The 72,089-nt window shown below is 30.7% G+C and overlaps 5 protein-coding genes and 1 pseudogene across 12 annotated transcripts in view; 3 read left to right on the top strand and 3 right to left on the bottom strand.

The window, feature by feature from the left end:
• Positions 1-1,453: 1,453 nt before the first annotated feature.
• LOC145189478 (uncharacterized) lies at positions 1,454-2,386 on the bottom strand. Its single transcript, XM_090094620.1, has one exon. It carries the CDS (start codon positions 2,384-2,386, stop codon positions 1,454-1,456), a length of 933 nt encoding a protein of 310 aa, XP_089950746.1.
• Positions 2,387-7,101: 4,715 nt separating this feature from the next.
• On the bottom strand, positions 7,102-10,199 carry LOC149885091 (uncharacterized). Of its 4 annotated transcripts, none has more exons than XM_090095524.1 (3): positions 9,083-10,199; positions 7,904-7,974; positions 7,102-7,393 (listed from the first exon to the last, which is right to left on the bottom strand). In XM_090095524.1, exon 1 carries the CDS (start codon positions 10,197-10,199, stop codon positions 9,369-9,371), a length of 831 nt encoding a protein of 276 aa, XP_089951650.1. In that variant the 3' UTR covers positions 7,102-7,393; positions 7,904-7,974; positions 9,083-9,368. The 4 variants fall into 4 exon arrangements, with proteins under 4 accessions (XP_089951650.1, XP_089951652.1, XP_089951653.1 ...); XM_090095526.1 differs by having other exon boundaries at positions 7,904-7,960; XM_090095527.1 differs by having other exon boundaries at positions 7,904-7,960; positions 9,303-10,199.
• A 1,604-nt stretch (positions 10,200-11,803) lies between these two features.
• Positions 11,804-12,675, top strand: LOC149885090 (uncharacterized; annotated as a pseudogene).
• A 24,454-nt stretch (positions 12,676-37,129) lies between these two features.
• Positions 37,130-46,702, bottom strand: LOC149885089 (uncharacterized). 5 transcript variants are annotated; one of them, XR_016454876.1, is made up of 8 exons: positions 42,825-46,702; positions 42,553-42,616; positions 38,354-38,516; positions 38,214-38,278; positions 37,802-37,899; positions 37,551-37,646; positions 37,319-37,462; positions 37,130-37,237 (listed from the first exon to the last, which is right to left on the bottom strand). XR_016454876.1 is itself a non-coding variant. In XM_090095541.1 (7 exons), the coding sequence occupies exons 4-7, from the start codon at positions 38,225-38,227 to the stop codon at positions 37,188-37,190; spliced, it is 258 nt and encodes an 85-aa protein (XP_089951667.1). In that variant the 5' UTR covers positions 38,228-38,278; positions 38,354-38,516; positions 42,553-42,616; positions 42,825-46,702; the 3' UTR covers positions 37,130-37,187. The 5 variants fall into 5 exon arrangements, 2 of the variants coding, with proteins under 2 accessions (XP_089951667.1, XP_089951668.1); XR_016454877.1 differs by lacking the exon at positions 37,802-37,899; XM_090095541.1 differs by lacking the exon at positions 37,319-37,462.
• Positions 46,703-52,125: 5,423 nt separating this feature from the next.
• LOC149885088 (uncharacterized) lies at positions 52,126-54,949 on the top strand. The gene has a single exon (XM_090094618.1). The coding sequence runs from the start codon at positions 52,126-52,128 to the stop codon at positions 54,892-54,894; it is 2,769 nt and encodes a 922-aa protein (XP_089950744.1). The 3' UTR covers positions 54,895-54,949.
• A 15,464-nt stretch (positions 54,950-70,413) lies between these two features.
• Positions 70,414-72,089, top strand: part of LOC149885087 (uncharacterized) — a 2,835-nt gene continuing 1,159 nt past the window's right edge. Inside the window, exons 1-3 of the mRNA XM_090095508.1 lie at positions 70,414-70,429; positions 70,595-70,788; positions 70,880-72,089. The exon at positions 70,880-72,089 is cut by the window's right edge and continues 1,159 nt beyond it. Coding sequence (XP_089951634.1) covers positions 70,598-70,788; positions 70,880-72,089 — 1,401 coding nt within the window. The 5' untranslated portion in view covers positions 70,414-70,429; positions 70,595-70,597. The remainder of the gene's footprint in view (positions 70,430-70,594; positions 70,789-70,879) is intronic.

The raw sequence follows: 72,089 nt of genomic DNA, 5'->3' as shown, positions 1-72,089 counted from the left end.
ACATTTAGGTTTTTATCATATTTTTAAAAACTAAGTTGTTTTTTTTTCCACTTTTGCCTTGTCTCTTAATTGTTATCTTTATCTAATTCTATTATTTTTGTTTTTAAAATGTTTCTTGATAAAACTTATTTTTTAATGTTTGTCAATAAAATATACACTGTGATAATACTGTGATTTGAGGATATATTTATAATTCATCTCATATGTATATATCTACAAGTCCATCAAAAGCGGATCCATAGGGGTAGGGGTTAAAAACGAAAATAAATTTGGGAGCCTGGGCCTGAATAAAATAACATTAAAAAAAAATTGTCTGGTGCAAATTTAAAATCATGTGATTGCTTGCTTACAAATCATTAAATCTGATAATTGCCCCCCTCCCCTTACAAGATATTCTGGATCCACCAAATGGAAAAATATTAAAATCGCCCCTCCCCTTCCTACAAGGTTTGCATTCACCCTTAAAGTCCATAAAAAATGTTGAAGATTTGTCAAGTGAAGTAAGTATCATTGCTGAAAATAATGAAATACCAAGTTATTAGTTTTTGAAACATAAAATAATCCCGGGGTAGTATTTTACAATTCTGGGTTGGTAGTTTTTATGGTTTTTGCAAACCCAAAAATACTGCTATTGCGGGTTTGTATTTTTACATTTTGTTTTTAAAATTTTTAAACTAGTTTGCAAAAAAAGACATCGTAATCAAAGTTAAAGAAGTTAGGCCCGGCGATAGTTGTCTAACATCTCCCCCTACTCTAGTCTTGATTTGTAGTCAGCAAATATGGACATCGTTGGTCCTAGTCAGCAATATGCGCTTATGACACCCTAAGAAAAACACCTCTTCGTGCAGCCCCTGAAAGAAGTCATTGATATCAAAGTGAGACAAAGAATTTATGCCGCCTGTAGCTGATTTTAAATTTGCAGATCCTTCAACTTAAAAAAAAAGTACTAGATTTGTTTGGCATCCACTATTTTTGTGAATATGTCTTAGGCGTAAAGTATGAAATTATTTTATTTTGTTTAATTTAATTTGTTAATTTCATTTTACATAAATTACAATTAATCGGTGCATTGATTACCAGGGGCGATTCTATTAATTAAAGGAGGGGGGATCCTTAAATGGTGCCACTGCCTTCCAAAAAAAAGTTCTTAAAACTCCATATCTACAGACTAGCCGACTATATTCTTGAAAATACAAACTATGAAATATATAACTTGGAAATTACCTTTATAGGGAGGGGTTGAGACAACCCCTTCCCCGTAAAATCGCGCCTGTTGATTAGACAATAATATAACGATTGAGATTTGAAAGTAAATTATTCGACCTCCGATTAACCAATCAACCTCTATTATAGATTAGACAAAATAAGAACACCCAAAGGCACAGGAATAAGTAATAAAACCCCCAAAAAATATTTTACAAATAAAAACAATTAAGTGAAACAAAAAATTTATTTAATGAGTACTAATTTTTGGTTTAGGGTCAGCTATAAGTTTTGATTTTAAATTACAAAGTTCACCACACGTTAGTAAAATATCATCTGCATGTTGCAGCATGCTAATCGACATACTTCCATTTAGAATTCTGTACGTTTTAATACGGTTAATAACTCGCTCTACATGTATTCTCAGATTTGCAACATGTTTTGTTTTTTGAACTTCTTCGGCGGTTAACTGGCTTTTTAAGCGGGCACCAGGGGGCACAACTAAAGTACAGAAATTTAAAATTAAATCTTCTTGAATTTGAAAACCTCGATCAGCCATAACTTCGTCACCTCGTTCTAGTAGATTATAAATACCACTATCTCTTGTAATAAACCTATCACTTGCTCTTCCTCCATAACACGATGAAAGAAATGTAATATATGCAGTTGGACTAACACCTATTAAGAATTTAAATGTATTATGATGCTTATAGTCTGACCAGGTGCTTGATTGCTTATCAAGAGACTTTGAACGTTCTATAAAAACTTCTGCACAATCAAGAATTACTCTACATTTTTGATAACCAGCTTTTACAAAAACAGGTGGCAGATTGCTACGAATAGATTCTCGTGGAAGCCATACAACTAATGCTTTTCCTAAAACTTGACTTAACATTTTAATCCAAGTTGTGAATGTGCGTGAACACAATGCTGGGGATATGCCAAAACGATCGGCCAAGTCTTGATTTAGAAGTCCTAATCTTAATCGCATTAAAACAAGTAAAAACTCGTCTCTTTGTGATAGTCTTTTTGATTTTTTCATTAAAGCATGTTTTTTCTTGTTTTTAGAATTAGTGAACCTTTTTGGACCAGACCAATAAAATAAATTTGGTAAATATGGTTTGATTAGTAGAAACAAACTCTCAAATAATGTGATTGTTGATAAACCAGTATAAAAGTTCATTTTAGCATCAGTTTTGATTTTTCTCCATGTAAATACTGGACTTTTAACACTATCAAACAATATTTGACGTTTGAATCTTTGGCAAGTTAATGTTAACGTGTTTACTTTACTGATAAGTGATTCAATTAAATTACTCTTGTCAACACATACTTTGCAAACTTTAATTGATTGTATAGAGCAATACGAATGATCAGATACTGGTGAGAAAAATAATATATTTGTTTGTGGTGAATTATTTTCTTCATCTAAATCTGTTGAAGTATCATTAGAATGATATGGTTGTCCTGAAGCATGTGTCATAAAAGTTGAAATATTATTAGAATCAGTTGGTTGAAGCAAGTGAGGTGAGGTCGTTAAAGCATGTGTCATAAAAGTTGAACAACTGGTACCAGCAGTGCAGTGAAGTTTTTGCTTTTTTAATGGTATAGGGTGTTTTAATAAATTTCTTCTAAATTTATTAGCTTTTATTTCATATCCAAGACATAAAGTAGGCGTAGGGTTTGCAGTTGAAGGAATTTCATCAACAAAGTGTATGGAGCATACCCTATCACTACCTGTTGGCTGCCATAATGTCTTATTTATAAATTCTCTTCTTAAAGCTTTGACCCATAATTGTCTTTCTTTATTTTTTTGATTTTCTGATGGAAACTTATATAATAAAAATGGCTTTTCGCATAATTGGCATTCCTCTCTTCTTATATTTCGTTGGTGTTCATTGCATAGTTCTTTTTTCCATTTTTTCAATCTATATGTACTATTTGTACAACCAATTACGGCACAATTAACTTTCGGCATATTCAAATACAAATTTTGTTTTTAGATTATACTTTATAATTAAATAAATTTTATTTGAATGCTTTTGATAGATGTTTATACTTCGTTTTCTCAAGTTTTAATGGGAGATTTGATACGTTGTCTCTACTTTTACCCCTCCAACGGGGTCTCGAACTCCCAAATCATAATGGCGCGTTACAAAGCTCAATCGGTGTATTAGTCGAACTTCGTCTTGACTTCCAAAGAAAGTTTTTTGGATATTTTCTAACACGCATGCGTGAACTAATTTATTGAACGCCAATTTTTTTTATTTGTTACTGAGCTTAACAGGGTGCTAGCAAATGATATATATTATCTAGATATCTGACAAGAATTTTTTCTAATTAACTAATTAATTAGAAAAAATTCTTGTCAGATATCTAGATATCTAATTAAATATACAAGATATTTTAATCTAGTAGATTATATCTACATGTTATAAAGAGAGCTTCCATGTTTTTTTCCTCTTTTAAATTTTTTTTTTTAAAGTTTTAGAAAAATTAATGTAAAGTGTATATGCTTTTGATTTGTTAAATAGTTAAGTCCTTTTTTTATTCTCAGGCTATTTGGTACTGTTGTTATAACTGAAAAAGGTCTACCAACCAAGACAGTGGTTCCTTTTCATTGGGTTAATTTAGCCAAATGTATTGTTTATTTCCTACCCAAAAGTTTCAAAACTCTTAGAACATATATTTCTGAGTGGGCTGTTCTGAAGCCAGGATGGAAAGAATTTAAGTTTATTGAATTTATTTTGGAAGCTGGGACATTAGAGACATGCAACAGATGCTTCAGTTTCAAACAGAAAATGAGACAGAACATCAAGGTTCATTTTTTTATTATTATTACTTATATAATAATTTTTCATGATAAAAAAATTATAGTGTGTAAATAATTTTTTTGTACCAACTAATAAGAAAGTCAAAAAAAGTTCATGCACCTAGTCCAGAGCTAGATTTCAGTTTTCATTCTAATGAACTTATGATAAGTGGATTTTTTCATAACCTAAGTGATAAATATTCAAATACAGATGATGAAGATATACTTAAAAAACTCCAGATAAAATTTGCTTTCTTAGTATTTATTTTAACTTTTAGAATTAGAAAAATTGAAAGCAGCATTATCTCCCAGTGTGTTGCATGATTTTCCTCCGGATTTGGTTTAAATAAATGTTAACATTAAATTTTCAACTTTAGATCGTTTTAAAACTGATAAATCACTGTTGTAAAAAATGACCAAAAACTACTTTGAGCTGACCCGAGAAAACTGCTTTGACAGGGTGAAACTACAATGTTTCCTGACTCCAAAGATGTAAAATTTGAAATCTAACTATTTCGTCCGAGAAAATAATTTCGATTTTTAGTTTTTAGTACTTTGCACAATAGGGCGAAATGACAGCTTTTCAAATTTTTCATTTTTACAGCATTCAAAAACTCTTCAAAATAAGCATTTATTACTCCAAAACATAACTGTCTAAAACTCACTTGAATAATAGTTTATTCTGACACAACTGATATAGTTTTTCATTAACAGGATGGAAATAATAAACACTTTCTTAAATAATTCTTTTAGTTATTCTAAGCCAAAACACAAAAACAACCTCTTGATTCTAAACACATAAAGAGCAAATGGTACATAAAATAAATTCTTCTCAATATTTGATTCTTCACAAATGCTTGCTGTTGTAGTCCACAACACATGAAAGAAGCCTCTTTGCATACTCAAGATGATTGCGGTCTCTTTTGTATCTCTGCCAATGTGAGCTGAAATTATGATGCATTGATTCTGTTGCCTGCTCACTAAAGATCCCCAAGGGAGCCCTTTTAATCTCAATGAACTGCTTCACATGGAAGAAAACAGCATGAACTTTTGGAGTCACACTGATGTTCATGATTGCCAAATATGAGTCTCTGAAGCGATCAATTTTTTCAGAAAAGTCATCCTCCAGAACCATACCAAAACATGCTGTCACCACAGACTTAAACTTTCGAAGGGCATCAATGATTCCAAAGACTTGAAAAGCAGACTCAGTCTCTGCAATTCTTTGAAGGAGGTCAAGATTGCTGAGAAGCTTGTGACAGGCATTCCCTGCAAACTGCCCACCATGGTATGGTTCTTGTTGAATGTGGAGAGCTGAGGGCCACTTGACAACATTGGGCCAAACTTCTGTCATGGCTTTGTACATGTGATTGACCACACCAAGGAGAAGATGGAGTTCCATTGGTGGTATGAGCTCCAAGATGAGTTTGTTTTCAGAACCAGATAGCAAAGGCTCATGCACTACATTGCCAAAAGATCTTGCCTTTTTGATATCACCACCAGACTTAGCAAACTCTTGATAACAGGCAACAAGTGAGCCTACCCAGTAAACATCGAACAGTTGGTAAGTAGTTGGCCCGATCCTAATAACCAACTATTAGCTACAGTTGGGCCAACAGTCGGCTATTTAGTTGGTACCGTGAAAAAAACGTAACGCTTTTACCAACACTTAGCCAACTGTTTTTAAACAATTGTTTGCCATTAACGGCCCAACAGTAATAAAACAGTTGGCTAACAGTTGGTACCATTACCGGCCCAACTATATGATTTTTTTTCGCGATTTCTTAAATTCACTTTTGCGCTTAAATTGAAAGCGCAAAAGTTATAAATCATGTTTTGAATATTGCTTAATAACAAAGTATAACTTTGCTTTTTAACATTTCATTTTCTATTTAATAGTGATTGTTTGTATATCAGACTTTACCAAACAGTACTACTGTCGACACACAAAATATTGTTTTATTTATTGATAACTTTTAGTTGAATACAAAAAAAAGAACAAATTTTTTACACTTTTATTTCCAGACCGTTAAAGAAAAATATTTACAAATAAAGAACTAAAAATATTCTACTATTGTAGTTAATATTATTAAAGGTTTGAAACTAATATTGGCAACTTTAATTAAAAACAATATTGTAAAACGCTAATATTTAAAAACGTGGCGATTTATTAGATAATTATTAATAATAATTAAGAAAAATTAGATTTATAAATAAAATCAAGAAAAATAAGCTTTTATAAATTTTCAAAAGAAAATAATAACTAAATATTCTTTTCATTGATTAACTGCAACTGATTTTTTATAACCTTGCTTTTCGTCTGTCTATTTATTCGCCCATCTCCTTGATCATTTGCGCCCTGAAACCATCTTGAAACCATCGGGTAAATATCTTTATCCTTGGAATTAAGATACTGAATTCTTACTGCTGCTAAAAGAATAAAATGAAAATAAATTTAAAAACTCAATTTATTTTTTGTTTAAATATAAATTATTTTTAAGTTATTTTTAAGCTCTTATATGTATACTTTGCAAATCAAGAATTACATTAACTGGTTAGCAGTTTTAAAAATATGTGCATATGATAATAAGTTCAAGTCACCAAGGGAGAATATAATATCTTACAAATTTACAACTAATGACAACACTGGTAATTGTCATAAGTACTAACATATTATATTCTTTCTTGGTGTTGTAAACATATTTTTGTAAATATAAAAATACAGTTGACTTTAATAGACTAAAAATTTACATAACTAGTAATACTTACATAGTAAGCACTTTAACACAAAATGATAACATCGCAACTTAACCTTGCCCATTCCAGTAGCTATCATCTTACTTGAAGATCCGTTTAGATTACATAAAACGCTAAAATTTTCGGAAAACATGGCTCCCAACACACATCATATGTATTTTGGACGTTCAACTTTACCGCCAATAGAACGCAGATATTCGACCTAAAAACAAATAATGCTACATATTACAACTTTTTTATTTAAACTATTTTTTCAAAGGTAAATGAAAATGTAATGCGGTATAATATAACTAAGGTATTATTAAATTACCTTTGATAAATTCAATTATAAGACTTATAAAAAAACTTATCTTTGATCTTATAAAATAATAGTTACTAGTTTAAACGCAACCTGAAGACTGCTAGAAACATTATAATACAAAAAATAATTTCAAACTTTATAGAGAGCCATCTCAAATTTCATCTGTATCATAAGGTTAAGCCTCTCCAAATCTTCCTTACTTTCCATTGGAAGGCCAGGGGGAACAACAATGTCTTCATTATCCAAAAAACTTTCAACTTCTAAAAACTTATTTTTTTGCTCCAGTTCTGTTAATCTTAACTCCAAAGCTGCTAACTTCTCTATAAACATACATAAATAATTAAATAATATTTGATTGCATTTGAATCTTATTGGAAAACTGGTTTCAAAAACACAATCTAGTTTTTAAATTGAAGACATACATGGATAAAGGTGTTATGGAACTCAAATATTTGGAGTTAAAATTTTAAACATTCATGTTATTTATCCCTGTAGGTGAATTGATTGCTGTAAAAATGGTATTCTAACACATTTTTGTGCTGTGTTATTGAGGTCACGGAAAAGAGCGTTATTTAAAACCTTTATCTGCATAAAAAAGTAGAAATGTGTATTTTTGTAACATGAAATATGTATTTTTTTAAAGCCTTCATCCATTTATGACTTATATTAAAACACAAATTAATTTTTTTTACAAAAAATATAAATAGTTTTCCTTTGTCAATATGTCAGCATCTTAATCAATGTATGTATGCTTAACACATATACAATGTATAACAAGTAGTAAAACAAAAACAAAAACAAAAAAACAAATAGTTTATCCAAAACCTTACTTTCCTGATCCCCAAAATTTTGAACAGTTTTCTCATAGTTTTCAGAAGTCGAAGTCCCTTTTAATAAAATGCTATAATTATATGCATTATATGAATATATATATATATATATATATATATATATATATATATATATATATATATATATATATATATATATATATATATATATATATATAATATAATATAAATGTTATATATGCTTAATATGAAATGTATATGTCATATTGTATATACAATTGCATATACCATTTATTTATATACTGCACATATTATGTCAATATTGTATATGGCATATATTATATGCAATATATACAAAATACATAGGGATGTCTGCCAATATTTTTAGGTGGATTTCTCTGACTTTTCCCTGATACTTTCCTGATCTTCTACCTGTTTTCCTTGATTTAATTTAAAGTTACCCAAATTCAACTTCACAAAAATTGACCTAGATTCGTTTAGAAAAATGCTCTTCAACTGCAAAAATGTAAACAATAATACAACCCACACTAAATGTATCAAGTATTGATACATTTAATATGGGTTGTATAATTGTTTACATTTTTGCAAGTGAAGATTCAAGATTCGCTTGATGCAAGTGAAGTTCATAAAACTATCTGCCAAATAAACTTTTATATTACATGTACTATGTACAACTTATTTAAGTTATGTAAGTTTGATGAAGAGCCATTTTCCCTGATTTCTCCCTGATTTTTTTAAAATTCAACCTAATTTCCTTGATTATCCTAGATTTTTTGCAGATATCTGATTTCCCTGACTTTTCCCTGAATTCCCCTGATCTGGCAGACACTCTGTGTGTGTGTATATATATATATATATATATATATATATATATATATATATATATATATATATATATATATATATATATATATATATATATATATATATATATATATATATATATATATATATATATATATAGATACATACAAACATACATATACATACAGAAATACACACATAAACATACTACTATACACGCACATATACATTTTAGCTGTATTTAAACTTTTGATAATAGTTAAAATAGAGCTAAAATATCTTATACAAATACAACAATGGTGTCATCATAAAAATAAATTAAAAACTCAACCAATGTCAAAAATTATATCTGAATGTGTCACTAATGGATAAATGTAAAATATTTCTACTTACCAGCGTAACGGTTATATTAAGAGGTGTACGAGAGTTTGAGTTTAAAAGTTTAATTAAAGGGTAGAAAAAGCGTTTGAAAGAAAAAAAAATGATAAAAAGCTTCAAACTAAACTAACTCTATTGAATAGTTTTAATCATTGAATGAATCTATTTGAATAATTTTTATAATTAGTCGCATGGTCTAAGTGAATATATTTATAATATACATTTACAAACTTACGGGAAACTTACGATTCAAAAACACGCGGTATACAGTCGGTTAATGGTTGGCAAGAAATGCCAACAGTTAGCCAACTGTAGCCAATACTGGCCCGTCAGTTGGACCAACTAAAGCGTGTTTACTGGGTAGTGTCCTCAAAGATCCTGATTGAGAAAGATGCTTTGATTCTGTGTTGCACCAAGAGCAAGGGTGAGTACTTGCATGGCTCTGAAGGCCACAAAGGATGTTGGCAAGTTTCATGTCGCATGAGACAACAAAGTTGACTTTGTCTAACTTGATTAAAGACAAGATCTGTCTCACATTTTTAAAGTTTTCTGGTAGTCCTTCTGATAAAGCCACAAGCATTTGACGCTTTACACTACTGTCTTTGGCAGTCCTCTGAGTTAAAAGTTTTTTCCGTGGTGGTGACCTTGAATCACAGTGAGAATCCAACTCCATGATGCCAAGATAAACTTTCAGAAATCCTCCACCTCCATCAATTCCCAACTTGACAATATGATTCTGGAAAACTCTTCGAGAAAGCAGGACTTCATTCAAAAGCTCGGCAAGATCCTTGCAATGCACAACCACAAAGTCAGTGGAGTTACTCTCTGATAAAACTTGGATGCTGGTTTGAGTAAAAAACTCAGACAACTGTTTGCCAATGGCTTCAAACTTAGCTAGAAAACTAGTCTCCACAACCTTGGTGTCACTGACTCTGTTGATGGTTGATGCCAATTTCTTCATGCCAAGGTTGGACAGTCCTGTGTTTAGCTGAACTTGTACAAGATCTTCAGTTTTGATGCTGGGTTCAGGAAAAAGAGCTCTTGCACTTGAGCTTCCTAAAAATGAAATTATATTAACACTTTTTGTAATTTTAAGTTTTAAAATTAAAGGTATTCCCTCTGAACCTGCCATCTTTATATGTATATATAAAAGTATCACCTGTTTTAACTCTAAGTGGTGGGCCGCCTTTAGGATGCGATATTTTGGCAGTACCACCAGGTGTGGAAGGTTTAGTAGAGATGACTTAAGTGGCTATTTGCTCTGCAGCGAGTGGATCAGCTGTAGCTAGCTGCTTGAGATTCTCTCTAAAAGTGAATGGAGTGCACTGATGTGGCAGACCTCTTCCAACTAGACTCAAACAATCACCACATCTTTGAGGGGTACAATCTTCCACAGGTTTAGAATAGTCCACTGGGCTGTTCTCATTCAACTTCAAATGTCCAACTTGACAAATAAGACAGTTGCAACCTTGATCTCTTGTTGGTGGTCTAACTTTTATAGATGAGAAAGGAAACAAAGGTGGCAGGTTAACATCTTTTCCTTCATCTTTTCTCCGAAGAATTGTTCGACATGAGTCACAAATGCCTCTTGGCACTCTGGTATCAGTCAAATCAAGACTTGTATGGTAATGCTTGAGGATCTTTTCAACAAGGAACTGTGTCAACTCTCGAGAGCACCTCTTCAGACACAAGACACAGACAGATTTCCGACAATCTTCATGATTTTTTGAAAAATTTGGCATTTTGAAATTTTTCTCACACAACTGATAAGTGAAACACTTTAAATAAACATGTTCACTGCCAATTCCTGGAATTTTTAGCTTGTTTACAATTTTGATGCAAAACTTAAAACAAACATGTTCACTGCCTATTCCCGGAATTTTTAGCTTATTAACAATTTTGATGCAACAAAATGTTTATAATATAGTTCAACCATGAAATTGTAGGTAAAATTTTATCTTCTGAGTTAAAATAAATACAAATTATACTTGCTATATAGACTGTTATGTTTTAGAGTAATAAATGCTAATTTTGGAGAGTTTTTGAATGCTGTAAAAATGCAAAATTTGAAAAGCTGTCATTTTGCCCTATTGTGCAAAGTACTAAAAACTAAAAATCAAAATTATTTTCTTGGACGAAATAGTTAGATTTCAAATTTTACATTTTTGGAGTCAGGAAACATTGTAGTTTACCCTGTCAAAGCGGTTTTCTCGGGTCAGCTCAAAGTAGTTTTTGGTCATTTTTTACAACAGTGAAATTAAAAAGGAAACATTCAAATATAGGTGATGGTGGAGTTTCTCTTAAAGAAATGACAAATAAGCGTGAGTACTTTAGTATTTATTTGAATATTTTTATCAATATTGTATTACAGATAATTTATTAAAACTGCTTCTTATTCATTTTTTTGTATTATATCGTTAATAATATAAGCTTTTCTATTGTTTGATTTAATTTTAGTTTTAGAATTAAGAATTTATTGAATAAAAAAGCTAATTAAATATAATTAAAAAGTTACATGTTTAATCATTTTTGGCAAGTTAATGTTTAAAAATGTTTAATTAAAATCTCAGCTTTTATTTTCAGAATTCCAATATGCTATTTTTATGGAATTCACAAATCAGTTTGATGAAATTAAGGAAAATCAAAAGAAAATCTTTGACTGCCTTGATTTTCTGGAAAATATTGAGGCAGGATCCAGTGGATTTTATTTTCTCTAGATTACACGGATAAGACTGATTTACAGAACCACTTCACATGTTAGAGAGGTTTGAAGAGGAGGAAAATTGATAACACTCCAATAAAGTAGCTAGGTTTCAGAAGGTAGTTTTCTCAGTGTTATTTTTTTTTAATGTAGAAAATTTATTTGAAAAGTAACTTTAATCAATAAAGTTTATAATGTTACCACTATTAAGACAGCTCAAAACTAAAAACAAAGTTTATGTTATTTTGATTTAAAAGCATCCATACACTGATGTAGACTGTTATTGCCATTCCTCAACTATAGGTTTGTTTGCACCGGACTTTTTTTCAACTAAATTTTTTATTTTCTCTAGATTACACAGATTAAAAATGTTGATGGTTCAATGCCACGTAGAACAGTTAAAATGTGTTAGACAGCATAATGACACAACCTTTGCAAAGCTGTTTTAGTAAAGAGGGATAAAGGGAAAACGGAAATTTGTAGCAACAATGTTATACAAATGTTTAAAAAGTAAGTTAGTTTACATATCAAATTATGTTGTAAGGTTTCTACTGAGTGTTTCTATGAAGAACAAAAAAGTTATAATAAAATTTATGTAGTATGTATTTATTTAAATATAAATATTTAAATAAAAAATATCTCTATATTTTGCTTGTTTTAGAAGCTTTTATTTCAGAAAAAGACGTAGGCAATATCGTGACACTGGTTGGCGACCTGGTAAAACGAGCAATTCCTAAATTGCAAAAAGAAGAAATTAAATAATAAAAGTTGTTTTTTTTTTTTTTGTTTTGTTATAGCATTTATATTATCTAATCTGAATTTAAACATTTAAATATATCTTTATAAATAACTTCAAAAAAGTAGTTATTCCTAGATTTTAGTATCGCTAATGCCCGAATATAAAGATCATCACAAAACATTGGGCGTCCTTAAGAGACCAGTGGACGTCTAAGGACGTCCAATGTTTACTGGGATAAGTTTAATTTGGACGTCTACCAGATGTCGTAATTCGTCCTAAAAGTGTCTAAAAAGGAAGTCTGTGGACGTCTAATAGGGGCTGAAAAAAGGTGTTTCATTTGGATGTCTGCTGGACGTCCTAAATAGACGTCCTAGGTCCAACTTGGACGTCCAAACGCCCACTGGGTAATAGTAATAATAATAGAATTAATAATAATGATAAAAATAATAAATCAATTTGTTATTTTATGTATAGTGTCTCTTGACAGAAGACAAATAAAAGCACTTTCTGAAAACGTTTATTTGTACCAAAGTCTTCCTAAACGGGTAGACGGTTTCTAAGAGATAAATAAATCAAAATCATTTTTCATATGAATAACAAGATGTTTTAATTGATTAATTTACGTAGTAATGGGGCTAACTTAATACTAAATTTATTTTTAAATTATATTTTATCACTTTCGCATAACAAAAAAGTTCTTAAAGTATACTTTGTAGAGGAGCTTCGTTTACGCGTTTTTTTTTGTTTTTTTTTTTATAAGAAACAAACAAATGGACTGTACTAAAAAGTTTCTTATTTTAAGGGTATTTTTTTACAACTCTAGTATAAAAGTTTCATAAGAGTTTCCTAATTTTCAAAAAGAGAAAGAGTAAGTAAAATACAATATGAAAACAATAATAAGCAAGATAAAATGTTTCACAGTTAGTCAACTATAAAATTATCTGAATTCCCTCAATATCGTTCAATGTAATATAATCTTCAGAATTGTCCCTGAAATAAACACAAATTAGAAATTATTCCTCAAACTCTTGATAAAATAAGTTTCTTATCAAAAAGTAACTTAGTACTAATTAGTTCTTATAAACACGTTTCTTATACCAAAAAAAAAAAGTTTAACATTTAAAACGTTTGAAAAAGCATAAAAAAGTGACGCTAAACGGACATTAAGAGAAAACAATTATAATGAATTTAAGAAACAAAAAAAATAAGTTTAAATACAAATATATTTATTTTAGTATTTTTAGTTAATAAAACCACAGCAATTGTGCTAAATTTGAAGTAAATTTAAAAAGTTTAAGCGTTTAAACGTCTTTTCTCTGTAATCCGAAAAGAAATTGTTTACATATATATTTTGTATATCTCATTTTCATGATGATTTTCTTTCTGCTGCTTGCAAATAACTATAAAAATAAAAGATATGTATGCTAACACTACTAAAGATTTATACACTTTAGAGATATACATATAGAAAGCTGAGTAAAAAATAAAGTTAATAAGTGTCCGTTTTAAGAGACTATTTTTACAACTAATCAAATATACATTAGCCAACTTAAAAAGCTTAATATTTTCATAAAACTACACTTGGTTGTAAGCACTTTTTAAAATTGTTTTCTGGAGCAACGTTCTTATGTAAAACATAATAAGTAATAAATTTCAATTAGCGGATTTTGAGAAAATGCTCAACGAAACGTAAAACGGACATCAAATTGTCCGCTTTACGTAAGTGTCCGTATAAAGATGACATTATTATTTTAAAGTGTCTGTTTTAAGTGAATTTACAAACATATATATATATATATATATATATATATATATATATATATATATATATATATATATATATATATATATATATATATATATATATATATATATATATATATATATATATATATATATATATATAAACTATTTTAGTGTATTCTATAAATAGTGCTCAATGTTCTTAAAGAGCAGAGCAGTATTAAATTAGTAAAAACACTTCTAATCTAATTTTTTCATCCACAACTTGTTTCACCATCAATAAGTAATCAGGAAGTTTAACAAATTAATCATTAGTTAACATGTTATATATTAGCCTTATATATTTATAAACTTATCTTTCACCATCATTAGGTTCATTAGACTTCCTGATGAACCTACTGATGGTAAAACAAGCTGTCAAAGATAAAATTAGATAAGTATTTTTGCTAATTTATATATATATATATATATATATATATATATATATATATATATATATATATATATATATATATATATATATACACACACACAAATATCACAATAATTTCGTGTATATATAAATATGTGTATATATATATATATATATATACTGTATGTGTATATATAAATATATGTATGCATATACATATATGTGTATATTAGGGATATGACAATTTTGCAACCCTATATCCCCATACTAAATTTAGTGGAGATTTTGTGCAAAAATCAGAAAAATAACAAGCATTTTTACTATATGTCAAAAAAGTTCACCCCCCAATTAAAAAATATTTGTAAATTTTTTTTAAAAAATGTAGTTTTGCAACACATCTTCCACTACTTTATAGAAACCAATAAACATGTATAATTAAAATTTGTCTACTGTGTATTTGACAATAAGTATTTAATATTTAGTTTTTCTATGCTATGGCATAATGGCATTAAGTCTTGCATCACTTTCACAGCACGTTCTGCACATATATTTGAAGGTTGTGTTGGTATTGGTGTTTGCTCAGTGGACCAAAACCTTTTCAATGATTTCAATGCTTTAGGATGCTCATTGCATGCTTCTAATAGATTAACAAAGTCTGCAGGATTGAAGTAGTGACCCCCAAACCATATATCACCCCATGAACCACAGATGAAGTCACATGCTGCTTGAGCTGATTCTGATTCTTGGTATTCTGGTACTAAAATGTAAGCAAGTAGAATAAAAATGGCTCTCGAATTCCACCTTGCATTGCTTAAGCAGGAAGTGATTTGAAATTAACTTTTGGAAAGTTATCTGTGCTTTTAAACTTTCTATAACATGCTATTAAGTGATTCAGGAAATCCATGTCATCTCTCCAGCGAGTTCGCTTCACTTTTGTCAAAGGATTTCCAATATTACTAAACAATAGCTTCAAGTTCTCGTAATCTTGCTGCAACCTTGTCACAAAAGGGTAATGGAGATATGGTGACATTGTCGATCCTTCAAAAAGATCATTCATGACATGTTTCAAAAGAGTATCTAGAATATGGTGTTGGCATCCAATAAAAACAGGCTTTTCTAGTCCAATGGTTTTAAAATGTTTCTGTAACCGTGTAACTACACCATTTCTTAATCCTGTATTTGTAGATGTTGTGTCAGATACAATCATTTTTATGGCTGGCCACAGCTCATACTCATCTAGCACATGCTTTATCCCATTATATATTGTTTCACTTTTTCCATTCATCATTTCCAGAACAGCAAGCCTAACCTCTCTATTTTCATTTTTCAAAACAGCTACTTGATGTTCCATTTTCTTTATTTGTTTACCATCAAAGTGCAAAGACCACTTTTCATTTTTTAGGTTTTCCATATAATTTGCTTTCAACTTTTCTCCTTTTTTCATAACACCTTTGTAGATACCACTTTGCGTTGGAGTATGAATAGAAATACCACTTTCTGAAAGAGTTTTACAGACTTTATGTGCTTTTTTGGTACTAATCTTAGCAGAAATCACTAAATTTACTGCTGAATTTGTTTTTTGTTTTTTAGATGATGATGAAGGACCTTCAGCTTCAATATTCCTTCACTAGCTGATTCAACAAAATCTTGTCCTTGACTGATGGACATTTGTTTCTTTATCAACACTAATTTTCTTGGATGAATACCTTCAGCATCTTTAATTGTGGTACAATATCCAGCTCTTCCATTTGTTGACTTTTGAAGACAATAAAGTTCTTTATCTTCCTGACACAACCATTCACCTTTCTCATCGGTTATGTCAAACAATCGTTTAAAATTTTGAGTTCCGGGTTTTCGACTATCTTTGTCAAGTTTTTTCAATACATTTTCTATTTTTCTTTCTGCTGCCGATTTCCCTTGTTGAATAGGAATATTTAGCTTTCTCCATAGCAATTTAGTTTCTTCAGCCACAATTGCAATTCTCTCCTTTCTACTTTTCACATTTGATGACAAACTTTTAAATCGATCAATGATACGCTGTTCTGTTGGCATCTTATTCATTTCACTAATACTTTTAACAACAGTAGTACATTTTCTGGAAGTTTTAGCTTTTTCAAACCTTACTAAATTTGATTCCCAAACTTTCTTATTCTTGTTTGAAGCAACTCTATTTTTGGACATAATGTTCAAAACACAAGATAACAGTTTGACAAAGTTAAAGAAGACAATTCCGGTTATATACAAAAAACCAATTATAAAATGCTGAAGCACTTCCGCGCGGTCCAACAGGGTTCAAATCGAAAATTGCAGTTATTAAAAGTTTCAGTTATCTCGTAAAGAAATCTGTAGAATTTATGATGTTTGTGATCACAGTCGTATATTGAGTAAGATTGGGTTCTCTATTATATTTCTAATTTATAACTCACTAAAAAGATAGGAAATATTATTTTCAGCTTGAGGGGTGATCTTTTTTGACAATTTACATAAAAAAAATATATTTTATGTTTATAAATATAATTTCTCCACTCATGGGTACATGGGGAATAAAAAATTCTTAAATTTTTTTTTTAGTCATAAAAGTAGTGTATATATATAAATATAAATATATATATATATAGTAACCTAGATCGTAACTAACAAAATTATTGTTATTAACCTATTTTTGTTCATTAACCAATCAAACTATGTGGAGTTTTCTTTGTTGTCTACTTAAAACCATTCTTTTTTGGAGATGCTACTTAACTGAACACAAACTAGTTAAAAACTCATGCATGAGTGTTAAACATTATGGTTTCCAACTTTTCTTAAACTTGGTTTATCAATAATTAGGATCAAAATCAAACTGAACCTAAGGTTCAGTTGGATTTGAGCTCTAAACCATTAAGCATTGGTTTAATCAGATGTTACCTCAACTGCAGTGATGATCAAACAATTTTGGTCCAATTATATTTGATAATTTTTACATATCTAAGACTTGGGATGTAATGATATATAAAAAAGGGTTGTAATTTTTTTACTATGATAGTAATAACTATGATACAATCAAAATTAGCTGTATTTTTTCTATAAAAGAATTATTACAAAATAACAAAAAACTGCTGTTTTAAATAAACATATCCTTAACTTGTTCATTGATCTGAATATCAGGCTTTTATTACTTTTACAGTATACCCAATATAATAAATCATCACATTTGTAATAGACAATATTAATTACTTGAATTTAAGTTATAGTCTCATTTAGGTAACTTTTAACTTTAGAAATTATAATTTAACATACAAACACAACTTATCTAAAAACATCTGTAATTTTGCAGTCCTAACATATTTTTTAAGATCTAAAATATTTTATTTGAAGATAGCAATAATACACTTGAATTAATTAATTTATTAAGCTAAACAAACCAACTTGTTTTTTTCACATTTAACCAAAACATGACTGACTGCTATATGCTATATAGAATACCTATATAATATAGATAACACAGTAACACTACTTTTTTTTTTTCTGTTGAAAATAGACAAACTTGAAAAACACCAAACAATGTTTCGAATAAGCCTCGTAAAACTGTAAAACGTTTTCTTAATCCAGCAGCATTTTAATTTCAAGTTAAATTTGAATACATATAATTGGTTTTGCGATCAGCTACACTTTGATCAATTCATGATGTTTATACGCTTACTAAGTTTAGACTTGAGATTAAAGTAGATGCAGACTGTTCTTATTTTAGCTGCTAAAATGGTGTTCTAAAAATATTGTAAATTTTTCATTTGCATTAACATACCATATGTCATATAACTATTTAAAATAATTACTTCTAAACAAAATCAAATGTGGCAAGTGAAACTTTGTTTTAAAACTTAAACAGATTTACATCTCATGAATAGATGGAAAATAATGCAATTACTGTCTTCTTATTAACAACTTTCATCATCAGATCTGCCATTTGTAGTGAAATCACATTTTGACTAGGCGCATAATTTCATGCAATAAAAACTTTGAACGCCCGGAGAATGCAGATAGTTCAAAAACAAAGCTGGCGGAAAATGCAGATAGTCCAATTTTGTTTTACGCGGAGATTGCAGATAGATCAATTTTGTTTTTGGCGGAGATAGCAGATAGTCCGATTTTGCGCGGAGCCATCGATATATGTAACTCCTATTTAATGTTTAGATTATTTCTTATGTTAATATGTATTTATAAATGATTACTTACTGTTTTGTCCAGTTCTATGTTTGTTTTTTCCATAATTTGGTGTAATTCGTTTTCCAATTCTGTTTCGGGTTCGCTGTCTGATATCTCAATTATATTTTTTTATTTTTTTTTTGTTCTGTTTTTGTGTTTTCAGTTTTCAGCAGTTTTAGAGTTACACTGGTTCTCTGGATTTGCCAGTATTTCATCCAATTCTGAATTTGTTACGTAACCGTATTCTTCAGCGGCCTTTGCGTATTCGTTTGCCCGCACTGGATCTGTTGTTTTTATATTTAACTTCGCTAGAGTGTCATGGTACTGTTGCTGATTGTCACAGTGGAGAAGTTTTTCCTCAAAAAACACTTTTTATTCTGTCTGATTTCGTTTCTCTCAGATGGTTGTATTTTTCGTTTAACCAACTTTGTGTTAGGCATTTTATAATATTGTATGAAAATTAATTTATTAACTTTTATTGCTGTGTTAACGTTTTCTTATGATTTGGGTGTTTTAATTTTTTATTTATATTACCCAAGTTTACATTTGATTGTGTTTTAATCCTTTTATTTCATTGGTTAGAAATTTAATCTTTTTTCTTATTGGTTAGAAACTTGTTTTATTCTGGTTTTACCTTATAATACGAAAGATTTACAAATTCTTACCAATCCGGCCAACCGACCAACCACCCGGGTCGTCGCACCTCCCACCGACCGGACCACTATTATGAGATCTTATGAAGTGTGGTCGGTCGGTGGGGAGGGACGACGACCCGGTTGGTTAGCCGGATTGGTAAGATATTGAGTACTTTCTATTGAGTTTGAGACCCAAGTTTTTTTGCAACGTTTAACAAGATATCTCCAAATGAACTGATCGATTGATCCATTTTTCACTTGCTGTGTGCAGGCCACGTTACATACACTGCAATTCATACTTTCGGCGAGTAAACCATAAGTTCTGCATCAGTGGGTTGTAGCTTCGATGTTGTATTTGAATTTCGCTCCAATTTCTGTTAAGGAAAGAAAGTCAAATTCTTTTATTATTGGTCTTCGAAGGGCCATGATAATTGAACTTACTGGAAAGTTAGTACTGAAACATTCATTTTTATATGACAGTTACAATGAAAATAAATTTTCACGGGGTGTTAACTTAAAGTATTAGAAAAAAAATCAACAGTTTGAAATATGTATAATTTTAATGCAAAAAATTTAGTAATATTAATTTTATTTTAGTATATAAACAATAAAAGATTTTTCAACTCATTAGATAAAAATTTTAAAAAATATTCTAGACAACAAAGAAATGATTCCGGCTAAACCAAATTTGCATGATAAATTTAAATGTCAATGAATTCTCAAAACGTTCCATAATCGGAAGATTTTGTTATAGAATATAATACCAGGTTGTTAGTACTTCAAAAAGATAAACTTGTTGTAAATCTATGTTGTTGTTTTTTTTTCACTTTTGGGTTATGGAGTTTTTAAAAAATATCAAAAACTCTTCACATATATGTGTTGGCTATAACCTGACAAAAAATCAGCTAACACTTGTGGTTTGTGTACAGGTACCTAAAGTAAAGGGTATGGCACTAAAAGCCTCTTTAAAAAGAGACAACGGATACTTTACGTTTTTATTCTAACTTTATCGTCGATTAAGGAAGTTTCAAAATTTAATAGAATGAAGCCTTCGCATTTATCTTTCAGGCAAAAAAAATAGAAGCAAGATCTTTTATCTGTGCAAACATATAGCTCTTAAAGTAGGAATCTCGCCTTTGAAAAAACGGCCAAATTATAGCAGCTTTTTGTGGTTTTTATTCTTTTTAAACAGTCAAAGTTACATCAAAGGACTAATTTAGTAACAACATCATGTGACTAGTGGATATGGGATTCTATGGTTGTTAGACTTCACATTTGTGTTTACTTTGTCTGCAAAAAGAGTGCTTTTTTTTGTCCAAATTTATATAAAATATGGGGAAGAAAACATATAGTTAGAGGCATTTTTTCTAATTATTCTGAATTTAACACACATAAAAACCTCTTTGTATTTTAGTTGTTAAACCCACAGGTTTCCTTTATTGTTTTTGTCTAAAACGATTGAACAAATATTGCAAATACACACAATAATAGCAACTTTTTTTAATTTACAAAAGAAAATATATCTTTACTGAAATGGGTTTTAACAAGATATCAAACATATGAAAATCCCATTTAAACTTAATCTCCCATTTTAAAACACAGACATACAGACATGAAATAATTTCCTTTATAAGAAAATTACTGTATGGTGGTGTTGTGATGTTTATTACTTTTTCTTCAAATTTCTCTTGAGATTTTTTTATTTAGTAATTGCAAAATAAGATATATACTTCTGATTAACTTTATGATATTTTATAAAAAAATATAAATAAATTGATACAGTTTATAATATAAAAAAAATTTTAGATAAGAATGAAATTCTAGAAATCACTGTTTAACTGTTTAAAAAAATAGAATTGTTTAAAAAATCTGATTCAAAGATGCTTGCTGTTATAGTCATTAACACATATCAGTAATTGGCCTTCATAACCAAGGTGATTAGGGTTTTTTTTGTACCTAGCCAATTGAGCACTGAAGATTAAATGTAAGGCTTCTGTTGTTTGCTCACTAAAAATGCCCAATGCTGTACCCTTTAGAGCAATAAATTCAGTAACATGGCAGATCACTGCATGGGCTTTTGGGGTGACTGAAACTGGGAGTCGAAGATATGAGTTCTTAAAGTCTTTGATATGTTGAAAATATTCAGTATTTAATGTCCTTCCAAAACAGGAGCTAACAACGCCCTTAAAATGTTAGAATGTTTTTACAAAACCAACTATGGTCTTCCTTTTCTCTTTCAACAATTCTGTACAAAATATCCGTATTCTTCAAAAGATTATGACAATCATTCCTAACAATCTCTCCACCATGATAAGGTTGTATTTTCAAGTAATGGCCTATCTTTGCCTTTAGGCCATATATTTAGCATTGATTTGTAAAGATGATTTACAATTCCAAGGAGAAGATGAAGTTCCATTGGGGGAATAAACTCAATAACTTGTTTGACATCTTCTTGGTCAAACAATGGGTTATGAACAACATTATGAAAATCCTTTGCACACATTTTTCCATTCTCTTTCTCAATGAATGCTTTGCGTTGCATCCTAATGGGTTTGACGTTTCTTAGAGTTCCCTGTTCTTTGAGGTCACTAGATTTAACATCACACCAACAGCAATGGTGTTTCCTTGAGTGAGACTGAATGCCACAGATGATATTGGCTAATTTCATATCACATGAAATAAAGAAAGGCACATCAATTTTCCTTAAAAAACTTAAAATGTTTTTGACATTTTCATAAGTTTCTGAAACATTTATAGCAACAGCAACAAATAGCTGACGCTTGGCACTTGTTTCTTTCTCATATTCTACATTCAGTAAGCTTTTATCATTGGAGGCTGAAGTTGTTTTGACATTTTGACATCCACCATTGAGATAACACTCAAGCTGAACTTGAGGAAAGATCCTCCACCATAAATACCTAGTTTGATGAGACGCGGTGGAGTGATTGCTCTAACTCTGAGTATTGTGTTATAAAAATCCCCTAAATTCTTACAGTGAACAACCTTCGCCAAATAATCAGTTTTTGTTGATGGCCTTGTAAGTAAGAGTTTGGAAACCTTGAATAAACTTTCAACTTTTCGACCAGCCACTTAAAAATTTTCCCTGAATTTTGTTTCAACAGTTTTTGAATTTAAAGTCTTGTTTAATATTACACCCAGCTCCTGTATCTTTTTATTTGAAAGACCAGTATTGATTTGAACTTGAACCATGTCCAAAGTAGTTAGAGAAGTTCTTGATATGCGCTGAGCACTTGAGGGACCTGGAGTGATTGTTAAAGCTTTACCACATTCTCTGCTCAACCTTTTAAATAGTCAAAAACCACAAAAAGCTGCTATAATTTGGCCGTTTTTTCAAAGGCGAGATTCCTACTTTAAGAGCTCTTTCTTTACACAGATAAAAGATATCTTGCTTCTATATTTTTTTTTGCCTGAAAGAAATGCCAAGGCTTCATTCTATTAAATTTTGAAACTTCCATAATCGACGATAAAGTTAGAATAAAAACGTAAAGCATCCGTTGTCGCTTTTTAAAGAGGCTTTTAGTGCCATACCCTTTACTTTAGGTACCTGTACACAAACCACAAGTGTTAGCTGATTTTTTGTCAGGTTATAGCCAACACATATATGTGAAGAGTTTTTGATATTTTTTAAAAACTCCATAACCCAAAAGTGAAAAAAAAACAACAACATAGATTTACAACGGGGCTCCAAGTGCGATCAGTAGCGCAAAGTGCTATAAAACATTAAATGTGTTTTTCTCCTTTGGTATAGATAACCATGAGCGAGACTAGGTTTTTTCAAACCGAGACGAGAAGTTAGTACTTCTCGTGAGACCGAGAACGAGACGAGACGAGAAATTTAACAATTTTTGAAAACAAATTTATTAAAATCAAAATAAAAAAAATAAATGTAAACATGGGATTTGACAAATAGACACAAATGATATTTGTCAAATGTAAACAACTTTTTCAAATATTAATTCAGAATTTTTTTGCCAAACTTTTCCAACAAGAAAATGTTTTCTCTGATTAAGATGATGTGTTCTACTTTTTCTGGGTGTAAGTTGTGTCTGGATGATCGGATGACATTTCCACCTGAGCTAAAATATTTTAATATTTTAGCTCAGGTGGAAATAATATTTTCGGCAAAAGAAGTCAAACGTGCATGACCTACTCGTGCAGTTTTATTGGGTTTGTTCCTCGCTTCAATGGCACTCTGAAATAAAGACCCTATTGGATACTTAAAATATTTAATAAAAGAAATACCATGAACTACCATCTATGCACAGACTGTGACGTTGAAATGACTTTTAAAAACTGATCGTTAGAAATAAGACCAAACAGACATTCAGATTTCTGCTTGAAAATTTTTACATCCGGTCTTGTGGTTGTACTGCTCATATAAATGAGCAGATCCCTAAAAAGTTTGATCATATTCGTATTCAGATTTAAAATTCTTCCAATCACAGATGAATCATTAAAGAATTTTTGTGCAACATTGCCAGTGTTGGAATTGTCACTTCCCTTCCTGACAAAATATACCCTTATTATTAATTGTATTTTGAAAAAATGCTGGAATTTTTTTTGTTTTCAATAAATTCTTAGTTGTTTTTTGCTGGAATTTTTCTTCCTTGTTTCACTACAAGGAGGTTTGCAAGCAGTATTGAAGACCCACTCCATGTTGCATATCCACAAATAAAGACTGCAAATTCCAAGTTTCAATATATGCTTGTCTACATTTTTATCTTTATTCCAATTGGTTTCCAAATGAAACTCCTTTGGACTTGCTTGACATACATGACAGCACTGAGGTGCTATATTTTTTAAAGCATTTTTGATATCACAGCATGAGGTGTTTTACCATCATTCATTGTGGTATAAATAGTTGACAAACTTGAATTTATAACAAAATTATTGTCATGAAGCGTAAACTTAATATTCTTTAAAGACAGAATTTCATTTTGTAAATGTTCAAACTTTTCTTGAATAAAACTAGCAGTCTCTTTGGCAAAACAAAGCATAAGATGCATTTGGACTATTTGGATTACAATTCTTCCATATTATCTTTTTTTCACTTCAAATCTCCAACAGCACAAATACTATACTCAGTGGAATCATCCACACCTCTCTTCATAATTGTTGCATTCTGAAACTCAGATTGGTCACTCTGACCATCACCTCCCACTTTGCAAATAACATATGTGTTATCACGTTCCTCTTGTGCTAAAACTTTAATAGAATTATCTTCATCCTCCGAAAGATACTCAAACATTCCAGAAACTGAATGTTTGATCATACTAGAGACTAAATTTTACTTCAATTTCTGAATATTCCACCTGCTCTAAATATGTCAAGTTTTTGTATTATTTAACTTGATTAAACCTAAAGGAACAATATGATGATTTTGTGTAACAATGTTTTTAAATTCAGCCTGTTGTTTGTTAGTCTCAAATTTTAAAAAGTATGCAATGATAAGTTTGGACCATATAAAGTAGACCTGGGTGCAGTAGAGGGATTAGATGCAAACCTTTTTACAGAATGTTTAAGTTCTTCTAGATCTATTCCCTGAAGATTATCAGTTCTTTTACGTTTCATCCTACTCGTAAGTTCTAAAAAAGATTTCCTAGGTTTTGGTGCAGAAGGTACAGTAAATACACCTGCATCAGGTGTTTCCATCGTTACAGTATTTCTCTTAAAAAATTTATAAAATGTGTGTATATATGCATATATATATATATATATATATATATATATATATATATATATATATATATATATATACACACACACACACATAGAGTACACATTTTTTGGTCAGTATTTGTGATGAATCGGTCAGTATTTTTTGAAATAAATGTTCACTATTTTTTGGTCAGCATATATATAATTTTGGGTCAGTATTTTAAACAAGTGGTCAGTATTTCACTTTAGATTTGTCAGTAAAAAAATTAAAATTGGACAGTATAAAAGTAAAATTGGTCAGTATAAATATTAAAATTGGTCAGTATAAGTATTAAAATTGGTCAGTATAAATATTAAAATTGGTCAGTATAAATATTAAAATTGGTCAGTATAAATATTAAAACTGGTCAGTATAAATATTAAAATTGGTCAGTATAAGTATTAAAATTGGTCAGTATAAATATTAAAATTGGTCAGTATAAATATTAAAATTGGTCAGTGTAAGTATTAAAATTGGTCAGTATAAATATTAAAATTGGTCAGTATAATATTAAAACTGGTCAGTATAAATATTAAAATTGGTCAGTAAAAAAAGAAGTTGGTTAATGAAAGCTTTATATGTATACTTTTAAAAAATATTTGACCTCCAAATATTTAACAATATGAAAATGTGATCAGTCTCTTAGTAATGCTTTAGTAGCTTTTTTTGGTCTCCCACGTTTTCTTTTTTCACCAATAGGAACATCTTTTGCTGCAAGTGGGGGTTTACAATACTTCATTCGAATCGCAAAACCAACAATATGTTTGCACATGAATTTCATAAAGAAATCTGGACAACTTCATGGATTATGTGACCACTGATAACCTTTTGTCCACAAATTTAGTGTAATTCTTGGTTCTTGGCTGTACTTTTTCATGTTTGTTGATTATTCATTTGACCACTTTGCAACCATCTCTAACGCAACCTCTTTAAATCTTGTGAATGGATGCCTTTCCATTAAGGTATCTTCATCTTTCACCACTCTATTAAATGATTCAAGAGCATTATTAGTACTTGGTGTGAAATGTCTAAAGCCTTCATACCAAGTTTGATGAGAATTCAACCATTTTGCTTCAAAGTACCTAGAAAATTCTGGTTTAAGTGTTTTCCATTTTTTCTGACTTTTTTGCAATGTGTCTATATCCTCAATAAGTTCATCTTGATGGGTTTTGTTCACCATTGCCTCAGCCTTTTTATTAACTGTAGTGTAATTAATTCAATAGTCTAATACTAGTTCTAAGCCAACATAGAGGGCTTTATTCTTCATATAATAATATGTAACTAAAATTTACAAACAGGTTAGTTTTAGTATACACATAATTAAACTCAACAAGAATAATAATAATAATAATAATAATAATAATAATAATAATAATAATAATAACAATAATAATAATAATAATAATAATAATAATAATAATAATAATAATAATAATAATAATAATAATAATAATAATAATAATAATAATAATAATAATAATAATAATAATAATAATAATAATAATAATAGTAATAATAATAATAATAATAATAATAATAATAATAATAATAATAATAATAATAATAATAATAATAATAATAATAAGAAGAAGAAGAAGAAGAAGAAGAAGAAGAAGAATCAGCACATTCTACCGTACTATGTAAACAAAATAAGTAAATAACTTCAAATAGTTCAAATATAGTCATTTAAGTATTTTTGAGGATTCCGGGATCTTCCTGAACAACGAGGGATTGATTCTTCAATAGAAATTCCTTTAGGATTTGTTGGAGAGGAAAGAGAAAAGTTCTGAGATCTTTTCGGATGGAGAGGCTCAGATGAAGGGATTGTATCAGATTCATTGGAGTTATCTTTGTAGTTTTGAGATCTTTTGGAATGGAGAGGCTCAAGTGGAGGGATTGTATAAGATTTATTGGAGTTATCTTTGTAGCTATTATTTCCGTCATTATCACTGATTTCCTCAGCCATTGGTGGGAGATGTCTTGTTGCAACAGTGGTCTCACGCCCATCAGGCATTCTTACATGAGAATATTTACTGTTAGCTTCTAAAAGCTCAATCTTTTCAATAAGAGGTTCATATTTGCAGTGTCGAGCATGCCTTTTAAGCAATACAGGACCCGATTTAGTTAACCATGTAGGAACAGAGTGCTCATTAGAAGAACGTCGACTGAATCAGAATAATCGTTCGTAAGATGTAGCATTAGTAGAAGTGCAAAGTAAGTAACGCATTGAATGAAGGACATCGGGTAAAACATGGGTGGTAAATTCTTTGATTTAAGAGCAAGTGAAATTCCTTTCCAAATTATGCCATTTTATCTTTCACACTGACGAATGCCCTGAGGATTATAAGGTGTAGTTCTACTTAGGTTGACACCTCGAGAGTTAGGAAAATTGCGGAGCTCTGTAGACATGAAGCAAGTGCCTCGATCTGAATGGATATAAGCTGGTATACCAAATAAAGTGAAAAGTTTAGTTAAACATTTAATTACAGTTGAAGTAGAGATATCATGACAAGGAATTACAAAATATTTATTGCTAGATGAAGACGGAATAGATCCTTTAAAATCCATACTTAATCGCTCTTATTAAAGTAGCTTTTATTAAAGTGCGGTTAGAATTGCTTACATAGCATTTAGGTTTTATTTCAGCACAAATTTGACAAGAGGAAATGGTTTTTTTTACATCATTAATTGAAAAAGGCAGATTTTTAGATTTAATAAAATGATACATCCTGGTAATTCCAGGGTGGCTAAGAGATTAATGTAGTTCTTCAAGAGAGGATTGGTTTATAGTCATAGAGCAACAAGATCTAGAAGGGCATCAGCAACAAAATTGTTACGTCCAGGGCGATAAACTATATCATAGCTGTATGAAGAAAGTTCTATCCTCCATCTCAAAATCTTTTCATTCTTAATCTTTCCACTGTTATTATTGTCAAACATGAAAGAGACAGAGCGCTGGTCGGTCACTAGAGTAAAATGCCGACCAACAAGGTAGTGTTTCCATTTTCGGAGTGATTCAACAATATCATAAGATTCCTTCTCAACAGAAGAATGTTTTCTTTCAGTAGGTGAAAGTTTGCGAGAAAATAATGCAACTGGTCTTCCAGCCTGATTAAGGGAAACAGCTATAGCAAAATCGGAGGCATCTGTTTCCACCTCAAATGGTATACTTTCATCAATAGCTTGTAGAGTTGATTGAGAGATTATTTCTTTCATTTCATTGAATCATTTAATAGCTTCAGTTGACAGTGGAAAGACGCTAGAGATAAAGGATGAATCTTGTCAGAAAAATGTTTGATATATTGAGAGTAGTATGAGAACATACCAAGGACTCGACGGAGAAAAGCACTATCAGTGGGAGCAGGCATATCAATTAATGACTTTAAGCAATTTGGATCAGGAGAAAAAGAGCCATTTTTTATAATAAAACCTATGAAGGTTATACTCGAAGTAGACAATAAAGACTTTTCTTCATTGAAGGTAAACATTGCTTTCTTAGAAGCTTCAAGAAATTTTTCTAAAAAGGAATCATGTTTATTTTTAGATGTACCACATACAAGCAAGTTATCTAGATATACAAAGGTGTCTTCTAATTTTTTTTGTCTTGAATAAACTTATCCATGATTCTTTGAAATTGTGTAACAGCATTAGTGAGGCCAAAAGGAATTCTCTTAAATTGGAAAAGATGCCCATTGGACCCAAAGGCAGTATAATACTTGTCACTTTCTAGGAGAGGCATTTGGTGATAAGCACTTTTTAAGCCAAATGTGCTAAATAATGTATATTTTGCAACAGAGTTAACTAATTCATTGATGTTAGGTAAAGGATAAGCATCAAGTAGTGTAAAGCTAATTATTGTTTGTGAGTAATCAATGACCATGCTTTTTTTATGTATCTCATTCCTGGTAACAACTTTTTGTGATCGCCAAGGAGAGTTACTAAGTTCAATTATATCTAGTTCCAAAAGTTTTTTAGTTTCTTGCTCAATGAATGTTTTGTCCTCTGAATTATATCGTCTAGAAGGTGAAGCAATCGGTTTACATTCTGGAGATAGAAAAAGGAAAAGAGTGCTAGCTTTCATTGTAATACTATTCAGAGAACAGGTTTTTAAAGAATCTTTTTTTCCACCATAATTGATATTAGGACTTTTATGTAAATGCAGGAAATTTCTACCAAGTATGATTTGTTCACAAGAGTTGAGTATTACCAAAAAGTTAATATTAGAGTACTTCATACCAAATAAAGTGAAGTTAGTTGAAACTTTACCTACAACTTGGCAAGATAAGGAAGGATCAGCCATGGAAACTCTTTTATTAGAAGGGAGTATATTAAATTTTAAAAGGTCACATAATGATTTGCTTATAAATGTGTCAGAGCTTCCAGTGCTAAGAAGAGCTCTTATCTTGAGCCTAGCAATAAAGATATGAACAATAGAGTTGAGTGAGTTGATAGAAGTGCAAGTAATAGAGGCTAAATTTGGTGCATGGAAGTTAGGAGCAGCAGACGTGACAAAGTTCTTTGATGATTTGCATACTTTCTTGAAACGTCCTTCCTTACCACAATTGTTACATTCTGCGTCTCTGGCAGGACATGATTGTAACAAAGTCCACTAGGCTTAGTAGAAAATGAAGCAAGCTTAGTAATACATTCAGAATGTTTATTAATTGTAGCGACATTGCTACACTCTGTATGTGAATACATTTCGTTTTTTCTTTGGGCATTTTTCAATGGTCAAGCTTGATTATAGGCCTTAGTAAGTTTAAGAGGAGAGTTTTCTAGTAGTCGTTGGCGAATATGATGAGAGCTTAGACCACATATAAATGAATCACGAATGTATTCTTCACAATGTTCTAAAGCAGAAACCTGTTTGAAGTTGCAATCTTTACTGAGTGTACATAAGACCTGCAAAAACTCATCAATAGATTCTCCAGATAACTGTTTACGTGAAGCTAACTGATGTCTGGAAAATAATTCATTTTTAGGTTTTACAAATAAGTTTTCCAAGATTTCTATAGCGTCATCAAATGATTCAATGTCAGCAATATAGTCAAACACAGTAGGAGATAAATAGTTAACGAGGACATCTAATTTATCTTTTGTTTGTATAGTTTTCATAAAGTTTGTAAAAGTTCTAGACCAGTGTATCCATTCTTTGGAAGCTGATGCAGAATTGGGATTGCTGTCAAATCGTTCGGGTCTTAGATATTTATCCATTAAAATATGAAGAATAAATTGTAGTGTAATTAATTCAATAGCCTATTAATAATTCTAAGCCAACATAGAGGGCTTTATTCTTCATAAAATAATATGTAACTAAAATATACAAACAGGTTAGTTTTAGTATACACATAATTAAACTCAACAAGAATAATAATAATAAGAATCAGCACATTAACATTCCGACGCATATGCGCCCAACACATCAACATATCGTTTTTGCCAAAAACATCAGAAAATGCATTTCGAATTGAATCAGCACCATCTGAGATTAATACTTCAGGTTCATACCCTCCCTGGTTGATTTTTGCCAAATTATAAGAAATGCTTTCAAATATAAACTTGAAATCTGCAGTTTTTTCATTGGAGCACATGGCCATTCCAAATACATGAAAATGGCAATCTATATCAGTGGTCCCAACTAGTAACACAAGGAACCCTTGCCAATTTAATTTATACGTAGCATCAACATGTAATTTATCTTTTCCTGAAACTTGACATAAGAGTCTTTTTGTTAATACAAAAATTCGAAATTTCGAATTATCTTGAACATCATCATTTTCTTCTTCAACATCTGAATCATCAGAGTAAAATATTTTTTAGATTACAATGAAGGGTTCTTCCTCGCTGTTGGGAACATTATTTTCTATGCATCATTGTTCTAATTCACCAAGATAAATTGATGTACTACCATATTTTTTCTTTTTGTAAGCAGTTATATAGTTTTGAAGTTGTTTCATTTGGATTTGGTGGCCATTATCTACAAGGGTTCTTAAAACTCTTTTTGGTTTCATAAGCAAGACACACATTTTGTTGATTTCAGCCTTTAAAAAAATAGGGATGGCTTCTTTGGACATGTTGTTACTGCCATGTCCATGTCCATTTTCAGTTCTGTAAATGATTACATTGTCACTTGCTGAATCAAATAACAGATAAACTGCAGCATCACATTGCTCTTTGCGTCTTTAAATGGCTTTACATCTATAGTATGATTTTTTTCCATCGTTAGTGTAATTGGAATAATGATAACTCCATTGATCTTCTGCTGTTATCGCTGAAAAAATATTTGAGAAAAAGTAAATAAAAAGAAGAGGAGGAAGAAAGAGAGAGAAAGAGAAGAAAAGGAAAAGAGAGAGAGAAAATATAGAAGAGAGGAAAGAGGGGAGTAAGCAAAACACATCTCCTCTCTCTCTCCTCTCTCTCCAAATGTGCAATGAATCTATATGTTTGTAGACCTATATGGCTCTTAGGCCTAAAGGTTTGTTGACCTAACTGTTAGGGACCTAACTGTGTGAGACCTGCCTGTTTGATGACTTAAAAACTGTTTACCTGCCATTGCATCTTTCTTATTCGGGTATGTTTCACATTTTATCCATTCACGTTTTCGCTTCTGTTTCCTTAATTTCAATGATGCTTGCTCTTCTATTGTCTCAATTTCTTCTTCACTAAAGGACTTGTATTCTGGAATAAAGTTTTCCATTTTTTAAAACTTTCTTTGTTCAGTGCTCAGATAGAAATGGCAGTCTTATTTGAAAATTTTATCTAATTACTTTGGTTAAAGTACATAATACTTTAGTTAAATTACAGATCATTTAAGTTACTTAATATATTTAAGTTACAGATCATTAAATATTAGTTTAAAATACAGATCGTTTATAATATATTTAAGTTACAGATCATTAAATATTAGTTATAATATATTTAGTTATAATATATTTAAGTTACAGATCATTAAATATTAGTTTAAAATACAGATCGTTTAATTTAAAATACGGATCATTTTAACTAAAATACAGATCACTTAATTTAAAATACAGATCATTTTACTTAAAATACAAATCATTTTAATTAAATAACTGACCTCTTGGTTAAATTACTGACCAGTTAATTAAAAACTGATAACTAAATTATTAACTGACAGTTAATATATAATGCTGATCATTTAGTCAAAATACTTACCATCTCAATAAAATACTGAAAATTAAAAATAAAAAAATACTGACCGACTAAAGTTTTTAATCAACTCAAAAAGTCTTCGAAAAATTTTGAAACTAACCATACAACCAGCATTATTTAGTGCAATAAACCTTAACTGCTAAAATTTGCCTTAGGCTTTAAGATTTTTTTTTAAGCATTAGAGGAAATGCATGTGTTAAAAGTTGACGAAGAGAAAATTTAGCTATTTTGATAATTTATAAAAACCATTGCAAGGTAAAACTGAATCAAATAAAAACTAACCGTATGTTATGGAACTACCGAGTTTTCATAGACTTTACAGAATTTAGTCGGTTTTTAATAAAACTCACAGAAGTAAAAATGATTTTAAAGCATGAGGTCACAGAGGTCGTCTGACTATTTTTCCATGGCAGTAAAGTCAATTCGCAGTGGCTATATTTTATTCAAAAAAAACAAGGCGACATCTCTGACCACATGCTCAAATCAATCAATGTTTAAGAAATCAAAATATCAGCAAAAAAATGTTTTGCAAAAACCTTTTTTCTCTATTTCTAGTTTAACATCCAATTAAATATATGATTATTTTAATTTCGCTTAAAAATAATATAGAAATTTAACACTTATCATATACTTTGGAAGGACTGGAACAAAAATGCGATTTTTTTAAACCTTGAAAAAACTCTTAAAATATCAAAAGTTTTAAAAAACTAAAAACTAAGTTGTTGTTTTTTTTAGAGAATTAAAAACTGAATGCAAAATTAAAAAAAAATTAAAAAGTTTAAATATGAAAACTCATTAAAAAATATTTGTACAAAATCCTATTTATGCGATTCATACTAAATAATCCCAAAATACTAGCAATGTTTATTGGTGTTGGCTAAACCCACTTCTTAGCTTTCTTAATCTCATCTTTTCTCAAAGGACACTGCAATTCCAGGTTCCTGTGACCAATTTTCTCGCAGTTTGAGCATTTTGATGGCTTTCGTTTTGGTGTTGCCAGTCTTTCTGGTTGAATGTTATTCGTAGCAGGCACATCTTCTGCTGTCATATCTGGTACCTGCTGAACCTTCTCTGCAACTGATTTTGGTTCAAGTATTGGGGTTGGGCATAGTTCCTCTTTATGTTGCTCCGGAACAAACGAATTTTCTCGTAATTTTCGCCTCTGCTAGGAGAGACCCAATGATGACAATACTGATGGTAAATTGCTGCCACTGTAGTTACTAGCTACTAGTGTGAAGCAGATGGGAACTGAACCACAGTATTCCTTGCAAACAACAACACTAGGATTATCATTTGAAAACTGAAATAAATGAAAAGAACTATGAATAACTTTGAAAACTGAAATAAATGTCTTCAATCCGGGAACACTGCAAAACTTTGCTAGTTTGCTCTGCCAGTCATAGATCGGTACATACTGCTGCTTTCCATTAACTGATAATAGGGTGAAGTATTGATGACTTTTTAGAGCATTCTGCAATATCTGCTGGTGTTGAGCATTCGTTGAAAAATCTTCTTGAACGCACCCCCAGCATATTCCGGTGAGAATTTCGTGTGTCCGACAACCAGAATATAAAGTATGATCTTATGTACCCGCCAGCAAAATTATACATTAAGAATTAATTTTTATTCTGACCCACACATTTATCTGCGTTCTGAACGACTTCTGCTTCCTCCAAACTGAGATTTTAAATATAGAGATGTAGCATAGGTATCACTTGGTTGGAGCCTTTGCCGGTTGCGGCACTCTCTGGTATTATGAATAGAGCCATTTTAACCAGTGGCCCATGCATGATGCAGAATGGGCCAACTTTGTATGGATTAAGAAACTATAGTACACCAACCTGATCAGAATCACATGGAATATGTACCTGTTGGAAGTAGACAAATGAGTAATGATTCGTACCAGTGAATGTAAATGAATTATGGCTCTAAGTGAAGGTGTGATGCTGAAAGAAGAGTTGACAGATTTTCTGGCAACATCAATGTTGTTCTTGTAATATTTGCGCTCATTCTCTACCTGATTCAGATGACAGATATATCTATCCAATAGCTCTCGCTTTTTCTCATCATTTAATGATCTCAACTGTGTCAAAGCAATAGTGTCTAACTTGCAAGCAGAACATAAATCAGACCGCGGTTTCTGAATACAAATCCCAGGCAACAGCTATCTGCAAACTTCTGTGAGTGATGAATAAGCTAAACACCCAATGTCAGCCGACTGACTAGCATCAACATGTTTTCCATGAATTTCTTCTTTAGTGAACTCAGATGGCAGTAACAGCAAGTGGGTATTTTTGAATCCAGGCTTTCTCCCAGGCAATACAACCGCATTTTGAATTGCAAAGTTAACAAATGTTAAATGAACGATAAACTTTGTCGTTAACACTATGCAGAAATAGATAGAACTCTTCGCAAAGTGACTGGCCTTGAAAAAAAATATGCCAATGAACCCTTTGTCGCTCTTGTTTTGTATGTGAGGCATAATAATTTTCTTCCCCAACAGCCACGCAACAGTTCAGGCTGCCAAGATTACTATTAAAGTGCTCTGACTGACTGAAATGATTAAGCTCTTGAGCGTTGATTCGACTATGAAAAACAGTCTCTTTAGTATAGAGTGTTTTGTACGTTTCAAGTGACAGCAAGTTTTGTCAATTCAGTTACCAGCTTTTCTTCATTTTCATCTATGTCGCATGAAGTTTCACTATGAGCATTACAAGCACCATTCCAAAGTATAGGCCTGGAAGAGTCACCTGTCAGTTGGTGGAATTACTGCTGGTGATAAAGATACTTTAACTTGGATGGCATCAACTTCTCCAATGTTATTTTTATATATATTTTTATTACGCTTTGTTTTGTTCGATCTTACAGGGAATCCCGGGATTGATGTTAGATAATCCCGGGATTTCGGAATTATAAGAAATCGCTATTTTGTAATATATATATATATATATATATATATATATATATATATATATATATATATATATATATATATTACATATATATAAAATTGATATATACTATACATTACATCATTTTATGATTGTTAATTTTATATATTGTAATATATCTCTGCTGTTGCTACTGTTTTTGAATATAATGATTAAATTGCCATTATTATAATCCTTGTTATATATCATTAGCACTATTAGTAGTTTACTTCACATTAGTTTATAACTATTTGTGTGTAAACTTGAATGTAAAATCTTTAGTTAGAAATATATGATTGATTGATTACATATTTATATTATGTTAATATATGCTATATATTACATACTTATACAATAACAACACTTATATATATATATATATATATATATATATATATATATATATATATACACATGTAATTATACATATTTTTTTTTAAATAGTTTACTAATTAAAACATACTAAGTTCCCAAGAAGAACCTCTTCGTTATCTCTGATCTTTATTGCTAGTATCATTTTAAGTCCTTTAGACAGCATTTTATTTTGTTGTGTATTTGTGTATTATTTTGTTGTGTATTTATGTATTATATGGCAAATTTGTCGACACAACAAGGAACTGAATAATCGATTAAATGCATATTTTAAGTAATTAGTTTATTATGGAGTTACTAAAATCCTTTTCAGTTTTATCTATAAAATATCTACATAAAAACACAACAAAGAATGTTCAATGATTTTGAAGCGCTAACGTTGTTCCAACAATGGCCGCCAAAAATGACGAAGAAAATATCTAAAATTGAGATCAAAAATCTATCTGAAGTGTTTTTTCGAAAAAACGCATTTTTTATCTGAAAAGGCGATTCCCTTGTTCGTTTATTGTATCGGATTTAATAGCGAAGTTTTTATCTTAAAAACGGAATTTTTTGAATGTTTATAGCAATGGACTTTTTTTTTCTTCGCTTTTTACGGTAAAAACGTCGTGTTTTACGGAAAAAACTTCGTTTTTTATGTTTATAGCATTGGCCCCAGTTGTTAATTTCGGAAGTGGCAAAGCCTGTTTTACATCGAAAGTAATTACTAATTTTCTATTGCTGTTTTTTGAAACTGCCGTTTCCAATTTAAGCTTTTCTTGAATAGCTTAGAGCCTTTGCATTATGGAGTCTAAGTTCATTTTGTAATCGAATCAACTCTTGATCGTTGGCAACTATTCTTTCTAGCTTTATTTTAATATTGAGTTGATCACACGTTTTGCAGGTGTCCGATTTTGGTAATTTAAAACCAATAATGCATTTTGAACAAAAAATTTTTCTATAAGTATGCTCTAAAACTGGTTCAATATTTTGTTGTATACACCAGGGAAGATAATAATCCGAATAAAGACTTGATATGGTCATATCGCAGTTCAAGTATTCTTTGTGTAAATTTTCAGTTCTCCCCCAGCAGGCAGAAAGATGTCTAAAATGCATCTAATGTGCATCTGAGAACTGGTCTAAAAGATGTCTGAAATCACGTCGTGAATGAACGCTAAATAGACGTCTATCTTATAGACATATTTTAGATGCATTTTATTAGATAAAAAAATTAATCAAGTATACGTATATTCCACATCTTTTATGCATCTAAAAGATGCACTTTTATCAAATAAAATGCATCTAAAAGACATCTATAAGATAGACATCTATTTAGCGTTCATTCACGACGTGATTTCAGACATCTTTTACACTAGTTTTCAGATGCATATTAGATGCAGTTTAGATATCTTTTGCCGACTGAGTTAAGATTAAAAACTCTTTAAAAAATTACACAAGTAAAGAAACAATTAGGTTCAAGTTGTTGAAATTTATTTACCAAGATTATAAAACAAATGTTTACAATAAGAAAACTATAATTCTTTACTGAGTCCGCCAACTCGCTGTTCCTCGGCATCGGTATCTAAAATATAATATAACAGCATGTAAATAAATGCACCAATGCTTTAAAAGACATGTAGAATGATTAAAAAAATCTGTTTACATGAAACATATATAAACTTTCACTCGACTTGTTGCCAAATTTCATAAAAACATCAAAGATATGAGATATAACACGTCTTTCTAGTACAAAGTAACCTTATTAAGCTGTTTTTTTCTATTTATTAACCTCTTCATCTTCAATTATCTGAAGAAGATGTAATATATAATAATAATAATAGTTAATTTGAAAATATAATTTTATTGATTTTAACAATTATGTATCACCAATTTACCTGTAAAGTCTTTTTTTTTTCTGATTGCGAGCAGGAGCATTTTGCAAAAACATTTTTCTAGATCTTTTATTGATTCAACATTGTATTCACAGGAATCTGTCAAAACGAAAAAATTTTAAAATATTCAACATAATTTACTTTGGTATAGATAAAGAAAGGTGATGGAGACAAAAATACTAGTATGGCACAAATATGAGCTAAAGAGTACATTTTTAATTCAAAGAGCAGTTATATACACATTAAAACTATACCTTGTAAAACACTCCAGATATTTACAAGGTTTTCAAGACTTACTTTTTCCCCATCACCTTTTTGATTTAATTTAGATTGTAGCTGATTGGAAATTGACCTGATAGATATACTGATTACAATAAACTGATATATATATTTGAATATGTAAATGAAATGACATATTTGAATACATGAAATAAACTATTTGAATGAACTATAAATTGTAAAATTTTGTAATCATTAAATTTAAACTCCGAACAAAATTACTTTTGCATGTAGATACTAGTTTAAATACCTACAGTAAATTACTCAAAAATTTTATTATTTTCAAGTTACAAGTAATTGTTAGTCAAATGGTCAAAATTATTTGTTTTTTACTGCTATTTAATTAAATTTCTGATTAACTGAAATAAGATTGAAATTGTCATTTACCTTCTCATGATCATGAAAACATGCTCTCTTGGCTTTCTGCCACCAACTATTTTCAAACTATCAAGCTAAAATATACAACTTATAGAGTTAATCCTGAACCTTCAAATAACCCAGACAAAAACAAGATAATTAGATCATACCAAGTTATTATATTCTGATTTGTCCTTTTGATTATTATTAGGTGCTACCAATTGGTCAACTGGTTCTAGCAACTTCACCCCAGTTGCATGAAACTTTACTTCAACAAGCTCCTTTAAAATAAGTTTTATTTCAGCCACTCTTTGAGAATAAGATGTTTCACCTCTATAAATAATTGTGTATTTGTGAATAAAGGTCAGTAGTTACCTCAAAGTTATTATTTAGCTCATGAAAACAAATAGCAAAAATATCCTATTAGTTGTTTATTAATTGATCCTAACAATGTCAGGGTACATACCCCCTAGTGACATATCCAGGCTGATTTTGACACTGGTATACCGGTTTGGGTATTAAAAATATTCTGACATAACTCCAGATCAAATTAGTTAAAATAAATATAATTCATATATAAGTTCTATTTAGAGGGTAATGTTGACTGTTCTGACAGCATTCAAAGTATTTGGGCACTGATTCTCAAACTCAGAAATCAAGGACCTTTTTTTTCTGCAAATATTGTTTTCTGGAAAAATGATTTTATTTACAAATGAGTCATTCCATGCCAACTGGACCAAGGTCCAACATGGACCCCCTCAGATTTTGATGATACTTAGTGGGTTTGTTAATATCAATGAGAAAAGCAATTCCTGAAAATTTCAGCATAGAATCTTTTGTGGTTCATAAGGTACAGTCGTTTGAAATTTCTGATTTTTCCAAAAATAAAAACTTCAGTAGCAAAAAAATGTCTTGTTCATACTTTGAAGCTCTATATTTTAAAAACAAAACTTCAGAAAACCTTCTAGTTTTTTTAATTGTATACAACTCTTGACTTACTTTAATAAAACTTTGATATTGATTTCTCAAATGTCACATTTTTTCCATAATGGCTACCTAAAAAAGCTAAAAAATTGTTTGCAAATGTAAAAAGTTGATTTTTGATGAGTCAATATACATAAACTGCAATTTAAGAAGTGAAAAGACATATTTTTTTAGTTTCTATATATAGTAGGCTTCCAAATTTTGTAAAATTTACTGATAAGATACAAATCAGTAAAAAATTATAGACTTCTAATAATGGCTGCGGCTAAATCTTAGGAAAATGTGCCTCCACTTCAAACCACCGGTAACCAAGGACCAACACTGGTTTTAATTTTTTTTTTTTTCTTCTAATTTAATAGACTTTATTTCAGTGATTTCAGAAAAAAAATAGTGGGTACTCATGGGGAAGATTACAAAATCAGAACAATGAAAATTGCCCAAAATGCATTAAAAACAATAAAAATAAAGTTATTGTTGTACTTTAGTTTGTGTTATATATTCTAATAAAAAGTATGTATGAATTTAAAAGTATTTCACAATAAGTACTAGAAATAAGTTTTTAATTAAGATTGAATTAAACTCAGTTTTTCAATAGCCCCAGCTCATACCTGCTGCCTTATAAGTAGCCTATTAGGTTTAAATGAAAAAAAAGACTTTCTAGTCTAATTTACCCAATATTTAATACCATGACCATAAATTTTGTAATATTTTTCTAATAGTCACTATTCAACCCCTCCCCATTAATTTGACTTATTTGATTATCATGTTCAAATTTAGATTACAACTTATATCAAGTTAATATAATAACTTATATAAGTTATTTGATTTGTCAACACAATGCACAAGTTGATTATGTAATAAAAAAATATTATCTAATATACAATCAACATTGAATCTTTCAAATAAATTTTTGCTATAAAACTATGTTTAAAACAAATAAATCTAATTTATAATAATTTTGCTTAATTGTTATTTAATTATGTTACTTATGCTATTGTACAAATGTAATATTTCAGTTTTTTCTTGAGCTGATAATTCATAGCATCTACCAGTTGTTGATTGAACTTTTAAAGATGAAATTTTGCATAAAATGTGCGTTATTGGAACCCAGCAAATATCTTCTTTATGTGGCCAAGTAAAGGTGTTTAACAAAATAGACTGCTTCATGAACTTGATAAGAACATCTTGGTTTTCTTCAGATGTTTCCACAATATTGCCTAAAAACCATTTTGGATCATAAACACATGCTATATTAATTCCTGGTGAAAGAGAAGCTAGTGAAACCATATGATGCGTTTTAGAAACATTTACATTAGTTAAATTTATTATCAGATGACATCCATCTCATCTGTAAAGTAGTTAATGTTTGTGGTATAAAACAATGGTGGGTTCTTGTTCCTGGAATTGTTGAACAAGTAGCATAATGTTCTTCTAATTTAAACTTTATGCAATGTAATACAATTGCATCATTGGAAATGTATTGAAAATATATTCCTTTAATATTTTGTCTACACCAATCATACATTTTTTCAGGTGAATTGATAAGATCTGTAAGTGATTGTAAACTGGCCCTAGCTACAAGTCTTTTGACAGAGCCCCCAACGCCATCACAAGCATGTGATGTGGCAAAAAAATGCCATTCTGCAGATACTTTATGATCTTGTTCATGGTGACATAAGTTAGATATGTTTTTATAATTTTTATATTGTGAACCTGCACCATCACTAAAATAAATGCAGTGGTTAAAGTAAGGCATCAACTCTTTTAAATGTTTTATTACTTCATAAATGAAACAATGAACTGAGTTTGTATTGTGTTGCAAATGATCTGAAATAATACAAACACTTTTACATTTTATCATATTTTCTTCCGTATAATAAATAACAAAAGAATGCAATGTTGCTTGACTGTTGTTCGAATCGAAACCTTGTACTGCATCTTGAATTAAAAGACTGTAATTTTCAGCAAAGTCCTAAAAAGATTTATTTAAAAACAAGTTTTGAAACTAAGGTTTCCATAAGTTTTGGCACAACAAGTATATAGGAATTGATAAAATTTGTAAGTAAAAAAAAAAGATATAAAAAGAAAACTTCAATAATTTACTTGTTTTTTATGTCACAGCTTTTAAATGTGTATGTTGAATTCTTTGTTTGTGTATATAGACACTTCATACATCAGACATATTTCTTTCTAAGTTCTGGGCAAAAATGTGAAAAAGTAAATGGTTGGGGGAGGGGGGAAGGGGGGAGGCAGCAGGTATGAGCTGGGGCTATTGAAAAACTGAGTTTAATTCAATCTTAATTAAAAACTTATTTCTAGTACTTATTGTGAAATACTTTTAAATTCATACATACTTTTTATTAGAATATATAACACAAACTAAAGTACAACAATAACTTTATTTTTATTGTTTTTAATGCATTTTGGGCAATTTTCATTGTTCTGATTTTGTAATCTTCCCCATGAGTACCCACTATTTTTTTTCTGAAATCACTGAAATAAAGTCTATTAAATTAGAAGAAAAAAAAAAAAATTAAAACCAGTGTTGGTCCTTGGTTACCGGTGGTTTGAAGTGGAGGCACATTTTCCTAAGATTTAGCCGCAGCCATTATTAGAAGTCTATAATTTTTTACTGATTTGTATCTTATCAGTAAATTTTACAAAATTTGGAAGCCTACTATATATAGAAACTAAAAAAATATGTCTTTTCACTTCTTAAATTGCAGTTTATGTATATTGACTCATCAAAAATCAACTTTTTACATTTGCAAACAATTTTTTAGCTTTTTTAGGTAGCCATTATGGAAAAAATGTGACATTTGAGAAATCAATATCAAAGTTTTATTAAAGTAAGTCAAGAGTTGTATACAATTAAAAAAACTAGAAGGTTTTCTGAAGTTTTGTTTTTAAAATATAGAGCTTCAAAGTATGAACAAGACATTTTTTTGCTACTGAAGTTTTTATTTTTGGAAAAATCAGAAATTTCAAACGACTGTACCTTATGAACCACAAAAGATTCTATGCTGAAATTTTCAGGAATTGCTTTTCTCATTGATATTAACAAACCCACTAAGTATCATCAAAATCTGAGGGGGTCCATGTTGGACCTTGGTCCAGTTGGCATGGAATGACTCAAATATCCATACAGCTGTGCGCTGACTGTTTTTTTTTTTTTTTAAATAAAGGTCCTCAAAATATAAGCTGAAATTCTTTTTACCTGTGTCCCTAAATAACTTCTAGATACATCACTGACCACCAACATTATACAAATGCAAAAGAAAGGAATGAATAAAAATAAACCCCAAAAAAACATATCATTTGTTATTTTATTCACTCCCAAATGTTAAAAATTAAAAATGTTGCATAACATTTTTAAAAAACTTACTTTTTATATCAGGGGTAACTTCTTGCAAAGAATCAGACAGCGGCAAAAGATGCAGACTGGAATCCTAATAAAAACAATCTTGACTGTAAATAAACTTCTTTGCAATATTATATTTACAAAAAAACTTAATACATGCAAATTATCAGTTAAAAAGGCTATAATGAAAATAAAAATTCAGGTGCAAAAGAGAACCTTACTTTGACAGATAAAAAACTAAAAAGTCACATACTACTCTGCTTTATTACATGCAATTATTGATAACTTCCTCTTACTTTTCTTAGGGTGTGGCTTAAGAGCAATTCTTGATCTTTCCTCCTGTAAAAAGTTTGGCTATCAAAGAGATTTGTTTAACTATTTATACTATACTTAAACCTGGTCAAATGCTAAAACATCCAGACAAACTTTTCTTCAAAGTTGAGCTATGATCGTAATCATTAAGCACATGGTTATCAGAGTATTCATTGTCAGAAAACAAATACTCAACATAGTTAGAATATTCCTCAAATGTCCTTTCATTCTCATACTATCTCCTCCTAAGATTCCAACATTAAGTATACTGTCTAAAGATACAAATGAGGACTCTAGTAATTTCTTGTATTCCTTTTGAATCTGCAACGTCACTGTTGGTATGAACTTTTTGTAAAGGGCATAATTGTATCTAGATAAAAATGTTTTTATTTCAAGACAAAAAAAAAGGAAAATAAATCACACCAGTCAAACTTCTAAAAACTTCTTCCTCTCACTGTTGTTTTTAACTATTTTTCTCAATGGAAACGTTATGTGCACAGCCAACCACTAAAGCAGTTTTTGGCCTTATTAAAAACACCATATATTTTTATAAAAACACACATTTATATTAAAATTACATTTTAATCTACAAATAAAAATATCAACTTAAGAATAACGTTCTTATCTTTCAGATCATGAAGTGATTTTAGTAAAATGTTATGCACTGAAACCATTAAAATATTTCGTCGTTATATTAGCAAGTAATTTGTAATAGCATGTAATTTTATTTATTTAAAACTCATTCAAAATTATTATCATTATGATTTATGTTCTTCATCGGTTAGTATAAAGTTAGCTACGTATAAATTTTTATTCCTTTCTAGAAACAGGTTTCCGCCATGCACGTTTCTTTAATGGCGGTCATTTATAATAATCGTTCTGTAAAATCGACTGTCTTGAGTTAAAATTTCTTCTTTCTCTTCAACTGATCTTTAGAATAAGATTGTTCACGGAAGCGAAAGTTGAATTTTTGATAAAAAAAAAATAGTTTTCGAAACTCTATTTTTGTTTCGGTAAGTTCGAAATAATTTCAAACAAATTAACTTTGCATCGAAGCGATTTTTTCATTTCGAAATTATCAAATTTGTTTCAAAATATTTTTGCGATTTCGAAATTCTGAAAATATTACCGAAATAATTTTTCACTTTCGAAATTGTCAAATTTGTTTTGAAATATTTTTGCGATTTCGAATTTCTGAAAATATTACCGAAGCATTTTTTCACTTTCGAAATTGTCAAATTTGTTTCGAAATATTTTTGTGATTTCGAAATTCTGAAAATAATACCGAAAAGATTTTTTGCCTTCGAAATTCTAAAATTTGCTTCGAAATATTTTTGCAGGGATTAGAACCCCAAAGGTTCTTTTATAGGGATTAGAACCCTCAGGATAAGATAGGGGATTGATATTTTGTGACATTTTGTGGAAAAGGGACGAGGGGGATCTGAAAAGTTTTTTGTGTGACATAATTTGCGAATGACCACTTACATCTACACGGTGAAATGTTTCATATAAAATATTAGCCCTCTCAAAGTGAATAAAACCTACCTGTAGCAAAAGCTACTTAAGTGTTTTTGGTTACAATTTAAATTGTAAATTTTGAACGTAGAATTTTTTAAATTTTTACTATACAAATTTTTAGTTATTAATTATTGAATGAAGATGCTTAAAAGCATCTTCATTCAACAATTAATATAATGGAGGGAGATACTATACTTTAATTTCTAATTTAATATGAAAGGAAGGGGGGGTAATTATTCCGGCTCTGAAAAAACTGCATTCTATTTAACAATCATATTTGCTTTTGTTAACAAAATAAAACTAAAAAAAATTTATAATGTTCAATCAAATAAAAAAATATTAGAAATACATGTATAAGTATTATTATACAACTAAATCGACTTTTAGTCGATTAGTAGAAAATCCAAAGTCGATTACATCGACTCTAAGATTTTTCAAAGTCGACTAATTTCGACTTTTAGTCAATTTAGTCTAAGTCAATATGAACACCAGTTTAAACACTTTTTAATTTTAAATTTGCATAACGTATGTTTAAACTTTAGATTTAGAATTTGCATTAAAGTTCGTGCGCTTTTCCTAAATGATATAATTATGATATTTAAAAGTTATAATATGCAATTCCTTTAAGGCCTGTAACGCACGTATATGAAATCATTGTTGTAACGTAAACGCCTAATTACTCTCTTGGGATTATTTAGATGAGATTTACAACGATTTCAAACAATTATATTTGTAACTAAGCAATCTTTTTGCTACATAACTCAAAATTTAAGTTCGAGTTGTTTAGGCAAAATCAAGTTATTAGGTTTTAAAGATTTACTAAAAACACGTGTTTTACAACACATTTTTGGCCATTATGGATAGTAAAATTAAAAAAAAAAAATAGCTGTTTTTTTATTTTATTTTAATATAAATTTATTCTCATCAAAAAAAAAAAAATCATAATTTTGATTACTTAAAAAAAACAACTTGTTTTCAGTTGTGTGCCACCTTAATTTTACCAAGATAGTAGGGTAAGGTTGCCAATATTGTACCCCCTTAGACAAAGCTAAAAAATGTAGGTAAGCTACTGAGTGAAAGCATGGATTTTCAATAGGATTTCATAATTTAGGGATTGTTTGTTGTAAAGATGTTAAAAAAACTCAAAATTTAAAAAGCATTAAGTCTCGAAGAATCAAATTAAAAAAACAGCGCTGCGAGTACAATTAAGGAAACTAGATCCTTAATTGTACCGTTGTAATCCGATATTGTACCACTTTCTTGATTTCAATTACTTTACAGCTTTGCAAATATTTTATGATTTTAGATTTAAGGGACTTAAAGAACTGATTAAAAGGAATGGTTTTTATAAAATCAGCAATTGGAAATATTCTGATATAACATAACATCTAACTGCCCATAATATAATGAAATGAAGTTTTTTATTTAACAAACTCTATGCAACTTGAATTTTTTTTCTTCTGGAAAATGCCGAAAACAGGTATCACCACATATGGTACAATTTTAATTTAAATTGTATGTTTACCAATATGTTAGCTAAGATTAGAATAGAGGAGGAAGGTAGGTGTTACAGAAAGTTATACTAAATAATGTAAAACAATATATACTATATCTGTTTTAAAAACAACCACACTAAATATTGTAAAATAAAATACATAAAAACATTATTTTTGGCAAATGTTTCAGATATATTGTGTCTGTTTTTGATTAACACCTGCACAGCCATGTTGACACCAGCCTTGACATATTGGTAAAACTGAACTAGAGAGTGCATCTTTTTAAGGACTGCTTGTCAATACAAGAGTAATACTAAAATTTTTATTTTTTTTGTTTAAGTGGTGAAGTTCGTATTGTAAGTATGGATATTTCTCTAATTGAAATCTCAAAAGGGTTTTGTTAAACTTTACACGCGTTTTTTTTAGCGGTCAGAATGGTTGCGTCGGTACAATTTAGGACATGCCTTGAGGTACAATTTACGCAACTAATCTGACATTCAGTTAATTAAAAAATTTGACAACTAAAAATAAAATTTTTTAAATTCTAAGTATTTACTTTAAATTTAGATAAATTATGCTTTAACATAAGTACACTGAACAAATCATATCTTCTGCTTCTTTTAGTGAAATACGCTTAGCCATAAAAACATAAAATAAGAAATCTTCAATAACAAACCAACAAGAGCTTATTCTGGGCTTAATTAAGTTGGATGACAAAAAAAAACAGTTGACTACTTAATTTCATTCAGCAAAGATAAAAAATAAGTTAAAAAATTTTTTGTGGGTTGTAAAAATAACGAGTTATGTTAAAAGTACAATATAGGCATCGGTACAATATTAGCAACCTTACCCTATTATTTTGCCATATATACATATATATGTATATATATATAATAAAAGGTCTACTTGCCGAAACACCCCGTGGTAAATTATTTAGGCACCCGGTTATTTTAATACTATTATCCAAATAAAATATAAGGTTTTAAAATTACTTTTTGGAATAAATTTAACTTTCCAAAATTCTTTTTTTTTCTTCTTGTAATTAATTTTACTTTTCGAAATTCTTTTTTTTCTTTCGAAATTAGTTTCACATTTCGAAATTCTGTTTTTTCTTTCGAAATTAATTTTACTTTTCGAAATTCTGTTTTTTCTTTCGAAATTAATTTCACATTTCGAAATTCTGTTTTTTCTTTCGAAATTAATTTTACTTTTCGAAATTCTGTTTTTTCTTTCGAAATTAATTTCACATATCGAAATTCTGTTTTTTCTTACGAAATTAATTTTACTTTTCGAAATACATTTTTTTTTCGAAGTTAATTTCACATTCCGAAATTCTATTTTTTCTTTCGAAATTAATTTTACTTTTCAAAATACACTTTTTTTTTCGAAGTTAATTTCACTTTTCGAAATTCTGTTTTTTCTTTCGAAATTAATTTCACTTTTCGAAGTGCAATTTTTTATTTCGAAATTAATTTTACATTTCGAAATTCCTTTTTTATTTCCGAAATTATTTTGGCTAGTTCGATTATTTTCATAAGTTTTTATAGATTTCGAAAAAAAAAGTAATATTTCGGTTAGGGTTCATTATCGAAATTGTAAATTTCGAAAATTTTCGATTAAAACGGTACCGAAATACTTCTTTTTTTTCGAAATCTATAAAAACTTATGAAAATAATCGAACTAGCCAAATTAATTTCGGAAATAAAAAAGGAATTTCGAAATGTGAAATTAATTTCGAAATAAAAAATTGCACTTCGAAAAGTGAAATTAATTTCGAAAGAAAAAACAGAATTTCGAAATGTGAAATTAACTTCGAAAAAAAAAGTGTATTTCGTAAAGTGAAATTAGTTTCGAAAGAAAAAACAGAATTTCGAAAACTGAAATTAACTTCGAAAAAAAAAAGTGAATTTCGAAAACTGAAATTAATTTCGAAAGAAAAAACAGAATTTCGAAAACTGAAATTAACTTCGAAAAAAAAAGTGTATTTCGAAAAGTGAAATTGATTTCGAAAGAAAAAACTGAATTTCGAAAAGTGAAACTAATTTCGAAAGAAAAAACAGAATTTCGAAATGTGAAAATAATTTCGAAAAAAACCAAACAATATATGATAAGCAAAATTAATTTCGAAAACAAAATTAGATTTCGAAAAGTTTATTTAATTTCAAGAACGAAGAAAAATAATTTTGGAAATTTAAAATTATTCCAAAAAGTAATTTTAATACCTTATATTTTACTTGCATAATAATATTAAAATAACCGGGTGCCTAAATAATTTACCACGGGTGTTTCGGCAGGTAGACCTTTTATTATATATAATATGTATATATTGGCAAAATATATATTATATATATATATATGTATATATGACAAAAAAATACTATTTTGGTAAATATAAGGTGGCACACAACTGAAAACGAGTTTTTTTTTTAAAATAATCAAAATTATGATTTTTTCTTTTTGATGACAATAAATTTACATTTATTGTCATCAAAAAGAAAAAATCATAATTTTGATTATTTATTAATTTTGATTATTTTGATTAAAATAAAATAAAAAACAGCTATTTTTTTTTTTTTTTTAAATTTTACCATCCATAATGGCCAAAAATGTGTTGTAAAACACGTGTTTTCAAAAAACAAGAACCTTATTTTTTACTTCGCAAAAATTTTATTTCCACCCCACCAAGTGACACCTACTAGCGCAATGATTGAATACTGGTGTTTTTTCCAGACTGGAAAAGAAAATAAAGACTGGAAAGAAAACAACTTGTCATTAATTAAGCTGTCTGTAAAAAATTTCATCAGATAAACAAAAAAGAATACAAGTGTTTTAAATTACTAAGAAGTTCAATTCGAACTCTTATAACAAAACATTATTTGATAAAGAAATGTTTTTTATTATTTGTTTTCTTTAATAAAAACTAACTGCTTCAATAAGCTCGGCGCAAGCCGGTTCCGCAGCTCCGTATCTATTAAACCGGTTGAACTAAATAAGCATTCTGATGGCACCGATGTCGCTGGAACTGAAAATATTACCCGTGCAATATGTGTCAAAATTGGAAACAATTTTTGATTTGCTTGGAAAAATTCGATGGCACTATTTTCGTAGCTCTGAAAGTATTGCAGACTGTAATCGTTTATTTCTTTTTCAAGTTTATCATTGTTTTCAATTAAATTAAAACATGATTTATCTGTTACTAGTTCAATTAAGTTAATTGGCTTTCGTCTTTTGTTGTTAACTAAAGTATTAGTATTTGCAAACGGTGGCGTTGACGATTGCTGAAATGTTTTTATGGTATTGTCAGTTGAGCTGTTTGATGAGTTTAAAGTGTTATTTAAACAATTTGTTTCAATTGTTATATCAATTTCTTCGGATTCTTTTAGATGCATTTCATAAAATGTTTTTATAAACATTTTTGCCTTTGTAATGCATTCATGTCTATCGACATCACTTTTGATAAACTCAAATTTACGAAACTTGAAATCAAGAAAAGTAGCTGCTAAGAAAAAGTCATTAGCAAAAATGTATTTAAAACGCCCTTTTAGAGACCTTAACAATTCCTTTTGAAAAGTCTTAACTAGTTCTGTAAAAATGGGTTGCGATTCAAGCATTCCATTTAGTAGAGAATACAATGTTGGAAACAGAAATGTTACTGTAACATATTTCTTTCCGCTAAAAAGTTTTGTTAGCTCTTTAATTCGGTGTAACAAATCACATAAATCCTCCAGCACCTTAAATTCATTAGCAGTGGGAAGAGAGTCTTTTATATTTTGGTATTCGATGCTTATCATATCCAACGCAGTTTTATTAGTTAATATAGATTCAATCATATCGAATTGGCTATTCCAGCGAATAGCTATATCCTGTACTAACTTTATTTTAGTTTCATATGGAAGTGTTTCTTGAACTTCTCTTAACTTTTTTTGTAACATCTCCGAATGCTTAAATAAACCAACAATGTGCCTGCAGGATGAAATTACCTTGGCGATTTCCAATTAGCCTTCGTTAATTTTTTCAATTTCTTTAACTTCACTTTCCGTAATTTCTTTATTAATTAATTTTCCATTACCGTCGTAATCTTTTACTTCGTAACGCTTTGACCCATTTTTTAATTTTTTTACTTTTACATCTCTCGTGTTCAGAAGATCGTTAATCACAAGATTCAAACGGTGACCAGCACATGGAATCTTAAGAACATTATCATCAAATTTATTTACTGCAGAGAAAATGTTTGCACCTGAGTCAGTAACCAGTGCAAAAATCTTATTAGTGATTGACCATTCACTGAAGATTTCGTTTAACGTACTAAATAAATATTCAGCTGTTTTCATTTCAGACATAAACCTAAGATCCAGGTTTCGGTCAACCAGAATCATATTTTTGTCAATAAAATGACAAGTCACACCAAGGTAACTGTTTTTACTCAATGATGACCAACCATCACAAGTAATTGTAATGAATTGGCATCCCTTCAATTCTAGCATTAAAATTGATTTTAGATTGTCCGTAATTGATGGAATTAATTTCTTGCTCACCGTATTTATGCATGGCATTTTGTAGCTTTTGTTTAACTCACTAACTAAATTTACAAAATCTGGATGACGTACTATCGAAATCGGCTGATCAGTACCAACGATAAAGTTCACCAATAACTTGTTTAATTTTTTATGACCAATCTCTTCAAAACCATACTCATTACCGCTCTCAATATCGGATATATCGTCATCGTTGAGTAAAATTGTTGATTTTTTAGATATTTTTGAATTAATGCAATGATCAATTGATAAATGGGATTGCATTGAACTTGTCGAACTGTTGTAAGGTAGAATCTTATAACATATGCTGCATTTTGTTTGATTCTTTTGGTCTATTTCGAAATATGTCCAAACGAAGCTTCGTTTTCTTATTGCTTTCTTATTAATAATAACAGACTTATTTGTTTTTGACATGTTTATTCAAACTAAAAAGCAAGTTGTTTTTTTACTCGTACGCATATAACAAATATTAATAAATTTGTAACTCACACCCATTCGCAGAAGAAAAGAATTACTCTGGCAAGCTCCAGAAAAACCCTTTGGTGAAAGCAATTTTGACATTTTCCTGATCTCAAAACTATAAAAACTGAAATCATCTATCGCCGTCCGCAGAAGAAAAGTGTGTTTAAAATTTTGCTTATTCTTAAAAAATTGAAAATGACAGCATTCAATATTTATTGGCATTTTTACAGTATTATAAATATTCTTTATTCTAGATTGGCATAAAAAACACAAAAGGTAACTGTTTAACAAAAAATTGCAAAAGTGTAATTTCGGAAAGTTCTAGAACATTTGATGACGTTAGGGATTTAATAGCTTTAATAGATTTACCAATAAGAATTGTAAATATGTGTTTGTGGTGATTTATGACGGTTTGTGGAAGGATATTTTGGGAAAAGCATGGGGTATATATAAAGGAGAAAATTTGTAAAAAGGGAGAGTTAGTTAGAAGAGAAAATTATTGCTATTTAGTGACTTGTTGATTGCGAGAAAAAACTACAAGCTAACCGGGCCATGGAACCAAGTATGAGATTGTTTGATATGTTTGAAACGTATGATGGCACTTCGGATGCTGCTGTTTGGATTCAACGAACAAAAGTGATTGCTGAAATTCAGAACTTAAAGCTTGAACTACTTTTTCCGATTCTTCTCAGAGAAGCTGCTTATGCAGTGTACGATGCTTTAACCGCGGAAGTCAAAAAAGATGTAGTGGAAGTCGAGCGTGTGTTATTAGCGGCGTTTTCCATAGATGCCTACACTGCATATGAACTATTCACAAAACGAAAACTATGTGACGAAGAAAAAGTTGACGTGTTTTTAGCTGATTTAAGACGATTAGCCTATCTAGCTAAATTACCAGAGGAGTCTGTGCGTTTGGCGTTTGTTGTGGGTTTGCCAGAAGTCTTATCATCAAGATTTCGAGCCGTAATGGACCCGATTGATAAAATGTTACCCAGAGCGAGAGCTGCTATGAACTGTGCAAATGTGATTGACAGTGATGCTGTTGGCGCTGTGTCTAGACGCCATGCTACAAAAACTGCGTTAGTGTGTTACAACTGTAAAGGTTTGAATCACATTGCAAAGAACTGTTCGCTTGCGAAGAGCTTATCTCCGAAGACTGTTAGATATTTTAAATGTGGTGAGGAAGGACACATTGCATCGAAATGCTGGAAGCTGCAGGGAAACGATTGCAGGAGCGAGGTATCTGCGCTACCTCGCTCCTGAACATCGGTGGAATGAGCGCATTATCTGTTATTCGTTTGAAAGTTAACGGTATGGTTGCGACAGCGTTAGTAGACACAGGGTGTTCGAAGACAATTTTGAATAAAAAGTTCCTGCCCAGAAGTCAATGTAGGTACTCAAACTCTCAAAAGGTAGTAACGTTTGAAGGAAAGGTTCATCAGTGCACTGGGTCAGCGGTCGTGATTCTTGAGGTTGATGGCATTAAAGCACGTGATCAGGTTATTTTAGTGGATTTCCAACCGTTTGGAGTCGATATGATGCTTGGAATGAGTTCCATTAAGTTACTAGGAGGAGTATCCATCTCTCCTTTGGGAAAAGCGAAGTTCGGATTAAGTTACTGTGGAGCAACGGCTTTGAACAAGAACAAAGTCAAGAAAATCGAAATAAAAAAGAAAGATCATGAAGCAGTTTTTAATGGTGCTGAATGGAGAGTCAAATGGAAATGGAGAGATGGAGAAGGCCCCAACCGATTGTATAATAAAGTGGCACAGTACGGAATTCCACAATACGCTAGAGCAGACTATGAAAACGAACTACAGGAATGGATTGATCGGAAATGGCTGTTAGAGTACAACGAAAATGAATTGGGGCCGCCCAAAGGGCAGATTCCGTTAATGGCTGTCATTCAGAGAAACAAAGACAACAAAATCCGACCTGTTCTAGACTGGAGAGAAGCTAACGATTTAATTGAGGCATACACGAGAGATGCAGATGTGTGTGTCGAAAAGCTTAGAGAATGGAGAAGGATGGGTAACAAACCAGCAATCATCGATTTACGCAAGGCTTATCTTCAACTAAAAACTGATAAATTTCTTTGGCCGTTCCAAACAGTGGTGTTTCGAAATAAAAGGTATTGCTTGACACGACTTGGTTTCGGATTGAATGTTGCGCCAATGATCATGAAATCCGTTGTGAGTGCCGTCATTGATCAAGACGAATTAGTGAAGAGGGGAACGTCCGCTTATGTAGACGACATTTTCGTAGACGAAAGTGTGGTGAGTCTTGATTATGTCAAGAGGCATTTTTTGAAATATGGTTTAGAGAGTAAAGATGGTGAGCAGATTGATGATAATGGAGTTCGTGTGTTAGGATTGTGTGTGCGCAAGGTTGGTAACAAACTGATGTGGTCCAGAGGGAATCGAGTTGATGCTATCTCGCAAAAGTTAACCAGGAGAGTTGTGTTTTCAATCTGTGGACAGTTGGTAGGACATTTACCCGTGTGTGGTTGGTTGCGAGTGATTTGTAGTCTCTTGAAGAGGAAAGCTGTCAGTCTGACGACGGGTTGGGACGATGATGTTTGTGATGAGAACGTTAAGTGGGTGCTTCAGGAAGTATTTGCTGAGGTGGAACGCTGCGAGCCTGCTTGTGGTGATTGGGCTGTGCGTGGTGATGAGGGAAAAGTGTGGGTTGATGCCAGTTCTTTAGCGATTGGTGCTCTTATTCAAGTTGGGGAGACTACTGTGGAGGATGCAACATGGCTGCGAAAAGAAACGTCTGATGTTCATATAAACATGGCAGAACTAGACGCTGTGATACGGGGAATGAATATGGCTCTGATGTGGAAGCTGAAGAAAGTGACTGTTTTTACCGATTCCGTGACTGTGTACCACTGGGTTTCTGACGCCCTTACGGGAAAATCAAGGTTGAGATCAAAAGCGACGGGGGAAATGCTGATTCGAAGAAGACTGAGCGTGTTGCAACAACTAATTGAAGAATACGATGTTAGCGTCGAGGTGAAACTCATTCCTTCTAAAGATAATTTGGCCGACGCATTAACTAGAGTTCGCAGCAGATGGCTCAACAAACTGACTGTGCCAGAGTGTCGGAATAGTTGCATGGGAGTCGCAGCTACGAAGGCTGAAGCTATTTCCAATATACACAAAAGAACTGGACATTTTGGAGTGAATCGAACGTTAAACTTTGTTCGTAAAACAATTCCGACTGCTACTGAAAACGATGTTCGAAGTGTGATAAAAAATTGCGAACCATGTCAGTCAATAGATCCAGCGCCAATACGGTGGGAAAAAGGAAAATTGGATGTTAAAGGAAACTGGGAGAGATTGGCCATGGATATCACGCATTATGGCACTGACAAGTTTTTGAGTCTAATTGATTGTGGACCTTCAAAATACGCGTTGTGGCGACAATTATCGAGCTCATACGGAAGTGTTGCCATAGTCCGAATACTCCGTCTTGTTTTTTGTGAACGTGGAGCACCGTCTGAGATATTAACTGACAATGAGCCAACATTTAAGACTAAAGAGATAAGGAGTTTCCTTGATAGTTGGGGAGTGCAAATTAGATATAGAGCCGCTTATTATCCTGAAGGAAATGGAATTGTGGAAAGAAACCACCGTACGATCAAGAGAATAGCAGAACGATCAAAAATGTCGATACCGGAAGCACTATATTGGTACAATGTCTCAGCCGACAAAAATGGTGCAAGCCCGATGGGCAAAATATACAGCTACCCCATTGGTGTGAAAGGATTGAAAAAAGAGAATCTTCCTGCACGAAATGTCCTGAACGAGAGATTTCGAATTGGCGATAAAGTCTGGCTGAAACCACCAAATGCGAGGTGCCATACAAAGTGGCAACCAGCTACGGTAACTCGGAATGCGTTAAACCAAACCGTAGAAGTGAACGGCATTCCGCGTCATGTGAAACATGTTAGACCTCGAACTGATACTCAGCCCTACATTATCCCTGATGAGGAAGTAGAGATGAATGTTGAAACTGATCAAGTGGACGCTGAAAACTAAGGAGATCCAATTAAAGATGTATTAGAGACGAACGAGGAAAATATCGACGCTGAAGATAGACCCCAAGAAATCGACATGCTTTTGCGACGGAGTGGTCGGGAACGGCGAATGCCTTCGAAATACCTTAATTACTATTTAGATGATCCGTAAGGATCAAGGAGGAGTGTAATTTCGGAAAGTTCTAGAACATTTGATGACGTTAGGGATTTAATAGCTTTAATAGATTTACCAATAAGAATTGTAAATATGTGTTTGTGGTGATTTATGACGGTTTGTGGAAGGATATTTTGGGAAAAGCATGGGGTATATATAAAGGAGAAAATTTGTAAAAAGGGAGAGTTAGAAGAGAAAATTATTGCTATTTAGTGACTTGTTGATTGCGAGAAAAAACTACAAAAAGATTATAAACAAATCAAGTTTTTAAACACTATTTTTTTCTAAAACAAAAGATATTCAATAGTTGCTATAAAATAATCTGCAAAATCAGAAGAAACTACAACGGAAAATTGCATCTTTGATAGTTTCATCAATGATCCTTAAGCTATGGTTGAGTACAACAGCTTTTACTCAACAAGTTATCCAAGAGTGAAAAAAGCAGTTTTTCTCATTGAAGTATTAGAAAATGTGCACTATTTTCTAGTATTCATACTTTTCTCTTTCTTACAAGCTTTTGCTGTTGTAGTCAACCAAACAGGTTTGTAGCCACTTCCCATATTCAGGATGATCAATTGGCCGTTTGTATCTACTCCAGTGTAATTTGAAGTTGTGGTGCATAGCCTCTACTGCCTGCTCACTGTATTTTCCTAGTGGTTCCCTTTGTTTTTCAATGAACTCTTTCACGTGGAAAAATACTGCATGAACCTTTGGAGTGACTCTTCCTCTTGTCAGAGACAAGTATGCAGTGTGAAATTTATCAATTCTTTCTACATAGTCAGGTTCCAATTTGTTTCCAAAGCATGCAGAAACCACAGAATCAAATTTTTGCAGTGTGTCAATTGTATCAAAGATGTCAAATGCGCTATCTTGTTCTGCCATTCTCTGAAGAAGATCCACATTCTTCAGCATTTTCTTGCATTCATTGCCAGCAAACTGCCCACCATGAAAAGGCTGTGGTTTGATATGTAGATCATTTAGCCAAGCTGAGACTTTTGGCCAAGACTCCCTTAGAATGTTGTAAAGATGGTTTACAACACCCAGAAGTAGGTGAAGTTCCATTGGTGGAATGACGTCCAAGTCATTCCACCAATGGAACTTCACCTACTTCTGGGTGTTGTAAACCATCTTTACAACATTCAAGTGTGCTGTCTGGTACATTTAGAAGTGGCAAGTTGACAACATTTTTGAATAGCTTAGCTTTCTTCAAATCCTGACCATTTGCATTGAAATCCTCAAAGCATCGTCTCAAAGAGCCAAATGTTCGAGGGGTGCCACATTGGGCTAAATTCTTGTGAGGGGCATCACACCACGTGCAAGAGTGAGAGCTGGCATGTGACTGAAGGCCGCAAACAATGTTGTTTAACTTCAAATCTGTTGAGAGAAGGAGGTCAACTTTCTCGATTACAAGAAGATTGAGGATCTTTTGAATATTACTGTAATTTTCATGCACATCCTCAGCAATTGCAACTAGCAGCTGCTTTTTGACTCCACTGTCCCCGGCAGTTGGTGTGGCTAAAGTTTTCTTGTTTGGTGGTGACCCTGCCTCCATGCTCTGCTCTGCCTCTTGAATGCTCAAACTTACTTTCAAGAAACCACCACCACCATCAAGGCCAAGCTTTACAATGTGTGATGAATAGATTTGTCTTCTCAACAGAACATCATTGAGGAGATCTGCAAGATCTTTGCAATGCACAACAATTTGTTGGCGTTTCTGCAACTTATCATTACTGACCTGAATTTTTGTTTGGATAAAATGATCTTTGAGTTGTTTTCCTGCATCACAAAATTTTTCATGAAAGTTAGGCTCCAAAATCTGACCCTTGGACACGTGATGGATGGTTGATGCAAACTTCTTCATGTTTGTGTTTGACAGGCCTGTGTTAACTTGCACTTGCACAAGATCCTGAGTGCTCAAGATAGGACCATCACCAAAGAGTCTTTTTGTTTGTAATGAACCTGAAAGTTATCATTACATCACATTATTGTCTTGATTGTATTACATTCATAATAATGCCATTAAATTTTTTTAACTCTTGCGAAAAGCAACTGTCTCACTCAGTTGACTTATGTTTTACTAATTGAAAGATACTTAAATCACCTTTAGTTAGTGGTAGGGGGCGACCACCACCTGCATGAGAGAGTCTGATTGTCCCATGTGGAGAGGATTTTTTGGCTGCAACAATGTGGATGCAATTTGCTCAGAGACTTTAGAATCCGTGATGGCTAGTTGTCTCATATTTTCTCGAAATGTAAATGTGTTACAGTTGTGTGAGATGCCTCTTCCAATAATGGAGAGGCAGTTTGAGCATCTTCTTTGAGTTTGGCCTGTTTCCAATTTTTCTTGATCTTCAAGTGGGTGCTTTTGAAAAACTTTCATTCGACCAATCTGGCAGATTAGGCAGTCACAGTTGTTGCCTCTTGTTGAAGGTCGAACTTTGACAGATGTGAAGTCAAAAAGAGGTGGTAAATTGACTTCTGCTCCATTCTTCTTCTTTCCTATAGTTATTCGGCAAGTATCGCATATTCCAAGAGGCACTCTGTTGTCAGCAAAATCAAGACTTGATGAAAGTATGCTCAACACATCATCCATCATAGATTTTGTGAGAACTCTGAAAACAATACATAAAGCTCATCAGATAATGTATATCAAAAGAATTTTATGTTAAATATTCAAATGAAGAAATAAATGTTTTATAAATAAATCAAATTATTAAAGAAAAAGGAAAAAATAACACAATACCTTGAGCTCTTTCTCATGCAGAGAAAACAGACGGTTTTTCTGCAGTCATCGTGTGATTTGGCTTGATTTGGCATTCTTTTGCATCAATTTAGGTTTAGAAACTGAAAAAATTATTCTTTTAAAAAATTATTCCATAACAATACTGAAATGTAAATTTTTTAGTGCGCAATTCAAAATTTGAGTAACAGCATAAATTTAAAAATGATAATTGCTGTTTCTTGGATTTGATAAAAGTTATATAGTTTCAAAATTAAAAATTATTTTTTAATTTTGTTTAAATTACAGCATGGAAGTTACAAACAATATTCAGTTAATGATCGCAAAATTTTATACTGAATACCTAAAGTTAGCGTAACAAAAGAGCAATGTTGATCATTAATAATTGCTCATTCTCAGATTTAGTAAAAATGAAATTATTTGCAGTTTTATATTCTAATTAGTTTCTCTAACCAGATTATATGTTTTTAATTGTTTTTAATATGAAAATCTAAGGTTACTGCGGCTGTAAAAATGCCAAAAACTTTTAATGCTGTCATTTGCTGTTTTTTATAAAGCATAAATTTAAAAATGAAATTTCTTTCACGGACGGTGATGGATGATTTCAGTTTTTATAGTTTTGAGATCAGGAAAGTGTCAAAATTTCTCCCACCAAAGGGTTTTTCTGGAGCTTGCCAGAGTAATTCTTTTCTTCTGCCAATGGGTGTGAACTTATGCTATTAGTAAACTTGTGACACATGTTACTTCACTTAGGTTATCGAGCGATTAAGGAGGTTATTATAACTTTATTTACATTTTTAACCACTAGAGAGTAATTAGCCGTTTACGTTGCAACAATTATTTCATATGCGTGCGTTAGAGGCCTTAAGGGAATTGCTAGACGATAATTCGTCTGACTTTTTTTTCCCGTGAACTTTGGGAAGTCAGACGAGAAAACTTTGGTTTTTGCGCTAATGCAATTTATCATCTACCAGAACAAATATGTTCCTGGGGCTTTTCTTTGATCTTAATGAAATATCGTAAAGTTTCGGGGGGTTAACTAAAGGTTGTGCCAAAATGTAGTTAATGAAATTATCAGTGCTATTCCGAAGCAATATGACAAACGAAAAGGATAATTTAGAGCTTTTAACCCGACACCGCATATTGTATATTTAAAGAAACAAACAGAATTTGACTTAATTTCATAGTGTTTATTTAAATTAATATGCATATGTTTAGTTATACCGTAAAATATACTAATAAACCCGCGGTTTAAAACACATCAATTGTTTTTTTGTTCCTAAGAAATGTCTTTAGTTCCTAAGAAATTTTTTTTTTAAACCATTAAGAAAAAAATGTATGCGGTGTCGGGTTAAAATAATTTGTGATTTATTTTTTATCAAATCTTTGAAGGATTACCAAAAAGAAGCTTTAATAGCTCTCAGCAATAGCATAGGTTGTTTTGTTTGCCAACCAACAGGCTGTGAAAAACATTAATTTGAAAGTACAAAATACGGGTTTATAAAATATATTCGACGTTTATTTAAATTTGGCAAAATGGTTGATAATTGGTTGAAAATAGTTGATTTTTAATAATTGATTTTTAAAAAGTTTATTACCCCCGTCCTTAAATCTGAGAGTTTTCTCGTCTGACTTCCCAAAGTTCACGGGGAAAAAAAGTCAGACGAATTATCGTCTAGGGAATTGCATATTATAACTTTTAAATATCGTGATTTATCATTTAGGAAAAGCGCACGAACTTTTCCGTAAATTCTAAATCTAAAGTTTAAACTTACGTTATGCAAATTTAAAATTAAAAAGTTTTTAAACTAGTGTTGTTATCGACTTCGACTAAATCGACTAAAAGTCGACTAGTCGAAAGTCGAAATTAGTCGACTTTGAAAAATCTAAGAGTCGATCTAATCGACTTTTCTACTAATCGACTAAAAGTCAATTTAGTCGAATAATAGTACTTATAAGTCTTTTTATTTGATTGAACATTATAAATCTTTTTAATTTTATTTTGTTTGCAAAAGCAAATAACTGTTGAATAGAATGTAGAATGTATTTTTAGAGGAATAAAATATTAACCCCCCTTCCTTTCATATTAAATTAAAAATTCAAATATAGTATCTCCCTCCATCCCAACAATCTTCTAATCCGGCACTAAGTTTTTTGTTTACTCTCTTGAAGTTCTATTAAGGGTTCGGGGATTTCAGCAACTTCCAAAAAAATTACTTTTAGTTACCGGTACCAGTATCTGCGGTAACTTGAGAACAACTAAAAGTAACTCAAGAGAAACTTATAATATACTGAAAGTAGCTTCATAACGTCTTCCGGTAATTATGTATAGTAACTATAATTAAATTCCGCGTTAGCAATGCGTAATGTTAACAGTTAGTAACTTGGCGAATCTTAGTTCTAACATAGTATCTAAAAATAATATACAAACACCTTGGTTTGAAAAGAGGCTGGGAAAGATTCATTGGGTGTGTTTTAGTACAAATAATATTATTCTTATCTTACGCTGTTTTTGTATAAGTTTTCTCTATTTTTACTATATTAAAATATTTTTTCATTTCTTTAGCATTTTTATAGATAATAAATAATCAAAATTACAAATTTCTTTTTTCGATATTCCACTTAATTTAAATCCAAAATATTGTTAGTTAGCTTCCGTATTTCTAGCTTTACGACTGATCATTTAATGAGGGCTCGCTAAAAAAGGTTTTTTTCGCATACTTTTTGAGATCTACCTTTTTATGGTCTGAAGAATTTTCTTGACGGCCCTGCATTATTAAACAACTTTATAACATATGACAATAATTATCATACTTAAAAAACTTTATAGTTATGTGTTGCTTTTTTTTTTTTTTTTTTTGCAGTCTTTGCATGTGATTATTAAAAATATTTGCATACAATGCCGATCCGATATACAGTGCCGATCCGTTCCGTTCTTTAACTAGGGCTCTAAGGATAATTAAATTGTGAGACCCTGCATATCTAAGTAGTATACTTTAAAACTTATATTTACTTTTATTTTACTATTTTAGAATTATATATTTATCAAGAAATCACAGGGACTTTTTTCACAATATTAAATCATTGGGACCTAGCAAAATTTATCCTGCGTGGCGTTTATATTGTTTTGTTTCATTAATATCTAAGTTATATAATTTTAAAATATATAAAACAAACATAAATTACTTTATTTCTTTTATCAATTCCCCCCCCCCCCCCCTTTTAACAACTCGACTAAATCGACTTTTAGTCGACTTAGTCGATTTCAAAAAAGTGCTAGTCGTTCAAAATATAATTTCAAAAATTTTAATATAAGTTCAAAAGTCGACTTTGTTCGACCTTTGAAAATATATTAGTCGATTTAGTCGACAGTCGAATTCTTTACAATGATATATTATATATACTAGATGTCTAACTTGCGGGATTTTATTGGACGAAAAGTGAAGCCGCTTTTTATGTTTACAAATTGAATCCGCCACTTGTAATAAGGGCAAAAGCTATGTCCCACGTGCGAAATAAAAGTTAAAAATACATGTTTTTGCCCGAATTCGTAATGGCTTCCACGGCTTCACTTTTCGGATCGAAGTTAGACATCTAGTATATATAATATATCATTGATTCTTTAATAGTCGTAACAACACTAGTTTAAACTATAGTTTAACCACATTTTAGTTTTGAATTTAATTTTGAACTAGAAGTTCAAATTTTTCTTATTCAATAATTAATAAGTAAAAATTTCAATAATAAAAATTTATAAAATTCTTTGTTCAAAATTTACAATTTAAATTGTTAACAAAAAAACTTAAATAGCTTTTGCTGTAGGTAGGTTTTATTCACTTTGAGAGGGCTAATAATTTATATGAAACATTTCACCTTGTAGATGTAAGGGGTCATTCGCAAATTATGTCACGCAAAAAACTTTTCAGATCCCCCTCCTCCCTTTTCCACAAAACGTCACAAAATATCAACTCCCTATCTTATCCTGAGGGTTCTAACCCCTATAATATTTTGAAGCAAGTTTGACAATTTCGAAAGTGAAAAAATGTTTCGGTAATATTTTCAGAATTTCGAAATCGCAAAAATATTTCGAAGCAAATTTGACAATTTCGAAATGAAAAAATCGTTTCGGTAATATTTTCAGAATTTCGAAATCGCAAAAATATTTCGAAGCAAATTTGATAATTTCGAAAGTGAAAAAATGTTTCGGTAATATTTTCAGAAATTCGAAATCGCAAAAATATTTCGAAGCAAATTTGACAATTTCGAAATGAAAAAATCGTTTCGGTAATATTTTCAGAATTTCAAAATCGCAAAAATATTTCGAAGCAAATTTGACAATTTCGAAATGAAAAAATCGTTTCGATGCAAAATTAATTAGTTTGAAATTATTTCGAACTTACCGAAACAAAAATAGAGTTTCGAAAACTTTTTTTTTTTATCGAAAATTCAACTTTTGCTTCCGTGAACAACCTTAATTTCGGTACCGTTTTAATCAAAAATTTTCGAAATTTGCAATTTCGATAACGAACCCTACTTTAGAAGACATTTTAAATGCATCTATATGTAACCGAAAAGAGATATCTATGTTTTAATCTCGTTTATACATCTAATATGCGTCTACAATTGGAAAAAAATAGAATCACTGAAATTAGACCATTTTTCGATGAATAATATACGTCTAAAATATATGCATCTACGAAAGATGCAAATTAGAGTAGTTTTAGATGATCTACAGACGTCTTTTGCCGGCTGGGACTATAATGACTTTGATATTTTGGAATTAAATTTATATGGTTTCTAACACCTGCTTTTTTTTCTTCACTCACTTTATTGGGTCTGTTAGCATGTTTTCCTCATTTATCTGTCTTTGGTATGGAAATCCTTTTTAACTTTTTTGAAAAAATATTGTTCACTCTGCCTTTTAATTGTTGCAATCCATGAACATTTAAGAATTCATTTTTACATACTTTAATGCTTTAGCCATTAACATTAATAAAATAATTTGCGTTGTAATTTCTACTAGAATCATTTTTTTTTTTGCTTATGTCTGTAAGTCCTTTTCTTCTGAACAATTTTTACGCATCCAAATAGACAACTGTTCTGTAAATCCCATGACCCTGAATTCCAAAGTTCATCAAAAATTTTTATTACAGCACCCCTAATTTTTCCCTACATTTATTTTTACAACCACAAGGTGATCCCAAAGTTCTAGCCGGAACTAACTTTTTTGTTTTATCACTAAAATATTCGTGACCGAGATTTCGTCGTGTTTTTCTTTTTATTCTTGAATAAGTGCTTTCATTTTTTTGTCTCCAGCAACTCTTAGGATTAGGTTCCGGTGTTTCGACTCTAACTCGCTTGCAGGCTGTTAATTTAGGATATTTAACAGAATCTGTAACATCTACAGATTTGTTTGGGGTGTTACTCTAAAATAAATATACAATAATATAACAAGCCACAATATTGAACTATTTTGCTTGTATTATAATATTATGTGCAATATAATAACAAGCCACAAAATAAAAATAAATGTTTACCTGTTGATTTGAGGCTATATTTTCAATGTCATCAGGGACAAAGTCTTTATCAGCATCACTATCATCAAAATCACAACTTGTAGCACTATTATCACTGATATTTTTTATTAAATCAGCAGAAACTGTTTTAACGTGTTGACGTTTCGGCGCCACTTTGTATGGCATGTCATTTTACAACCTCAAAATATCCTAATTAACACATTTTGCAGTAAGATGATTTTATAATTATAGCTCCAATTTTAAGAAATATGCCTTAGGGCCTGTTTATATGGACAAGGGCTAGCCCGTTTGCCGAGCTAGCCCGGAAAACGAACCAGTTTTAAAATTGCGTTTATATAAATTTTTTGCCAAAAAAATAAAAAATGATATCGAGGTCAGCCTGGCTTTTTCTAGCAGGGCTGGCCTCTTTATCGGTAAAATAATAATTTTAAAGATGGCGGCTAGCGACAAAAAAAAAAAGAACAATGCATTTTAACAATATGTTTAACTGGTATTATAACACAAATAATGCTTCTTAAAAGCCTAATTGTGCTATATAAGCTTTACAAATTTAAATTTGATAATTTTTTAAATATTATTCTTTTACGAAAACGATCACAATCACTTCAAAAGATGAAACAAGCAAGAGAGAGGTGCCTTAAAAGAAAAAATCGTGGTTGCTGGTTTAAAACTGGCAGAACTGATTTATGGTGGCATAATATTATAACTGGTGTAGCTCCCATTGATGTATGGAAAACAAATTTTAGCCTTTCACGGTTTCTTTTCATGAATTTGGTTTCAGAATTAAGCCCTTATTTATCTCCTGACTCTTTTTTGCCTAACTCTAGAGCTCTATCAGCAGATAAAAAAGTAGCTATTACTTTATATTACCAAAAAGATACTGGATCTTTGGTAAATTATAAAAGAAAAACAACTAAAATTTTAAGTACACGGAAGTTGTCAGTTTTATTATTAAATTTATTATTTTACGCGGAAGCTTTCAAATTTAAAAAATGTAAGAGTTTATACGCATGCGTACAAATTTATGTAAGAAGTTAACCAGCCTGTTTGCCGAGATCTCGGCAAAAAACAGTGAGATCTCGCTATCCGGGCTAGCTCGTTTATTCATATAAACGCAAAATAAAATTAAGTTAAAATATTGATGACGTCGATATCTCGGCAAACGGGCTGGCTCGGCAAACGAGCCAGCCCGCTTTCCATATAAACAGGCCCTTAATATCTTTTTGGCTATTGCGTATACTATTTATGATTATAAAAATGATAATAACTCATTTTTGAAAAAAGTGTGGCTTGTCATTGCGTCACAATAAGCCCTTCCATTGTTTCATAACAAAAGATTGAACGTAATGAATTTATACTTAACGTATGACATGGACGTGACCAGTTTTTTGGTCCAAAGATGCATTAAAAATAACTTTTTATTCTTAATAAGTTATTCCTAATATCACCATTGTGTTCAAACATGTGCGCCAACATTAAAGCAAGTATGTAAAATTCATAAATTAATTGTCAAAATAAAAAGAAAAAAAAACCTATTTTTGTTTCTGATGCTGATTTTCAGTTCTATTTCAGTTTTCGTTCTTCAGATGATTCCTAACAAAAATAATTAAATCAATTATTTTTACTTCTAATATTACTTCACGTTAATGAAAATATCACTTATATACAATACTATCATATAATAAACATAACAAACAAATAACACGTAATTCAAAATTAAATTAAATTTTTTATTTATGAACTTTTTAACTTATATTTTTTATTGACTAAGTAATATTTAAGTAAAAATATTTTTAAAAGAAGAAAATCATATTAACATATTTCAAAAAAAAAAAAATTTAGGTTTTATCTTAAATTAGTAAGAGTGTTTAATAATGATGAATTTAAAAATGTATCTTTCTTAAAATGTTTACACAAAGAAATGTTTTTCCGTCTGCGAAAATGCCGTTTTTTTTTTTTTTAAAGACCTCTTCAACTTACCCCAACTAGACAAGGTGACGCATAAGTTAGGCTATAAATAGAACTACAAGGCATAGGAAAAATAGCTAAGCATAATCAAAATTCAAATTAATGGGTAAAATAACAACACTTATTTGATCTCAGATGTTTTTTTAAACATCTTAGAGAAAAATAGCAAAAATACTTCTTTGGTCCGAAATCAAAAACGTGCCTGTGCATCTCATTTGACCGCGTCCAACATCCATTTGATGCGAATTGTATTACTATTATATATACCTATCTTTCATCCATCAGATATTTTGTCATTTGATGCGTAGATTTTGAGATTTGGTCAACTTGCCCCTATATTCAACTACCCCGTCCTACCCCACGTTTAAAACTTGTTTTGTTTTCTATTTTCTGGAAAATGACATTGTATTTTTGAACAGAACAAATAACTTAAGTGATATTGGTCATTTGAGTTTGAATTACAAAAGTCTAATAGAAGCATGGGAAATTAAAGATGATTAACCTCAAAAGCGTTACTTTGATTGCTAAAGTCTAATTGAGAAAGACTTGCAACACAACTACAATCAATTTCAATTCAGAGAAAATTTGAAACAATTTATTCCTGAAGATAAAACTGCTGTAGAGCAGAACTGCTAACAAGTTATAGGTACCAAAAATGCTTATAAATACTTCAACATTTGTTCCTCAATAATTTAAGAGCATTTAGTGCAAAATAACTGTCTCGTGAGCCAAGATTGACCACTTTGAATCTTGTTTAAGTTTATTTACATACCAGACTTTCAAATATTGGTATGTAAAAACTAGCTTCCATAATTAACCAAATTATAGAATCAAAAATTGCAGAGCCAAACTTTCGATCCAATTTTCAGCCAATGGGACGACAATGGTCTGAGTTTTCCACCCATAGCATGTTCAAAGCTAAAATAGTACCTTGTTGTGCATTTTAAAAATGCAAACCTTGTTGTGCATTTTTAAAAATTTCGCTGATCTCATCAATGATATTCTTTTGTCAAGAAAACTGTTCTTGTTGAATGATAATGCAGATGCTTGTTGCAATTTCATATTCAGCTAGGTTTATCATCTGGTGTGATTTTAAGCAAATATAATTTGTGGACTTCAAAACCATGTTAGCTTCCATTTATTTACATGGTATAATGTGGACTATCTTCCATCTATGTACATGGTGTTATATGGACTCAAGTTGCCTAACCAGTTGTGGCACCCGAGGACATTTAAATCTCTGATAAACTCTTATCGAGCATTCTAACAATCTGGTAGTGATATCAAGAAGGCCAAACCTTCTGGTAATGTAGTGCATGCATCTTTTTAGAGCTTATACCCACTATGGAGTTGCAATTTGTTCTTGGCATAGAATATCATTTGTAAAAAAATTTGAAAGTTGTCTGGCCAAAAATCTGTCAATTTCCAGCAACTCTTCATATTTAAAAGGAATTTTATCATGGTGGACACTTTGCAGGCAAAAAGTGTTACAAACTTATCAACAACCTGGTCTTTCTTCAACAAATTGCGAAATAGTTGCTATGCATCATTGAATGCATAATTAAGCACTTATGAATAGAAGAAAATACAAAGAAGAACTTTTTTGCAAGCAGTAGTCATAAAGAGTTCTTTTGAAAACACATTTAAGTCACTTTTTTACACAGGATTTACTTTCATGTTGTGTAGAAGTCCTTTTATTTAAAAAATTTTTCTCTTGAATGCTATAAAATTTCTAAGTTTTGAAAATCATTTCCTGATCATGTGCAGATGATAGTAAAGTTTGAAATGAATTTTTATGGCGGACAAAATAATTGTATTTCAATTTTTAGATTTTTAAGCTCTGGGTGCGTAGTTCAAAATAGTCTCTCGATTTTATGCAAAGTTGTGTTTACTATGCTAGGTTATTGTAAAATTCGATAGTACCAAATAGTAGCGCAAATTATTTAAAAAAGGACGAATTATTTGAGGTGCATCCTGATGAGAAAATCAGCTTTATACGAGATTGGGGAAAATTGGTCCCCTCTCCTGGAAAACTTTATCTACATTATTTTCTACAAAAAATGCTCTACTTTCTTAAACGAGAGCAAAACTCATTGATAGATATGTTTCTTCTTATAAATACTTGGTGTTGTAGTTTTACATAAAAATAAGCAGATCGTTTATAGTTATACGTAAACGCCAATATATCTATGTGAAATTAAACATAGTTTATACAAAAATGAATCCCCTTGACATTCACACATATCTTTTTACGCATAAAATTATTTACAAGTAACGCTATAATAACAGGTGTTCAGAAAATGTTCACAAGTGAAGCTCTGATAGTGCGGGCTCTGAAAGTGTGGGGGCTTTGAATGGGATTTTACATGATATACAGATTGTGTTAAAATAAAAGTATATATAGGTGCATGTAACCTAATAAAGCGTCTGCTTCTCGTTATTTTTTTATTCGAGACGAGACGATCCCAAAAGGTTTGTCCCGATTTGCGATAAACATCGAGACAGTTTTCAACTTTTAGTCGAAATCCGGGACGATACCGAGACGAGACGAGATGTCCCGAACAAAATAGAAGCTATACAATTTCCCGGAATTTACAACTTTTTAACAAGATATAACGAGACATAACGAGATATACTGGTTAATCCTATGTAAATGTAAAATTGTCTAATGTAGTTTAATCCAATGTAATATAATCCACTGTAATATAAAATTTAAATAATGAATTTTCTGGGACAATTACCATCATTTATTTCAGCTGCTACTATTGATTGTTATACCATCTATATAAATACAGCTTTAGTATTACTAATGGTAGCAGCTAATATCAAAGAAAAAAATATAATTTTAGGATAATATTTAACTTTTCAACTAAAATATCGTACAAGAAAGGGATAACTATGTGTCCAACGGCTAGGTTTCTGATCATTTAATATTACTTATTGCTGAGGTCACTATTCACTTCTAATGCAAGAGTTTGCTTTACACTAATATTTTAAGGAAAGGTTTTATCCAAAGCGACTTTTTTTAAAAAGTGTAATTCTTGCAGAGACTAAAAATAGACCATTATGTTCAACACCTAGTTCTTTTATTTTTTCTCTTTTGCTTTGCTCTCCAATGACCACCTATTGTTTATGGGGTTTTCCAGAACCAACATGGCTACTTTTATTGGTCTTCAAGACCTTCTTGAAACCTTTGGTATTCTTTTTCTATAAAAAAAATCATAATTTATACTACATCGTTTTAGTTTTTTCTAAATCTAAAGTAGCCCTTATTTATGTTTTCTTTGCTAATTTTTTCAGTTTTTTGATTTCGTTAAGTAAATCTTTCCATAATCCTAATTTATCCACTCCTAATTCACGTACATTTGGGATAAGCTTTAATCTTTTTATTGTTATTGTTTTTAAGAATCACCAAGTTAATAAAATCATTAATATATATCAGAAAGATTTTTAGAGTAAAAGCGGGTCAAATCGATCACCGATCAATAAAAATCAAGTAACTATTATTTTTTTAAATTTTTAAACTATTTTTTTTAAATAAGAGAAAAAATACCAACAAGCACATTATTTATTAACTTTTTTTTTTTTTTTTTAATTGTATTTGAAAATATGAAAACTAGAAGAAGAAAAAAAGATCGCTTTTGGCAGCAAGTCTGTTAAAACCTGATCAATATAAAATACATTTGATAAATTTAACATTTTATATATGTGAATGTATATATTTTATATGTTTTTTATATCGCATAAAGAAATAATAAAAGATTTAAGGTTTACATTTTTTACAACAAAAAAAATCTGAACTCATTACAAAATTTTTCGGCAAACATTTTTTGTTGCAGAGCCAAGTATTGCAATTTGGATTCTCGCATGACATGCCCGATGAAATTCTTTTTTACACTTTCTGCATTTAATAACTTTTCTTCTTTTAGCTAAAGGTGTTGTAATCGGTTCTATATTTTGAGTTACTTCTTTTTCTGCAGAGTTTGGTATTATGAGGTTTTACGCTTTTTGACAACCAGAAGGTATCCCAAACAATTGATATTGTTTAGTGACAACTTCAAAATAACTATCAATTATTTTTTGCGTACAAAAAGCAGCTCTGGCAAATGCTAAAGTGTGAGTTTTTCTTGTGAAAATTTCTTTTGACCATTGGTTTATAAATGCATAAAACCAGTCTTTGCCAGGCCTGCCGTTTTTAAATAGGCCTGATTGATTTGTATGAAGAAGGTAACCGCATACGAAGTCCATGACATCATTTCGTGTTAAAGCATGACCCCAATTACATAGGAACTTAAACGCATGCACCATAAGTGACTCTGTTTGCTGTGAGAGTACAGTTGTTGATCCTGATCCCTTGAAGCTAGCATTGTTGTTGTTCTTGCGACCTATTAGAGTTGAGAATGGAATGCCATATTTGAATGCAGCTTTTCTGATTGAAGTATTTTTTTCTTTTATATCATTTAACGCAGCTTCTATATCTTCTTCATTGTATGACTTTTTACTTGTTGTCATTCACCTAAGTGCCTAATTTAAAAATTCACATACTGCTTAACAAAAGAATTTAAAGTAAATACGTGAATGATCGGTTTTACCAGAAAAAATTTAATATTAATTTTTCTTACTTTTTTGTCTAACTTTTAATTATAAAACGAAAAAAAAATTTGTAATCGGTAATAAGATTAAATTTTCTACAAGATAGAGGTAAAATTATTGTTATAATGTTGAAGTAAATAATGTTACTTGTATATTAGGGTGTCCCAAAAATATATCATAAATCGAATTTTAGTGTGCGGAATACTACATTTAGCATAATTTTATCCATAAAGAAAAACAAACAAAAAATTAAGTTTTTAGCTCAAGCGGAAGGTTATTTAGGTGAAGCGGAAGGTTATTTAGGTGAATTCACTTTTATATAATAATTTATAATAAATGAATTTTGATTTAAAATTTGATTTTTATCCGAGTCAATTTTTATTTATGTTTCGACAAAAGCATGGCCAACAATAAAAATAAATGATGAGTGTTTTATAAACAATAAAAACTAATGATGCGTAAATTTAACTCAAGCCAATATATAAATAAAGTTGAAATCAAGTTAAAAAGTTGTTTTCAACGAAGAAATTCGTCTAAAACACAGGTTTGAAATTGTGTATAAAACTTATTTACCAATTTCACTATTTTTTCATTATTTTTTTTATATATTATAGAACATACTATAATCTATAGGTATACTACAATCCTGATTCAATCAAATACAGCTAAATGCGTCTAATGAGGATTTTTTAAATAAAATAAATTTGAGAAAATGTCTCTAAACATAAATTATCACGTTAATTCACTGAGAACAGATATTGATGATGCATCAAAAGCTACAAGGAAGAGGAGACAATTTTATTTGCTAGGGTTTCCTTTACAGAGTTTTGCCCCTAATAGACTTCCAACAAATGGAGAAATGCTGAGAAGGTATTACTGGCTTAATCTCGAAAAAAGCATAAGGTAAATCTGAAAGCAATTAACAAAAGCATTACATTTTTTACACGTTTAATGTTAACTTTTTAATGTTTTTTTTTTTTTTTAAACTTTTTAGCACCACACAGATCAACATCAAAATTGGTTGTCCAGTTGCTTCCGGGAAGACGTATTTAAGATGCTCCAGGTTTGCTGATGGAGTGTGCAGAGAGAATAATAAGCAGATAGTTACTGGTGTCTGTATTCTGAGAGAGCTTGTCAATTTATGGGAGCAGGCTGGGTTTAATGATGTTTTCATTGTAACGGAGCAAACTATCAAAACTAGAATCACCAAAAAAGTCAAGGAATACCACACTTTAAAAATGCTAAAAACACTCGAACTACCAGAGGGTAATAACAAAAAGAAGGTGAACACTTTATTGAAAGAGAGCAGTGCTCTCTTCTCTATTAATAAAACAAACATACTTGATTTAATAAAAAGTGATAAAAATTGGGATGATAAGGCTAAGAAGGAAGACATAAAATTCTTGAGGCTTTGTCTGAGAGGGGATATGGTCAAATTCGGGAACATGGAAAATAAATTTTGTGAAAATGCTCACAGGGCACAAGAAAAAATAAAGATGTCTGAAAAAATCCAAAGATATAGAGATAAAAATAAGAAAAAGGAGATTAGCTATTTGGAAAGTGACTTTTCAAGCACAGATAGTGACAATCAAACTGAGTACGACGAACTATATTTACCTCCAGCTAAAGTCCAGAATAAACAGAAAAGGTTTCAGAGTGACGTCAAAGTTTGCCTTCAGTTAAGTATGGAAAATATTCATAACAATTGGATTCCAATTATGACCAGATATGGAATTGGAGTCAGGCCGGGTATATGTCTTTTGTCTTCTCTTTACAAGGCTGGTGGAGTTAATATTGATAATATCTCGATATCAAGATTAACTCTAAACAGGAAAACTCATAATGTTGTGGAGTCTGAGGCACAGATAATAAGAGAGGAAAACATTGATAAAATAAGAGGTTTAAAAGTTGTAGTACATTTCGATGCCAAGATTTTGAAAAGATACAATTGGGAAAAAGGAATTTCTAAATATGAGGATAGAATTGCTATCAGCGCATCTTCACCAGAGTCTGGTCCACTAGACTTTCTTCTTGGCATCTTAAAAATCGAAAGCTCCAAGGGAAGTGATCAAGCCATTGCAATTCAAACAATGCTTGAATACTATGAAATGTCGGGTCAGATTATTGGATTGTGTTCTGACACAACATCCAGTAACACTGGTAAAAATAAAGGTACTGTAAATATTATTATTTCCTATGCCCTT

Source organism: Hydra viridissima, unplaced genomic scaffold (genome assembly GCF_058129835.1).
Source record: "Hydra viridissima isolate aposymbiotic clone 2 unplaced genomic scaffold, HvirCarnegie_v1 scaffold_8, whole genome shotgun sequence".
Lineage (NCBI taxonomy): Eukaryota > Metazoa > Cnidaria > Hydrozoa > Anthoathecata > Hydridae > Hydra > Hydra viridissima.
Note: the sequence above shows the minus strand (reverse complement) of the source record. Positions and strands in the feature narration are given on the sequence as shown.

Coding starts and splice junctions, on each gene's coding strand:
- LOC145189478 (XM_090094620.1), bottom strand. CDS start 2,386: ATGAACTTTTATACTGGTTTATCAACAATCACATTATTTGAGAGTTTG.
- LOC149885091 (XM_090095524.1), bottom strand. CDS start 10,199: ATGGCAGGTTCAGAGGGAATACCTTTAATTTTAAAACTTAAAATTACA.
- LOC149885089 (XM_090095541.1), bottom strand. Junction 37,647..37,801: donor TATCTGGAGTGTTTTACAAG/GTATAGTTTTAA, acceptor TCGTTTTGACAG/ATTCCTGTGAATACAATGTT. Junction 37,238..37,550: donor AAAAAAAAAAGACTTTACAG/GTAAATTGGTGA, acceptor ATTATATTTTAG/ATACCGATGCCGAGGAACAG.
- LOC149885088 (XM_090094618.1), top strand. CDS start 52,126: ATGAGCGCATTATCTGTTATTCGTTTGAAAGTTAACGGTATGGTTGCG.